This window comes from Tasmannia lanceolata, unplaced genomic scaffold, assembly GCF_043159265.1.
Source record: "Tasmannia lanceolata isolate RefF3 unplaced genomic scaffold, GAP_Taslan_0.1 ptg000008l, whole genome shotgun sequence".
NCBI lineage: Eukaryota > Viridiplantae > Streptophyta > Magnoliopsida > Canellales > Winteraceae > Tasmannia > Tasmannia lanceolata.
The window spans coordinates 18299117-18369837 of NW_027518685.1; the positions used below are offsets into that span (position 1 = coordinate 18299117).

Sequence of the window (70721 nt, forward strand, 5' to 3'; positions counted from 1 at the left end):
CATGAACCCTGAGAAGAGTTAGGAACTCATGTAATGACATTAGCTAAGTCTCCTTCTATTTGAAGAGGTCCCAAAGGAAGGTCTTTACAAATTCTTAGGTTACTGAGTAACGCCATGGGTTTCACTTTGCGCAGAAAAACTATGAAGATCTCACCATCTAAGTTTCAACTGCCACAACTCCAATCCCAGGTGGTCTCCGATTATCATGCAAGCTTATGAGAAGTCCCGCTTAAGAAGAGGGAAGGGGTTGCAGGCCATTTTAGTTTTCATTGTGATAAACTTACATCAGAAGGCTCGATCAACGCCATAAAAAAAGGCTCAATCAAAGCATTGCTACTTCATCATCCTCAGATTACCTCATCCAAAATATAAATTAGTTACATGTTTTAAGTTATTGTCACTTCAGTTATATTCTCACTTTCCTTTTTATGTCTCATTGAAGTCATAAGGGCATTGATGTTATTTTTTTACTATATGACAAGTGAATAAAACAGGATATGACCCACGAAGGGAAACATACCCCAATTCCATGAATTGTCTCCTCTTTCCTTTCTTTTCTTCTTCATCCTTCATCTTCATTATCTCCTACATGGTATCAGAGTGGAATTAGAACGAAAATAAATTCCAATCTTGTTCTTTTTCTCTATGATCAACATTAAGAAATCAAGACGAAACTACTTGGATTGATGAAGATAACCTTCTCTAGGACATACCCTGACCTCATCAGTCATACGTCATATCATATACCAGAATTGGATTGTGTTGTCTGGTTGATGTGGATCACCAACAAGGTATTTATGAAAAAAAAAAAGAAGTTTTGAAGAGATATTATTGAGATTTAAATATCTTTTTTTTTAATGGTTATTGAGATTTAAGTATCTTAGATTTCTGAACCACGAGAAAACATATCTGAACTATTCTAATGCAATCACCATAAAAAGCGATGAGTCGTGAAGTACGGTTAATTGATGAGCTAAAAAAAGAAGGCTTGGTCATGTCTAAATATATGTCATTGAGTGTTCTGTAGCCAATTCAAGCTCGTATCAAACCTAAGGAAGTACCCAAATAGACAACCATGGAGTCAAGATCACAACCGTCCGATTGAATGGTCAAAATATCTCAAATGGATTCATTAGACTCTCAATAAATGAATAGAGATATCTTTCGTCTGTGATCTTACTAACTTTAATGATCTGTGTTATAAATCTCTATTAATCACCCGATCTAAAGGCAGGAATTTAACGATAACACATTGTGTAGCTTATTTATCTTTAACAACACACCTTGGACTTGGTGTCTTGTGTTTTAATAACATTTATTTGATTACCATTCAAAAAAAAAAAAAAAAATCAGGCCTAATGATCACAGATTTCATTTCTATACAGTCCAGACGAAAAGAAAAAATGTAAAAAAACAGCCCTTTTTCCAGCTCAGTAAATTACAATAACATGACCAAAATCCTAGTAACAATACGGCCAGGCAAAAAAAAATCTATAACCATGAAATCAATCAAAATAGCTGCCTTTTCTCATAAATTGGCATCTTTCATTAGAAATCCAGACTAAGGCAGTTGCCTTTTACACCCTCTAGTAGATTTTCAGTTCCATAACATAGAAACCTGATTCCATACAGTTAAGCTCAAACATGATATCAAAGTTATTACCTTTATAAAAATAATAATAATACCAAAGTTATTTCTCAAAGACTTCAGTTCCACTTAATTCAAAAAAAAGAAAAGAAAAGGAGACAAATAAGATTTCAAATGATATCAATCTCTATAGTCTAACAAAAGATTCAAGAGGAACAATAAAAGTAACAGTGGCAGGAATCACTATAAATATAACATAAAATCCACCAAAATAGCTAATCCTTTCCCCCTACAAACTGGCAATTTTGACACACGATCCATACTAGCACTGCCATTATCAATAGCATCAAAACCTAATTCTTATGGATTTTGGCCCCAAACACAAAAAATTTAGCAATAGATAATCCTTTCCCCCGTAGAAACTGCCATTTCGACACACGATCTATACTAGCACTGCCATTTTCAATAGCATCAAAACCTAATTCTTATAGATTTTGGCCCCAAACACAAAAAATTTAACAATAGATAATCCCTTCCCCCCTAGAAACTGTCATTTCTACACACGATCTATACTAGCACTGCCATTTTTAATAGCTTCAAAACCTAATTCTTATAGATTTTGGCCCCAAACACAAAAAATTTAACAGTAGATAATCCTTTCCCCCCTAGAAACTGCCATTTCGACACACGATCTATACTAGCACTGCCATTTTCAATAGCACCAAAATATAATTCTTATAGATTTTGGTCCCAAGCACAAAATTTTTAACATAAGCCTAATAAATTACAGTTCTATACAACAAAATAAACCAGATCCACATAGATTCCAGTTCCATAGCATTCAAGAGAAACAAAAAATAATACAAAACACAAAGAAGATCATCCTAAAATACATACTGATGCAATTCAGATTTCAAAGTAAATCACTCAATAAAGTTCAACAAAGGCTTCAACACAACAGGAACAAAACCCTAGAAAAAGTAATTCCATGAAGAGATCAACCAAACAACCTTCTCTCTCTTCTTTTTTCTCAGAAACTGCCGTTTTTTACACGAAATCCAGATCAAAAAGTACTAGAATTACATTATAATGATGCAGATCTTCAAAACCAAAATTAGGATCAAGAAAAAAAAAAGTAGAGAGCAAAATACAAAAGGAGAATGGATTAATAAAAAGAAAGTAAAAAAAAAAAAATGCATTGGGAAGGAAAAATACCGAAGATCTGAGAAAGGAGATTTCTGGAAAAATAAAAATCCGAAACCCATGCGATGGTGAGATTATGTCAGTTTTATAGTGGAAGGGAAAGAGGCGCGCTCGTGAGATTTCCAGAATAGCCATTGGTTCCCTGAAATTTACAAAAGTAGCCCTAAGCAGCTTTTTAAAAGATTTGATTACCTAAAATTGGAAATCATTCGACGCCCTTTTCTTTATGAGGACAGCCCCTTTCTCTTTCTCTTCATTTTAAGGTCCGGCATCAAAAGCATACAAAGGTGGGAGATAAAATATGGGGAATGATATTTCCCCCCCTCTGACGGATAAAATCCCCCCCTTTAACGTTATTCGTTAAGTTTTGATTAGAAGGCAAAGAAAAACGTTCCAGGGGGTGAATTTATCCTCAAGCAGTGAATCATTCTCAGATGGGGGGGATTTTATCCTTTTAAGGGGGCGAAAATATCATGTCCCTAAAATATTAGAATCTAGTGGCTCACCTAACAATTTTGTGTATCTCTATCCAGTGGGGCCCACCACTATCAATTCACTTCTTTTCCACCGCTAAAGGAGGGAAATGGGGGCCTATTTTATGGGAAATGATATATCGTCCCGTCTTTTACTTGGGACAGCCCCCTTGGGAGGGGTCTGTCCCAAGTAGAAAAGGGGAATGTTTAGACCATTTCTGAAATTTAAGTAGCTTTAACAATTAGTGGGCCCACCGTTCAAGCATCTCTCCCATGGCACCATCATCCTATGTCGGCAATATATGCATTAGATCTTCACTTAAGATTGGTAATGTTTTTGTGAAGACTATTATTTGGATTCCAGGATTTTTCTTTGATGACCCAACCTTGGTCTATTTGGTAGAAATGTTAACCAAATGGTCTAAGAATCAAAAGTTGGGTGGTGCACACAAGATCAAAGGAATTTTTTTTGGAATAGTTTGGAAAAGAAAAAAAATGTATTTTTTTCCCTTTTCCATTGTTTGATTACACATGAAAAAATGAAACTACTTCCTGAGGTGGGTGGTCTGACATGCGAGGTGGGGGTCTTGGTGGGGGTCTCACATGCAACAGACCAACCGAAATGCCTTTTGCAATGGACCCTAGCAAATCCCTTGAACATAAGATACAAAAAGGGGATTTGCCAGGGACCATCGCAGAAGGCATTTCACAGGCCGGCTGTTGCACAAGAGAGTAGCCACATAGGCGCATGGTCCCTAGCAAAACCCTACAAAAATGGGGGAATAATAAATTCACCCCCTTTTCTTCTCTGGGCCACCCCCCCCCCCGGTGGTGCAAACATCATAGTCAAAAATATCCCTTTTCTTCCCTGGGCCACCCACCTTATACTGCAAAAGGAGTAATCATAAATATCCCATTTCTTCCCTAGGCCGCCCCTCTAAGTGTAAAAAGAGTAGTCATAAACAAGGTTTCAAATTTTGGTCTCGGAATGCGTTTCGTTTCTCACCGAAACCGAAATTTCAGCCGATATTTCTAAAAAATCAAATAAAATAATATTTTATCTCGTACAAAATTTCGAACGAATTTTGGTTGAAATTTCCTCAAGATATTAAATCAAGAATAAAATCCACATTTTTGGAGATTTTCCTTAAATTTCTGACTGTAATTTCAGAGAAAAAAGAAATTTCGATCAAAATTTTGTAACGTTTCGAGTTTACCCAATTTTGGTTTCGGGTTGACCGAAACGTGAAATTTCGAATCTCTGTCGAAATTTAAAACCTTGGTCATAAATACACTAGAGAGGGTTGTCCCAAGGAAGAAAAGAGGGCAAATTATACTTCCAAAAAAGGGCAAAAAAAAAAAAACATCTCAAGAAGTTTCTAAATTGTTAAACATCGGTTGAATATCTATCTCCCCTGTTGGAAATTAATCTTGACCACTAGATTCTGATCATCTATCAACTTGCCTTTCTTGGGACTCAAGTTACTTATTTTCTTGGGACTCAAGTAACTTGACTTCCTTGGGACTAAAATTACCTATTTTCTTGGGACTTAAGTTAATAGGAAATTCTTGGGACTCAATGGTCCCTAGCAAATTCTTTAACAAAGTCATCTTCTTTATTAATAGGAAATCAAATTTAGGGAAATGATATAAGACAAAATCTGTTGAAAAGTGAGATTATGTGGACAAAATACGTTGAAAAGTGAGCCTATGTGGCTGCTCTCTCATGCAACAGCCTGGCCCTGGCTGCGAAATGCATTTTGTCAATGGTCCCTAGCAAATTCTTTAACAAAGTCATCTTCTTTATTAATAGGAAATCAAATTTAGTGAAATGATATCCCCCCCCCCCCCCCCTAAACGGATAAAATCCCCCCTTGAATGGTTTCTGTGAGAATGGTTCACTGCTTGAGGATAAATTCACCCCCTTTAACGTTTTCCTTTGCCTTTAAAACTTAACGAATAACGTTAAAGGAGGATTTTATCCGTCAGAAGGGGGGAAAATCATTCCCCCAAATTTGAGGTTGTTGATGTCTTGATTTTATTCAAACCTTTTAAATTCAAATAAGGGATTTGTTAGGGACAAAGGCATTTCGCGGCTGGCTGTTGTGTGAGAGCAGCCACCTCAAATGACTTAAATGAATAAGACAAAAATATGTATTTTTCTTTTCTATGAAGCCCTCCCTTCTTATACTTTTCAACATAGGTATTTGAGCTAAGCCGTTTATTTTTGCAGCCCTTCATCTTAGGCATGTGACCGTGGGTGACCTCTTGATGTTCTACAAGATCAACTGTCTTGATTTCACACGCAAGACCCTCGTACGACCCAAATTGTCTTAATTCAATTCATTGGTGTGGCTTTTAAGAAGAGAAAACAATATTAATCTGAAGATAAAATCTGTAGATAAAACCTAACAAGGTTATTTAAGGCATACGAGTGGTGATTTCAGCAACTAATAACAGAAAATAATGGAGATTTTCATAGATAACTTTCCCTCAAATGTTCTTCTCTTTGGAAGAAGCTTTGATATGATGAAGAAAGTATGAGAAAAAGTAAACTGTAATAATCTGTAGATCAGTGTTATTGTGGCTCGTCAAAAACATACTTTTCTAACTCTACTTTCGTATGTCCAGCAAGATCTGTCATCAGCTGTTCTATATAATACGTAGGGAATTGCTAAGGTCCATCGCAAAAGGCATTTCGCGGCTGGCCTGTCGCATGCCTTTTGCGATGGACGCTAGCAATTCCCTAATACGTATACATATTAAATAAAACTGGTGGTGAAATATGTTTCCAACTCTCGTATGATAACTTTGCGGTCCTCTTTTTTACGAGGGAAAGAGCCATCGCTGAATTTGTCCTATTCATTTTATTCAAATGGGTGGCACCTCTATCTTGAAAAAGAGGGGCCGCCAAATTACTTTTGACAAATGAGAGAGAGAGAGAGAGAGAGAGAGAGAGAGAGAGAGAGAGAGAGAGAGAGTGTTAATGCATGTTTTTTCGGCAGAAATTCCATTGAAGGGTGACAAAACCACATAACACTACCCAAAAAAAAAGAGAGCCAAATCTTAGGGAACTGCTAAAATTGGAGAGAAGAAAGAATAGATATAAATGAAGAGGACACTCCCGCTAAACTAAAGGCCAAGCTTACCACCAACCAATAACAATAACAACCACAGAAACATTCAAGTAAGCTTAGCCCACGCTGATCGACTAAAAGAACCTAAAACTCAACAATCCACCCAATAAATTATCACCTCTTCTCAGCAGATTTTAATGGGGGAAGCGTTCCAAACACCTTGTCCCAGAGAGAAGAAGTGATCCCAAAACCTCTGTCGTGAATTCTGAAGTGATGGTTCAAATGGTACCGCTGGTAAAACATAAACACAAACCATTATTTTTCCATTGCAGACAATTCTAACAAGAACATTAACCATTATTTTTCAAAATGCAGCTTTTAATTTATTTTTCCTCTCACCTTTAGATCTCGAGACAAGGCACTTGTCTCGATGGTTGTCCGTGGTGCAAGTAATAGTGAGTAACGTCATACATAACATAACCCAAGAGGCCGCCTCCGACCAATGCAGGCGTCGTAGAAGGGGTCGACATAACTTTAATCAGGTTCCAAAACTAGTAGACATAACAGAAAGAATCACTTACATCACAGAAAGTAATGTATCAAGAATAATACAACCTTTCAGAGAACAAATTGTAACTATAAGGCCGTGTTTGATTGGATTTTGAGAACCAATGGTAGAGTCCAAAACTTACATTTAATTTTGAGTCTAATAATCAATTTTGGACTCGCAATCGGTTCTCAAAATCCAAAACAAACAGGATCGAGTATCATGTTGGGGGTCAAATTGTATTTGTAAGTATAATTAACATGGCTGTAAAACAGACAAATTTAATATTGTTCTGAAATATAAGCTCCCTCCAGAGTTAGGAAGCATGGTGTTGCTGTGCTGGAGACTGAAAATGAAAGACAATGTCAAGCGAAAATGAGAAAGAAAAAAAGAAATAAGGGGAAACATACCGGATGTAGTAGAACAGCTGTAGCGGCAGGAGGGAAAACAAGGCGTAATCCATCCATAGGGTGTTTATGGTGGCAGCCGTGAAGAAGATAATGTGCAGTGTTTGCCCTGCAATGAGTTTTTTAGCAAACTTTTTTTTTTTGAAAATGATTTTTTTAGCAAACTTTAGCATCTAAATATGTGAGTGTCTGAATGGAAAGAAAGAAATTTAGTGGAAGAAGACCAGCTGAGCTAAATAAGTCGATGAAGAAAGAAATCCCAGATACCAAGTATAAAATTTACCAGTAGGTTTTTGTTTTGATGTGAAAAAGGAAGCGGTGCAAAGTGTACTCCAGCAATGTCCATACAAATATACCAATAGACACCATAAGAGCTACCTTTGGAATCGTAAGGCCCATTCGGATGGATGTGGTCACAAAACAACACACAACTGGGAGCCAGATGAGTGGGATCACCCACCATACTGTTCGTGTTAAGAACTGTTACAAGTTGCAAATAAGTATTTTATTGGATTGGGAACTTCAATTGAAATTATAATAAAGAATAAATGAAATTTCAAAGTGAAATGAATCTATTCATATTTATAAATAAGTAAAAGAAAATCCACTGCACTGTTCATGTTAAGAACTGTTACAGCTGCAAATGAGTTGCAAATGAAATGTTAAACCAGACTTGCATACTGATTTAACGATGTACAAGGCAACATGGCAATACCTCCCAGAAATCACTACCAAAATAACGTGGGCTCTCCTTGCTAACAATAGGCTGGTGAATCCATTCCTGGTAATCTTCACCAAGATGACCGACCTGTAAAGATTTCCAAAGGTCAAATCACAGAAAACTGTTACACATTGGGGTGCAGTTTAAAAGAATCAATAACTGGTAGGCAATTGTAGAACAGGAATTTGGAAGAGGACTGAGGAAGTGGCGAGAAAACAGGTAACATTAAGCCAAGGGAACTGATATTTGCACGACCATGTTTTGATAATGGGACAAACTCACCTTGTTTTACATTATTTAACCAACTGTCAAGGGCTATTACAATTACCAAAAAGTTCCCGGCAGCTAATCAGAGAAGAGTAAAACAAAGTGAGTTGTCCCAGTATCAAAACATGTTCCCGCTGTTGAAGCATTTGCAGGGAATAAAAAATGTTCAAGCATTTTTCAAATGCTAAATGGAATTGAGATTATGGTACCCAACCACCAAAGTCAATGGAAGCAGATTGGAACTTTAAGTAGTCCTCATTAATGGCCTTTTTTAGCAGTCCCTATATGGTGTCATCAAACCATTAGTATTCTCCATTTACAATTTATAGGGTCAATAGTCAGATCACAGGAAAAATGCAAAACGTAATTCTTCTAGATGTGATTTTCAAGCAGCTGTACTACCAGAATGATTTCTAAATGATACGAAAATTATATTCGTACTCCCTTGTCTTGATGATGGGATTCCTCACTACACTTTTCTGATTGGCTGTGGATAGATTTTTGGGACTTGGCTTAGCTAAGCAGAAAAAAATGTAAAATAAGGAGGCAAAAACTGTTATTAAAACAATGGAGTGTGGATATCATATCTCTATAATCAACAAAGTGAAAAATAAGGAAATATGTCCTGTTGTTAAAACAATGAAGTGTATATATCATTTTCCAACATATACAAATATGCATATGGGAAGTGATATTTCTACCCCTGATTCACTTTTTGATTGGATACAGGTTGTTGAGTTGTTCTCTCTCTCCCACAACCAAATCGGTTGAGGAGTGTGACAAGGGCCACAAGGCCATTTCGTCCAACCTTGCTCGCATGGCCGGGCTTGTGTCATATGTAAGGGTGTAAATATCAATTTGGGAACCGAGTGTGCAGTTCTCAAAACAAAAAGTAATATGATCCCACAACACTTTTAGTGGGAATTCCTCTCAAAGCTAGATAAGTGCCTCAGAGAGAGAGAGAGAGAGAGAGAGAGAGAGAGAGAGAGAGAGAGAGAGGGAGAGGGGGAGAGAGAGAGAGAGAGAGAGAGAGAGAGAGGGAGAGGGGGAGAGAGAGAGAGAGAGAGAGAGAGAGAGAGAGAGAGAGAGAGGGAGAGGGGGCTATGGTTCAACCAAACTTGAGAGCAAAAATCTTCTTTCTATTTTTTTTTCTCAAAAAGTGACCAAAGGCTTATATTTATAGACAGAATAACACCCCTACGTTTTTTCTTGAAATGGAAAAATAACACCCCTATTCTAAGAAGATTTAAACTTCTAAACTAAATTTAACTCCTACTTCTAACATGATTCGACTAGGTGTAGTCCACTTGTTCTAATAAGAGTATAAGACCCAAATAACTAATCCAATTTCCAACACAAAGTAGAACTCCTAACATAACTAAAACATCTCTGAACTCCTAAACAAAAACTAATAGATAGTGGGCTTATGGATACCAATGAACTGATTTTGAAAAGGACTTAATATATTTAGTAAGGGTGAACTTACTATTTCTAGTATACCTGAACCTTTTTTAGTAAAGTGTGAACTTACTATTTTCGTAGGCACCCAAACTTACTATTTTTAGTAATCATGAATGTACTATATTTAGTAATTTTGACAAGGACACCCCAAAGGTACTTTAATGCTCTCCCTTAATTTGATATTGGCACCTAAAAACTAAAATTTGGACCTTAGGTAGATGAGTAGATCTATGACATTATATCCAATGATTCGGTTTAATAATTAATTGCTATTGAATCATCAATTGAGAAAAAAATGGGAGAATGGAAGGTCCACATGAGCTAACCTGGAAAACAAGAGGCTTATTCAAGTCCACGGTAAATGGCTGTACAACCATCTTGGCGCCTTGTAAAGCTGGAACCATGATTAAATGAAAATGGGTGGGTTAATCATTAAAATAAAATGTATAACAAACCTTAGAACAACAAAATAAACTGCACGGAAAATAAAATAAACTCAACTCAACCAAAAAGAAATAGTTAACCAGCTCAGATTTGCAAATCGTGCAAGTCAGTGAATGCTATTAGGCTATTCATTCTTAGAAAGACAGGAAAGTAAATATATTATACTTTAGCTCCGCAAAGAATGTTTTGTAATTCCATTAAAAAAAAAGCTTTTTAATTTTACCCTACTAGGGCATGATACATTGAACAAAAAACATGACGAAACACATCAGTCTCAACAATCCAGAGACTTCACATACACATTATACTGAAATATATACTTTAGATGCCGGAATCATAAAAAATAGCATGGAAAAGGAATGCAAATTTGCCTTGGTTAAAGATCAAACCTACTCGCATAATCATCAACATTCCACCTAAGAAAGTAATTGGATCATAACAAAGGGTCCATTCCGACCATTCCCCAGGGATTAATCCTTCACCGCAGTACCAGATGAATGGGAAATGAGATAACCATGAATTGAAGCAGAAATATTGTTGGTGAACTACCCTAAGATTAGTGTGTGATATGTTTGCTTCCTATTTGTCATCTTTAAAAAAAAATGTTTGCTTCATTGCATACACTACGACTGCTACAAACAGAGTTTGGATGTCATAATTTAATGAATTAAAATACAATTTGATTATTCCAAAAAATTACAATACGATTTCAAATAATTCTAAAATGAAATGCCAACTAAAACAAGAATAGTTAAGTGCAAACCTACACTTGGAATCAAGTCAGAAATTGTTTTCTCTCATAAGCCAGTCCAACTTGGATTTAATTCGCTCCACAGAAGTGCAGAATATTCGATAGCACAGTCATTCTTCAACTGAAAACATCATGCTTGATGTGAAAAAACCTCTCTAACCCCAACTAAGCATATAAGTTCACCCCAAGACAGACAATTTGTAATGTTTGAAGCAGATGGCATTCCTGATACGGACTGCAACAAAACCTAGGGAATTTTAGGAGGTTTGACCGCAGAGGAATTTATCAATTGATGTTCTATCATGGAATCAGTACTTGAGTTTAAGTGCCGGAGGATTAAAAGGTTCCTCTAGTTGCCACTAGGCTGCATGGTCGGCCTGCTGCATAGTAGTTGAAGGTTTTCCATTGCAACAGGGCAAAGGGAAGCTTATTGATTGAGAAAAGATGAAGAAGCATATTTGCACAAAATTCTTGGTCTTGAACTCTGCCAGGACCTTGCATCAGAGGTTGCAAAATCTGAGGTAGGGTAATAGGAATGTGGGCACATATACAGAGGAGTTTTACCAACTGATGGCTCAAAATGATTAGGTGGAGAGTAACGAGCAATCAATGGCATGTTACATCGAGGTATTACAACAACATATACAAGAGGTGTTAGTGCTAAATGACTTGTCTAAGTTTCAGCGACTCATCAGAGGACTCTACTCATTCAGAAGGCGAGAGGACTCTACTCATTGAGAAGGCGACAAAACAAGCATGACTGGCCCCAACTCGTGTGGGACTCCCTGTTGGGACTACCAAGCCAACAACCCTATTGCACACTCGTCGACTTTCATTTTACCCTCAATCCCTAGGAGGACAAGTCTGGGCCAATCCAATATGCCTACGGGCAATTCGAGCAGCTCGAAATGATTCAAATGTGGGAAACTTGGCCATAGAGCTACAAAATGATGAAAGAACTACAGCCATGAAGGCAAGCAATTTCTCGTTGAGGAGGATGACAAATTGACGATGGTATTGTAGACTTTGGCGTTGCACCTGTTTTCGATGATGTGCCTGAGGAAGATGTAGTGCATGACAACATGAGTGAGCTTTTACTAATGCGGAGAACTTTCTCACACCGACAGGTGAGTCTGAGCATGATTGGTTGTGAAACAACATATTTCACTCCACTTGTACCATTGGCGGGAAAGTACATTCTTTGGTGATTGATAAAGGCAGTTGCGAGAAAGTGATATATCAAGAGGTCAAGTCATAACTACAACTCACTACACAAAAGGGGAGTGTGGCAAATGTATCGAAATTATGCTTAGTCTCTTTTCCCGCCCTCTACGAGTGTAGCCAAGCCGAAATCTGGGGAGAGTATTAATCTTCCCTCCCTTATGGCATTTTTTCGAATGGTATTGAGGCAGCCCATGTAGTGTGTGTTTTGGTCAGCAAGGAGTCGGCCCATGGTATCATTGATAATAGGGTTCAGCCACTTATATAAGAGTTTATGGATTTTTTCCCTGAAGATTTCCCCCAGGACTAACTCCCATGCATGATATGAAACAACACAAACTTGGAATTGGGTGCGAATGAACCAAATCGGGCACATTATTGTATGAGTCCGAACAAGCATGGGACAGTAAGAACAAGGTATATTTGAAAAAGTATGAGCCCATGTATTGTCCCAGCTCTTTCGACTCCCAAGAAAGATGGTCCTTGGAGGATGCATATAGAATCTGTAGATAGCCCTGCCATCAATAAGATTATAGTTAAACATAGATTTCCTATACCACGCCTAAACGATATGTTGGACCAGTTAGCAGGTGCCCGTGTATTCAAAGCTTGACTTGAAGAGTGGGTACCATCAGATTCGGGTTAGGCAGAGGTACAAATGGAAGACGACAAAGAATCGTGAGGGACTATGCCCATGTATTGTCCCAGCTCTTTCGACTCCCAAGAAAGATGGTCCTTGGAGGATGCATATAGAATCTGTAGATAGCCCTGCCATCAATAAGATTATAGTTAAACATAGATTTCCTATACCACGCCTAAACGATATGTTGGACCAGTTAACAGGTGCACGGTGTATTCAAAGCTTGACTTGAAGAGTGGGTACCATCAGATTCGGGTTAGGCCGAGGTACAAATGGAAGACGACAAAGAATCGTGAGGGACTATGCGAGTGACCGGTTATGCCATTCTGATTGTCTAACACACCAAGCATGTTCACGCAGATTATGAATCAAAAGTTGAAGCCTTTTATTGGAAAGTGGATAGTTGTTTATTTTGATAACATCATGGCATATAGCTCCGATGTTGAGTCATATTTTTCCCGTTTATGAGGTGTCCTATCCACGCTATGCAAGTTGAAAATTTACGAGATGTCTATCCCCATGACTGACCACGTCATCAGTTGATCAGTACAAGGTGAATGTGGAGGTTGATTGGCCTGTACCAACTACAGTTACAGGAGAGAGGAGTTTCCATGATTTCACAGTTTTTAATTGATGGATCGTTCCAAACTTCAACAATATCATCGCATCGTTTACACTTAGAGCGTATGAAACACGGCACCTTTCGATGGATCCCTAATGTAGAACAGAGCTTTGCCCGATGTTATGTTTGCCACATTTCTATCCATCACTGCTTGTACCTGAAGCTCCATGGAGAGAGTTGAAGATTGATTTTGTTGTAGTCTTACCACGTACAAGAGTGTCTTGATTCTGTCTTCGCGGTGTTAGACAAAATTTCGATGATGTCTCACTTTATAGCTTGCCCGTGGATGATGGATGCCTCTCGCATTGCCCGTTTAGTACTTTCCATGGTTGTACACTTGCATGGGTTTCCTATTTCCATAGCATCTGATCAATACCGGAAAATTCGTGAGACACTTTTGGAGGACTCTGTGGCGATTTATAGGTACCAACCTAAATTTTAACAGGTCATATCACCCCCAAACAGGGTGGGATACAGATTGTATCTATGGTAATTTGATTCATAGTTTGGCCGGGGATACTCCGTCACTATGGGACCAGACCCTACCTTTAGTCAAGTTTGCTTTCAATCGTTCAAGGAATTGGACTATTATGTTGAGCCCATTTGAGATAATTATGGGACGCAACCCTCTATGTGCTCTCGAGTTGGCTCCTTTACTATTGAAAGGCCGAGTCAATGTCAAGGCAGCTGATATGGTGTCTCATCTGCCATCTCATAAGGCTTCATGCAGAAGTTCGAGAGAAGACACAGATCAAATGCGAAATATAAGGGGAACATTGATAAACTTCGCCGAGCAATTCTGTTAAAAGTAGGTGATTTTGTATGAGAAATACCGACGAAGGATCACCTTCCCATGGGTGAGCAAAACAACATGAAAAGAGAAAAAGATTGGCCAATGTGAAATCATCAAGAAGATAAACCGTAATGCTTATCGCTTCCTAACAATCTCTACATACACGACGTGTTCAACGTGAAACATTTGATTCTGTATTATGGCGATAGCTAGGAAGAAGATAATGCTGCGAACTCGAGGGCGTGTTCTTTTCAACTTAGGCTGATGCATAAGATCAAAAGGGGAGATAGGAAATCACGATTTATGTGAAGGGGCCGCATATTAATCTTTTAAGTTTTGCTTATGAGAGTTTTCCTAAGGGCTCTGTTTCTTAGAAACAAAGAAAGAAAAAAAAAATCTAAAACCCCTCAAAAAAGTATTTTCATCATCAATCCACGAAAGGAAAAACTCCAAAGCTCAGATCATCAAATCAAGACCTCAAAAATCGGAGAAAATCCAATGAAAAGCATAAAATCGCCAAAAAAAAACTGCTGAAAAACACTGACCTGTAAAAGTTCTGCCAAGTTGAAGAAGCAAATCTTGGATTCTGAAAACCCTAGAAATCGCTTCTTCTAGGAACAAATACCGAAGATTTTTTTCTTCAGATTCTTATTTATTTCTATTTCTATGTATTTATAGGCTGTTGAATGAGAGAGCAGCCATATTCGATGGATTAAATGAATAAGACAAAATATTATGAAAAGTGAACCTATATGGCTTCTCTCAAATGAAACATCAGTTCCGCAAAATTTCTTCTGCGATGGTCTCTAGTAAATTCTATATAGGGAAGAAAAGTTGGATGCTCCAGGCTCCAGCTAAGAAAAAGTGAGCGCTTTTGTCTCCGAAAGTGACGGAACCTACAGCCGTCACCGTCACGTTCTGGATCTTTTACATCCGATAGTCAAAGCCGTTAATTTAATCAAAGACCTCTTTACAAAGACGCGTACCGTGCCAGAACGCTCTCACCACATTCTCTATCAATTGTTGTTGACCCTTCTCTGTAATGAGCAGTGGTGCCACGAGGATGGGCTCATGTACATCTTACACAACTAAAGTTTTCCAATAAAATAAGGCCACGTTTGGATATCCACAAGATTTGGATTTGGATTTCTCACATTTGCAGTTGAGATTTGGAACTGCATCGGATTCTTCAATTTCCGAATTAGCTACAATCAGATTTTTTTTTTGCAAGACATTATTTGGAAATCCATATTTATGGCAATTACCTCCACCCTCGCTGCTCCTCGACCTTGCTATAGCCATGGTTTGAAATTTCGGTGTCGGCACATATTTCGGACCTAGCCGAAACCGAAATTTCGGTAATGAGGTGCGAAATGTCGGTTTTTTGGGCTGAAACGGCCGAAATTTCGGTAACTTCGGCTGAAATTTTGTAAAGCAATAAAAAATTAATATTTTTTTGAAATTTTGCCGAAATTACTGAAATTTCCCTCGAAATTTCTAAAATTTCTACCGAAATTTAGTACATTTCGGATTTCAGCCATTTCGGTGTCCGTCTCCACCGAAATCCGAAATGCGTTTAAAACCATGGCTGTAGCAGCAACAAGACGTCCCTCTCTCCCTTCCTCTCTCGTACAACATAGCATGAGAATGATTGATGTAATTTGTAACCAAAACTCAAATCAAAATACAAATATAAAAAATGAGGTATCCAAACGTGGCCTAAGGGTATTTTCATCATTTCATTTAAACAGCTGATTTTACTATACCTACAACCGAGTCTTGCATATTGTGAATGCAGCCTTTTTTTTTTTGTTTTTTTTTTATTTCTTCCCCTTTTTGGTATGTAACCTGGGATTGAACCTACGGTCTCAAGGTTTGAGTCATAAAGCCTTGACCAAATGAACTACTGCCCAATTGAAAAATAACCGCTGTACTAGGGGTATTTTTGTCATTTCAATAAGAAGGTTCTTGCCGAGAGGTTTTACAGCTTCGGTGAAGACTTTCTAAGAGACAGCAAAACCAAATCTCCCCTCAATCTAATGAATGGACCCTCAAATATACTGCTATTGCTCAAATCTTCCTCTCAGAACCTCAAAAGACTGGCTCAAATCTTCGCCCAAGCCATCACAGCTGGCCTAACTCACACTACCCTCACATGGAATTGCATCATTAGAGCCTATGCCAAAAGCCCCGCACCCATCAAATCCATTCTCATTTACAACCATTTCATGCAATTCACTTCTCTCTTACCTGATAATCACACTTACCCTGCTGTAATAAAGGCTTGCAGTTGTTTACTTCATCTCCCAAAAGCCAAAGAAATTCATACCCATCTTGTAAAAACAGGTCTAGTTTCTGATGTTTACATACAAAACTCTTTGATTCACATCTATGGGGTCATGAGCCAATTCAATGATTCAAAGCAACTGTTTGACGAAATGCCTCTGAGAGACTTGGTTACTTGGAACTCTATTTTAGCAGCCTACGCCGCGACTCCTACTTTGCAACGTGAAGTGTTGGTGGTGTTTAAGGAAATGGTGTTTGATGGAGTTGGAGCTGATGAGATCACTTTGGTGATTATGCTGTCCGCTTGTTCGCAATTGGGAGGGCTATGTTATGGAAGAGTTATCCATGGTTATGGATTGAAGATGGGGATTGGATATATGAATTTGGATAATGCACTTTTGGGTTTGTATGCTAAAGGGGGTGACATGGGTACTGCATTTCAACTGTTCAACCAGATGGGTGTAAGAGACATAGTTTCATATACTATTCTGATCAATGGTTATGTTGAATTGGGCTCCGTAGATCTGGCTCATGAGATCTTTGATCAGATACTTGTGAAAGATCTCGTCTTGTGGAATTCTATGATAAGTGGGTATGTAAAGGTCAAGCGTCCGAAGGAGGCTTTGGAACTATTTGAGAAAATGGTGATTGAGATGGTAAAACCAGATGAGAACACTGTGGTTAGCGTGCTTTCAGCTTGTGCCAGCTTATCAAATTTAAAATTTGGTAGATTAGTTCATCGTTTTATCCACCGAAAGAGTATAAAAATAGATGCTTTTGTGGGAACAGCTCTGATTGATATGTATGCGAAATGTGGGAGCCTAGAGGATGCAATTGGCGCATTCTACAAAATGAAAGATAAAGATGTTTTCGCTTGGACCACGATAATTATGGGGCTTGCAAATTATGGGCATGGGAAGGAGGCTTTGGGACTGTTCACTCAGATGCAAAGAGAAGGAACGGAGCCAAACGGAGCCACATTTGTGGCTGTTTTAACAGCATGCGGCCGTTCAAGACTGGTTGATGAAGGCCTCCATTGGTTTGATCAAATGGTAGAAGTTTACAAAATCACACCACAGATTGAGCACTTTGGGTGTATGATTGACATTTTGAGTAGAACTGGTTTGTTACACCAGGCAGCGGAATTGGTTAGAACTATACCATTGGAGGATAGAATCATAGGTTACAAGACTCTACTTAGTGCCTGCATAAGTCATACTGATATTGGTCTTGGAGAACAGGTGGCGAAGGAGCTGACCAAGTTGAATCCTCGGAGCCATGGAGTTCATGTTTTGTTATCAAATTTCTATGCATTGGCTGGCCGATGGGATGATGCTGCGGAGACAAGAAGAATAATGAAGAAATTGGATATGAAAAAGGAAGCAGGGATTAGTTTGTTGAAGTAAACCTTAATCTGTAAATTTGATATTAAGATGTGAGAACTATAAATTTGTACATTTATTACAATGAAGACACCAGAAAGTGTCCATTAGTTACATTGATGTGACATTCTTTTACAGAATTCCTCGCAAAGATGATCAGATTAGTACTTATCACATGATAAAATGGAAGGCTTAAAGGTGATCTACAATATGAACTTATGCATCCGTAAACAATACATCATCATGACATTCTCTTGAAGCATATATCTATACAACCATTACAGATTCTTTTGCAGATTAGCTTGATTCCAATGCACGTAATTTAGATCAAAGCCAGTTCTCGTCTATATTTTAGTGCTGATTAGTCACAACTTTGAGATTATTTCTTCAAGATGACAGATGGCACTGATAGATCCTAAACCGTGAAATTAAGCAACACTGTCTCTGAATAAGCACTGTCCAGATCGCAGTTAGGAGAAGCAAGATGAGAGAACCATATTATGATAAAACAAATACAGATGGACAAGAACGAAGGTATCATCCCGATCATTTGGCTTGCAGTTAATTTTACAGTTTGCAAGTAATATGGCACCAAGAATAATGGTCCAATTTCCCTGCATGTCTAATCACCCTCACCGACCCAACTCAGATCTGCATTGGATCCTCGTGCAGTGTGCACCTTTAACCTTGTAGGAGAGAAATGAACTGAATGAATGCAAACCTTTTACAAATGGATGCCATTTTTTTTTTTGAAACAGAATTACAAGTGGATGTCTTGCTTCACACAGATAGCTTGCCCTTGATCATTTGAGGCTCCTACTAGTCTCCAATGAATTTAAAATTGCCAGCATGATGGAGAGTCGTGAGTTTGACTTAGAAGGGATACTTGCATGCGAGAGAGCTAAGAAGTTGATTATGTCTCAATCAATTCATGATTGGGATTTTGCATTATATGTTTTGAGATCTACTCAGATTAAGAGAATCTTAAAGAAAACGACTTTGTCAGTGGGTCCAAGGAAAATCATAGAGAAAATTTGGTTAAAAAAATGTTTTGCAGTCATCCAGAAGGGGAACTAATCCGAGGAATAAAGCATATAAAAAGAGAAAAAAGGATGAAAATGTGGAGGGATCCATGGGAATGACACAAATGACACAGAAGTCCCAACAGTTAAGCATAGATTCATAGCTTGGAGGGTTGACTCCTTTATTGCAGCATTGGACAGAGGACAGCAACCTCTTTTGGTGCAGTTAATTTTTTCATGTTCTAAGGAAAGGTTAACAGGAAAGCAACCTCATTTGGTGAAGTGCATTTTTTTCTAAGGAAGGTTAATTCCTAGATCCATGCGGAGTTTTCATCAGCAGATTGTAAAAGAAATCATTAAATTAGTTCAGTCACATCACATAGGCTTACTGTACTGGATGAGGCTGAGAATGTGCAATGGTAAAGGCTCTAGCTGGATCCTTCCTCGCTGACAAAGTTAGAAGATGACATGGTCTAATGACTGCATTTCCTTGGTTATTAATGAACCCATTAAAAGATACAGCAGAGATTTGGAAGAGCAAAATTTATTTGAACCAACAAAGAACACTTATTCCATGAAAGCGTTGAGAGGAGGTTTCAAAACAGTAATGGTTCATTTATAAAATTTGAATCTTAGCTCACGACAAGAAATGTACAAAAGATAGGATTCATAATTTTTGTTTTGAAATATAAATGACTCATGATTTATAACATGTTTCTGAGATTGCAGTGTTTATCCATTTAGATTTCTTTCCATGCGTACATCTTCCATACATATCAAAGAGCATATGAGAGATGTAATGTTACTGCCATTAGAAGGAAGCAACAATATGTAATAGTTTAAATCTGTATTTGTATATTTTCCTTTCAATTACATTACTTCAACATACCTTGAATCACCAACATGTTGAACCTTCGGGTATTGCGAATATGGTTTAAGTATAATTAAACCCAGAAGAACCCAAATGGGCAAATTCATGATACACACAAGGCTTCTTCCCTAAAGAGCCTAAACTTACAATTTGATTCTTACACAAGATACTCACTTCTGTACATCTTAAAGTTTTTCCACAAGGTTTGGGCTGATTTCCATAGAAGATACCACGCTATGGTTAGCACGAGCGCAATAACTCGACCTCCGACAAGTCCAAAAAGTACAACCAGAAAGAAAACAAGATGTTTCCAATTGCCCATTTTTACACTACATATATTTTCACTAAGAATATCTGCCTCCTGGAGTTCAATATGCGATACATCATCACAATTACAAATCTTTTCATCATCATCATCATCTTCTCTTCCACCTAGTTTCTCTTCTATTCCGCAATCGGATACTTCTTCTCTGCTCGAATCCAACTTAAACTCCTTACTAATTTTCCCACCCTTTCCACTATGAAACTTCTTCGGAACAAAAGTCTTCAGCAACTTGGCCTTGAAATTGCCATTAAACACCTTCCGAATTTTAACCTCATCAACTTTGACAATATCCCTTCTACTCACTCTTCTCTTCCAACTCAATGCCTCAAATTCCCATCTCATTCCAGACTCAAACGGATCCGAATCAGATTCAATTGCTCGTTTTTCTTCCATTTCTTTCCCCACATCAACATCCCCCCTGTTAGAATCCAATGCACCATTCAAGCTCCTTCTTGAATCTTCACAGGGTTCCAATACAAAAAGCACACACTTTCCTACAAATTCAAGGAAGAAAAGCGCAAATGCCCACAATGTGAGGCCTAATGCAATCTTTTTCGTTCCAAACATTATAACCAAAACGAAAAACACCTTAAAGATTATGGCACAACATCTGGGAGAAATTTTGTCATTTTTGGGAATTGAAGGGCTGAAATCACTGCTGATTTCAGTCGAAAAACTCTCTTCAGAAAACGACGGAAATATCTTGGGATTTTCTTTGGAAACACCAGAATTGGAAGAAGTAAGAGAATGAGAGGGTTTGAGATTCTTTTTGGACTGTTTTGCAATCTCGGTTTTGGACTATTAGATCGGCTAGGGAAATAGGAAAACCGGTCTGGATTGGCAAAGATCGGCCTCGTTTGGATCGGAGATCCGATACGAAACGCGAAATTCGGCCGATCTTTGCCTTCTTCCATAGAAGAGGCATGATCTTGCTTGTAAAGATCCGAATATCATAGAAAATTCGCCGAAAAAATTGCAAAATTTTCCGACAGGAATATGGGTGGAGCTTGAAACCCTAGAAATTGGGGGAAAAACCCTAGAAATGAAAAATGTTTTTTTCCCCTTGTTTACAGGAGGGTTTGGGATTTTTATTTATAGCGGGCATTTTGTAACTGAAACAGTAAATTATGGTTTGGATGATGTAGAAAATGACTATACTGCCCTTGCCTTTTCAGTAAAAAACTGTTTTTGAACCGGCAATGCCTTTTCAGTAAACAGTTTTTCCTAGGGCTGCAACTCGAGCCGGGTTTTACCCGACCCGCATCGACCCGACCCGAAAATAGCCTGGGTCGGGTTCAGGTTTCATGGGTTTCGGGTCGAGCCGGGTTCAGCATTCAAAAACCCGCATGAATCTCGGGTCGAGCCGGGTTTGAGGCCCGACCCGACCCGAGTTACATAAGTTATAGTATGTACATTTTTTTCTATTGTTAGTTAAAAGTTAAAGGGATAATTACATTTACACGCCCTCTAGTTTCTGACACATCCACTTCCACCCCTATAGTTTAAAACGTGACAAATACACCCTTGTAGTTTCAATTTGTTTAAGGTAGGCCCCCTCAGCTGAAGGTTCGTCCATAGATTGAAGGGTTAGGATGATCCGATGGAGCTGATTTTTTGGGCACACCCTATCTATGTCAGGACCCATCAAATGAACGCTTTGGATCATCCAAACAATGTGGGCCCACATTATTTGGATGATTTTTTGGTAGTGTTTGGATTCGGGTAGGGGCCCACATTATTTGGATGATCCAAAGCGTTCATTTGATGGGTCCTGACATAGATATGGTGTGCCCAAAAAATCAGCTCCATCGGATCATCCTAACCCTTCAATCTATGGGCGAACCTTCAGCTAAGGGGGCAAACCTTAAACAAATTGAAACTACAGGGGTGTATTTGTCACGTTTTAAACTATAGGGGTGGAGGTGGATGTGTTAGAAACTAGAGGGGGTGTAAATGTAATTATCCCAAAGTTAAAAGTGAAAACCCACGCACCCACTGTTACTGTATGTGAGTGTAATTTCTGCTTCTATGAGTTGGGTTGATTCAAGTGTTTGATTCAGCATTGTTTGATTGTAATTACAACATTGTTTGATTACAACATTGTTTGATTCAAGTGTGATGTGAGTGTAATTACATCATTGTTTGATTCAAGTGTAATGTGAGTGTAATTTCTGCTTCTATGAGTTGAGTTGCCTTGCCAAACAAGAATTTTCCTTAAAAATTTGCGTCAACGTGAAAAAACCCGACCCGACCCGACCCGAGATATTTCTCGGGTAGGGTTGGGTTCTCCAAAACCCGACCCGCTCGACCCGAGTTGCAGCCCTAGTTTTTCCGGTTCAAAATTTTTCTAAACAGTGACCGAACTGATCCATTCGGTTTATGAATAACGGAAACTGCGACCGAACCAATGGCACTAAAAACCGAACCGAACCGAACCGAAATGCGGTTTATCGGTTTAGACGGTTAAATGTGCAGCCCTACTCCTTTGTTTGCTTTTACCTAAAATTAACAATATTTCCAAGTTCCAACCTCAAAATGGGATGGAAATGCAACGATGAAGGATGGAAATGTCATTTCCCTATCATGGATTTCTCAAATGGGGTAGACTGGAAATGACCTAATAAACACTAAGCCTAGGGTTAGGGTTAGGGTTATTAGATTTGGTGGTGGGTTCGAGTCTCACAAAAATGATGTTTTGGCGTATACTTCAGCCACCCTTTTTGACTAACTTTGAGATAGGACCTTGACGCACATGTTTCATATTTGTCTCATTCATATGGATGAATCGAATGGTCCTCGAGGTTACTTAAAACATTATCACTATGAAGTTTGTTCGGTGATCTAGAGCTAGGTTACTTAAAATCTTATCAACATAATGTTTCCTATAAATATTAAATAAATTATATTTCAAAATTTCTTTTATAGCTATAATATATTTTGTACATGTAAATTTCTCTATAGATATTAAATATCATAGGACGTAAAATTCTTTATATCTATTAAATACCTTAATTAAAATTTTGAGCTCTTGTTACCGGCATCACACACATGTTCTACTTTTCATACATAATCGTAAAACTTGTGTAACTCATTTCCATAATATAAAATCTTCTAAATATATATTTTACATAATCGATAATATAAAATCTTATAAGATTAAGTTTCTATTAATTATTAAATATCTTATCAATATAGATTTCTTTATCGCTATTAAACATCTCGTAATGTAACTGGAAGTGGATGAATCAACCTGGAGAAAGAAATATGTGGAAATGGTCGAGTTTCTGAAATGACCGACTCAGCCATTGTGCTCATTTTCAAAAATCCTTATGAAATTCTTGAAGATATCTGTGATGAAACAGATAGTAGTGAAATTATACCCAATGTTGCTTGTTGTGAGTCGGAACACGAAGTGGATGAAAAAGATCACCCCCAACAAAAGAAAATAGAGCTCTTCCATTGAAGAAAAATTGGATCCCCGGAGTTTCAGAAGTTGAAGAAGAGTCAGAGAGCAAGAAAGTTTAGCCAGAAGATGAAGAGACCTTTCAATAGGGTCTTAATTTGGCGACTGGCTCTAGAGATGCATGTGTATTCTCTCTTCTTTTGCTTGTTTTGAGCTTTTTTTTTTAAGGACAACATGTCCTTGGTTGTTCTGCCCTTTCCTTAGGCCTTGTCTTAAGGATGGGGGAGTGTCCTTGTTTCTTTTATTGTATCATCTTTCTTTAATTAATATTCTGGTAGGGGTCTGCCTAACGCTTATTGATAAAAAAAAATAAAAAAAAATCTTGTAATGTAACTTTCCTTATAACTACTAATTAATATCTCAACACTTTTAAGGTCAGACTCTATTTTTACTTCATAAATAAAATCACATATATTTTACATTAAAAGCATTGGCGCTATGCACATCTCTTTGCCTTAGTGACGCGAAACCACATCTGTCAAACACACACACACACACAAATGATCTAGTTTGAAAAAACTACTTGAGCCACTGTTGCTGTACGTTAGAGGGCATTGTGATTATATTGTAAAAACTACTTGAGCCACATCTGTCAAACACCCCCAATTGCTGTACGTTAGAGGGCATCTGGCCAATAAACAGGGAGCTTCGAACCTTTTTGTGTTTTGATAGGTAAGTGGCCTTGAACTCACCATCTAATAGTTGCAACTCAACGCACTTTGTGGTGAGACCTACAAGCCTTGATTGCGAGCAACCAAAACTTTCACAAATGGAATAGAAGGGTTGCATCCCTTGTGAATTCACATCCATAACTCCAAAATTGGGCCCCTTTGTCATCTAATTGGTGGACCATTTAGGGGTTGGGATTGTATCTCAATGGTCGATTTTTTGTATCTCAACCTTGAGGTCGTATGTTTGATCCTAGCTTATCTACCAAAAAAAAAAAAACACACACACACACACTTTGCGAACCATATCAATTAGAAAGTTGTATTATTCGCATTCATAAGTTGATGGTCTACCAACAAGCAGGGAATTGGATGTTATAGTAATAACGTCCTCTCCAACACGCTTTTGGAGTAATTGGTTGTTTCACATGGGTATCAGAGCGAGCAAAGGATAGCATGAGAAGCTTGTTCAATATTCAATGGGGGTCATGAAGATAAGATCTTGCCGTCTCTTCACAATAAAATTCGCACGTAGCTCTCTCCCACGTGTAGTTTTCCAGAAGCATGAAACAAAGATTTATTTTTGTCCCCTCCGTTTGACAGTTTGACCCTCCAAGAAAAAGGTAAGTGATATATTCGACCCCCTTGATTCTCTCGGCCAGCCCCTCTAGTGCATTATCAAGTCATGCACAGCTCCTCTTTTACCCTAAAAGGGGGTGGCTCTGTAAAGAATGAGGGACTGATATATCATTTCCCCAAAAAAAACAATAGTATCCATTGGGGTGCAAGTTTGGCCCTATGAGCCTTGACCCGCCCCGAGCCCGAACAGGGTCAGGGTTGGAAAATCTGACCCTGAGGGTGGGTTTGGGTACATTTTTTTTGGCCCTGATACTTCAACGCAACCATACAATTAGGGGTGGCAAAATTAGCCAAACCGAACCGGAACCGAGCCGAGACTGGACCGAAAATTCGGTTTGTGTGGTGTTAAACCAAACCGATTCAAATTTCGGTTTGGGATCAAACCGAACCCGAACCGAAACCGAATATTTCCAATGATTATGAGTAAGGGGTGGCAAAATTTGCGGAACCAAACCGAAACGGAACCGAAAATTTGGTTTTGGTTTGGTTTTACCAAACCGATTCAAATTTCGGTTTGGTTCGGTTTGGGGGTCGAACCGAACCGAAACTTGAATAGAAGATAAATAGAAAGTAAAGTAATCGCAACGGATAAAGAGCAAAGAACAGACAAACAAAACGGCAAAGGGACCGAGACTGCACCCCCTACTTTTTATAACAACACCACATTTCATTCACCGGTTTTATTCTTCTTCTTACAGGTGGTTCTCTTTCACTAACTTGCCGGTCATTAATATCAAGGAGGTCGTTCAAACCTCCTTGATATTAAATATTCAGATGTAATAGCCAACCAAAAAGAGGGACCACGTGTGCCTTGTAGACATAAATAGTGTTAAAAGTATAAAAGATCAAACAACGCCTTCTTCAATTAGCGGTAGTTGATTATAGTGTCGACATCTGCAGTTCTGTTGTGAGTTGTGAGTAAGTGAATAAATTTGCCCCGTTTTCTTCCACCAGCCACCCCAATTCCGAGGCAATTCGCCTATTTATGACTTCTCTTTTTACACTAACTTTGTATTTGGCTTAGCTTACCAACTTACTGGTTTATTTACTACCGTTTACTCTCCTACGATGTCGATGGTATAGATAAACCAAGGTGGACCCACAACTCACAAGTACAGTAGGATAGATTTGCAAACTTGCACATAAGAAAGAGTTTTCCTTAAATAAAAAAACAATATCTATTTAGTGTTGCTAAACCAATGGTATTAGCAGCTACATTAACAATAAAAAAATGTTGTTGACACCAATCATCAATATAGGGAGTTTTGCAACGGGGAAGTAGGGTTCTAGGGTGTTTTTCATTTAGAAAATGGTCTGGAGATGATCAACTACTTTCTTGTCCACTTGGAAGGCTTTGGCAAGAACATCATCGGAGATGGGTGGGTTGGATCCAAAGACCGCATTTGGGATGGTGATCACTCCAGCGTTCTGGCTGCTCAGACCGACAAGGGCAACGGCATTGCCATAACCAGCATTGCGTTGGAAGTGAACGAGACCCTTCGGGAATACAAACACGTCGCCCTTTTGAAGGACCTTGGTGATGAGTCGATTTTCGGGGCTGGAAGTTACAAATCCAACATAGAAGGTGCCCTCGAGGACGGTAAAGATCCCAGTAGCTCGTGGGCGAGTGTGGGGTGGATTGAGACCATAGGGTGCAAAATCTACGCGTTCCATGGAGATGCCAAGAGTATTGAGTCCTGGTATCTGCACCACATTGACTGGGGTAACCTTGAACCCAGGCGGGTTTGATATGTTGCCCGGTTTGTTGAGCCCGGTGAAGAAGAAATCGTCTGCTTGAGCGAGCTTTGGGTCTTTGCAGGCAAACCCATTTGCCAACACTGCCAAGAGATTTTGAATAAGAGATTTAGAAAGCTAGGTTCAATTAGCTCTATAAAAACAACACAAGTTTTAGAACATAACATGATAAAGTAAGACATGTTTGCAATTCATACCTTGGCTATTGGGCGCTGCGACACAAAAATCTTGCAATGGGCTTGGGTCAGAGGCGAAGGCAAGAGAGCAAGTGAAAGCCAGCATCCCTAAGAGGAGAATAGAACGAGTGGCCATCTTTGAACAACTTTTGTATAAAGTATCCAAAAGGCAGAAATGATCCCACAGTTCAATCAGTGGCTATGGAGGTTGTGGGCTTAAGGAAGAAGCCTAGCTGCTATATATAGAACATTTTTGGACGTCTTCCCTGTCTGATCTAATCTCATTGAAATGGCCCTCTTACTTGGACCGCTTCTTTTCTATTTTAAAACATACTCTTGGCCGGAAGAGTGTTAAGACATTTTCTTCACCGTGCTGGCAAGCAAGAAATCATTTTTTTATAGCATTTGTTTTACTAGTTCTTGATTTCACAAGCTTACTTATTCTAACAGGATATAATAAATTAATTCCTCAAATCATCGAAATAGTATTTTGTCCAGCAGTTTGACCAATGTTTTTAATCCAGCAGTTTGGCCAAACAAGATTTATTTATCTTTAGCTGAAATTAATATGTAACATGTATCCAAAAACAAAGTGTTAGAAATGTTATAAAGTTTTTGCCCTTTTAAAAAGATTAATTAAAAATTAAATCAAAGAACAAATTTCAACAAACACACGGAAGCTAAAAACACAAGTGCACATAAAGAATAGAAAAAGAAGGGATAAGAGTGCACCGGAGATTTTTTTTATAATAGTTCGGTCCAAATCTTGGATTGACATCGATCCACTCCACGAAAAACCCTTGGTGGCGATCACTAAAACCGATCTTAGCGGGTGAAGATCAAATCACTACAACCTGAGGTGGGTCCGTGCCTCAACACTTGCCAAAGAACCGATCGAGGTAGCTCCACATCTCAACATTTGCCAACCGAGGTGGCTTCAAGCCTCAACACTTGCCGACTGAGGCAGTTCTACGCCTCAACACTCTCCGATTACAATGAGATAAAAGAGAGATGAAAAACAGTGCCTTCTCATAAGACCAATACAATAATCATTCACAGAAATTTCTCAAATGATTTACAATTGAAGAACCTAAATCCAATCCTTCAAAGATCATTCAACGAGAGGCACAAGGGTAAAAACACTCTAAAATATGTTCAAAGAGAGTTTATGAGTGTCTATTAAGTGTTTAGAGGGGTTACACCCCTTTATATAGAGAGGAGACACCAAAACCAGCCATTTTTACGCTCTAACGGCTAATACTAAAGACCCTTTGTCGACTGGGACACTACACATTATGGCTTAGGCTCTGTTTCTTTCGACGTAAAATGGGCGTAAAAACAAATTATACAGTAGTGTAAAAATGGGTGTATAATTTGCTTTTACGCCCATTTTACGTCGAAAGAAACAGAGCCTAAATAAAAAATATAGAAGGTCTCTGGTGGTCGACAAGAAGATTGGCGGTCGATCGCCATCAGCTTATTGGGTTTTTCCAGTTTTGCACACTTATCTTTGAAAATCCATATCTCCCTCAATTCACATCTGATTTCGATGATTTTGCTTCCGTGCATAACGTCCGAGGCCATATAGCCATGCCGTGACATCTCCCACTTGGCCACATTGGCCGACTGATTTCCTTGTGTGCTTCCATCCGAGATATTTCTCCCAAACAAATTTCATTCACTTGATACTTCTAAGTCCAACCAAGCTCACATGCTTGATGAAATTTCCACATAAACTCCCTTTTTCCAAGGACCGATAATTGTTCCGCCTGGGATATTCTTTAAAACAATTTTTCATGACTTAGACACTTCCAAGTCTCATCAATCCTATATGCGTAATGAAATTTCTGCACGGACTCTTTTCATCAAAGGATCGGCAATCATATCACAGCTAGGGACACAACTTCCCTCCCGTTCCTATTTTTTCCACCATATATATCTCTAATATAGTGATATTTCACGCGTTTATGCTTTTACCTACAGCTATTCTCTCCACTGCATATAAGGCCTATTGCTTCCTGATTATCACAATACAATTCAATTAGTCCATCAGCCAGACCAGGGTCTCGACTTTCTATCAACCATATTTCATTTTAAAATAAACTATAACACTTAGATCATTGAGGGTATCCTATGAGTATGAACATACATTTCCATATCCCAGATCTAATTTGTTTCTTATTGTTCTGCCGGTATCTTTGGTCTTATTTTTTCATATCCATAGTTCAAAGGGGGTTGTACTACTATTAATTAGTATTCGAGCTAATATGTACATTGCTGCACTTCATGTCTCTCCCTAAAATACCTTGCGAAGACTCGGAACCAAACCGAAACGGAACCGAAAATTTGGTTTTGGTTTGGTTTTACCAAACCGATTCAAATTTCGGTTTGGTTCGGTTTGGGGGTCGAACCGAACCGAAACTTGAATAGAAGATAAATAGAAAGTAAAGTAATCGCAACGGATAAAGAGCAAAGAACAGACAAACAAAACGGCAAAGGGACCGAGACTGCACCCCCTACTTTTTATAACAACACCACATTTCATTCACCGGTTTTATTCTTCTTCTTACAGGTGGTTCTCTTTCACTAACTTGCCGGTCATTAATATCAAGGAGGTCGTTCAAACCTCCTTGATATTAAATATTCAGATGTAATAGCCAACCAAAAAGAGGGACCACGTGTGCCTTGTAGACATAAATAGTGTTAAAAGTATAAAAGATCAAACAACGCCTTCTTCAATTAGCGGTAGTTGATTATAGTGTCGACATCTGCAGTTCTGTTGTGAGTTGTGAGTAAGTGAATAAATTTGCCCCGTTTTCTTCCACCAGCCACCCCAATTCCGAGGCAATTCGCCTATTTATGACTTCTCTTTTTACACTAACTTTGTATTTGGCTTAGCTTACCAACTTACTGGTTTATTTACTACCGTTTACTCTCCTACGATGTCGATGGTATAGATAAACCAAGGTGGACCCACAACTCACAAGTACAGTAGGATAGATTTGCAAACTTGCACATAAGAAAGAGTTTTCCTTAAATAAAAAAACAATATCTATTTAGTGTTGCTAAACCAATGGTATTAGCAGCTACATTAACAATAAAAAAATGTTGTTGACACCAATCATCAATATAGGGAGTTTTGCAACGGGGAAGTAGGGTTCTAGGGTGTTTTTCATTTAGAAAATGGTCTGGAGATGATCAACTACTTTCTTGTCCACTTGGAAGGCTTTGGCAAGAACATCATCGGAGATGGGTGGGTTGGATCCAAAGACCGCATTTGGGATGGTGATCACTCCAGCGTTCTGGCTGCTCAGACCGACAAGGGCAACGGCATTGCCATAACCAGCATTGCGTTGGAAGTGAACGAGACCCTTCGGGAATACAAACACGTCGCCCTTTTGAAGGACCTTGGTGATGAGTCGATTTTCGGGGCTGGAAGTTACAAATCCAACATAGAAGGTGCCCTCGAGGACGGTAAAGATCCCAGTAGCTCGTGGGCGAGTGTGGGGTGGATTGAGACCATAGGGTGCAAAATCTACGCGTTCCATGGAGATGCCAAGAGTATTGAGTCCTGGTATCTGCACCACATTGACTGGGGTAACCTTGAACCCAGGCGGGTTTGATATGTTGCCCGGTTTGTTGAGCCCGGTGAAGAAGAAATCGTCTGCTTGAGCGAGCTTTGGGTCTTTGCAGGCAAACCCATTTGCCAACACTGCCAAGAGATTTTGAATAAGAGATTTAGAAAGCTAGGTTCAATTAGCTCTATAAAAACAACACAAGTTTTAGAACATAACATGATAAAGTAAGACATGTTTGCAATTCATACCTTGGCTATTGGGCGCTGCGACACAAAAATCTTGCAATGGGCTTGGGTCAGAGGCGAAGGCAAGAGAGCAAGTGAAAGCCAGCATCCCTAAGAGGAGAATAGAACGAGTGGCCATCTTTGAACAACTTTTGTATAAAGTATCCAAAAGGCAGAAATGATCCCACAGTTCAATCAGTGGCTATGGAGGTTGTGGGCTTAAGGAAGAAGCCTAGCTGCTATATATAGAACATTTTTGGACGTCTTCCCTGTCTGATCTAATCTCATTGAAATGGCCCTCTTACTTGGACCGCTTCTTTTCTATTTTAAAACATACTCTTGGCCGGAAGAGTGTTAAGACATTTTCTTCACCGTGCTGGCAAGCAAGAAATCATTTTTTTATAGCATTTGTTTTACTAGTTCTTGATTTCACAAGCTTACTTATTCTAACAGGATATAATAAATTAATTCCTCAAATCATCGAAATAGTATTTTGTCCAGCAGTTTGACCAATGTTTTTAATCCAGCAGTTTGGCCAAACAAGATTTATTTATCTTTAGCTGAAATTAATATGTAACATGTATCCAAAAACAAAGTGTTAGAAATGTTATAAAGTTTTTGCCCTTTTAAAAAGATTAATTAAAAATTAAATCAAAGAACAAATTTCAACAAACACACGGAAGCTAAAAACACAAGTGCACATAAAGAATAGAAAAAGAAGGGATAAGAGTGCACCGGAGATTTTTTTTATAATAGTTCGGTCCAAATCTTGGATTGACATCGATCCACTCCACGAAAAACCCTTGGTGGCGATCACTAAAACCGATCTTAGCGGGTGAAGATCAAATCACTACAACCTGAGGTGGGTCCGTGCCTCAACACTTGCCAAAGAACCGATCGAGGTAGCTCCACATCTCAACATTTGCCAACCGAGGTGGCTTCAAGCCTCAACACTTGCCGACTGAGGCAGTTCTACGCCTCAACACTCTCCGATTACAATGAGATAAAAGAGAGATGAAAAACAGTGCCTTCTCATAAGACCAATACAATAATCATTCACAGAAATTTCTCAAATGATTTACAATTGAAGAACCTAAATCCAATCCTTCAAAGATCATTCAACGAGAGGCACAAGGGTAAAAACACTCTAAAATATGTTCAAAGAGAGTTTATGAGTGTCTATTAAGTGTTTAGAGGGGTTACACCCCTTTATATAGAGAGGAGACACCAAAACCAGCCATTTTTACGCTCTAACGGCTAATACTAAAGACCCTTTGTCGACTGGGACACTACACATTATGGCTTAGGCTCTGTTTCTTTCGACGTAAAATGGGCGTAAAAACAAATTATACAGTAGTGTAAAAATGGGTGTATAATTTGCTTTTACGCCCATTTTACGTCGAAAGAAACAGAGCCTAAATAAAAAATATAGAAGGTCTCTGGTGGTCGACAAGAAGATTGGCGGTCGATCGCCATCAGCTTATTGGGTTTTTCCAGTTTTGCACACTTATCTTTGAAAATCCATATCTCCCTCAATTCACATCTGATTTCGATGATTTTGCTTCCGTGCATAACGTCCGAGGCCATATAGCCATGCCGTGACATCTCCCACTTGGCCACATTGGCCGACTGATTTCCTTGTGTGCTTCCATCCGAGATATTTCTCCCAAACAAATTTCATTCACTTGATACTTCTAAGTCCAACCAAGCTCACATGCTTGATGAAATTTCCACATAAACTCCCTTTTTCCAAGGACCGATAATTGTTCCGCCTGGGATATTCTTTAAAACAATTTTTCATGACTTAGACACTTCCAAGTCTCATCAATCCTATATGCGTAATGAAATTTCTGCACGGACTCTTTTCATCAAAGGATCGGCAATCATATCACAGCTAGGGACACAACTTCCCTCCCGTTCCTATTTTTTCCACCATATATATCTCTAATATAGTGATATTTCACGCGTTTATGCTTTTACCTACAGCTATTCTCTCCACTGCATATAAGGCCTATTGCTTCCTGATTATCACAATACAATTCAATTAGTCCATCAGCCAGACCAGGGTCTCGACTTTCTATCAACCATATTTCATTTTAAAATAAACTATAACACTTAGATCATTGAGGGTATCCTATGAGTATGAACATACATTTCCATATCCCAGATCTAATTTGTTTCTTATTGTTCTGCCGGTATCTTTGGTCTTATTTTTTCATATCCATAGTTCAAAGGGGGTTGTACTACTATTAATTAGTATTCGAGCTAATATGTACATTGCTGCACTTCATGTCTCTCCCTAAAATACCTTGCGAAGACTCGAGTGCGATAATGTGTAGCTTATCATGTTCTAGGACAAAAATGTCGTCCATAAAAAATAGATCTTATCCATTATGAAAAATGAACTTTCAAGCGTTCCTGCAGCAATGCTAGAACTGAAAGAAGATTTTGCATCATCTTTGATGCAAATAATGCCAATAACACGTCACTAAGCACAAGATCACTCTGCCCCGCTCATTATCGGAGGTATTATTTCTAGTGTAGATCTTCTGCTCTATTAGTGGGAACTAGTCCATCTTGACAAGCCTTTTTCTGGTAATGGCTATATATTTGGTGGCTTTATTCCTCCAATATTCCTTTGAACTCACTTGGCTATATATTTTTTAAAGTGATCATCAATTGATTTACTATTACGATCTTGTCATTCTGAAATTTTAATCATTTTTAAAACTTTGGCAAAACTATGACTAGGGCTGGCAACGAGGCGGGTCGGGGCCGGATGTTGGGGTCCCCTACTCCTTTCCCTCTGCGGGGAATTTTCCCCCTCCCCACTACGGGGATGGTAGGGAATCCCCCTCCCCTCCCCACGGGGAATATCTAATCCCCATCCCTCCCCTTCCCCGCCCCGCATCCTTCGGGGACAATCACTTTACTCTCACTTTACTTTGTTAAATGTTAGGTTTAAAACTAAAGATTTGCTAGGGACAATCACTTCAGGCATGTTGCGGCTTCGCTGTTGCATGTGAGAGTCGCCACACAACCCACATAGGCTAAGATTTTGTCTTATTCATTTTATTAACATGGGGACAAAGGTGGTTGCTCTCAGATTCATTTAATTGATCAATAGTCCCTAGCAGATCCCTAATTCCCAATCCCACTTGCCAAAAAGTACTGTACGTGCCACATCATAGGAAGATCCAAACCGTCCATTTGATGGGCACACCATACTACCATAGGCATAGGATGATCCAAACCTTCCACTTGATGGGCACATTGTAGGATAATCCAAACTGTCCATTTGATGGGCCACAACGTAAATAGGTTGTGGCCCAAAAATCATTTCCATAGGATAATCCCAACCCTCTGATCTATAGAGGAATTGCATATTATGGTACCTTCTATAGATCGGAGGGTTGCAATCATCCTATGGAAATGATTTTTGGGCCGCAATCTATTTACGTTGTGGCCCATCAAATGGACGGTTTGGATGATCTATGGTGTGGCCTGTAAAGTACTTTTAAATTGTAGCCTATCAAATGGACGGTTTGGATCATCCTATGGTGTAGCCCATACACTACTTTTTGAAAAATAATGGACTATACGAGCGCACACCATATAAAATCTCATCACTCATCGGAGAGATGTTACCTTTATTTGGGGGAGGGAGATTTTCAAAGAATTTAATGTTGCCTTACAGTGATGGTTCGATGGAGAGATTTTAGGGATTTCTAAGGGTAATATACTAATATAATGAGGGACAATGCCCAATGGATTATGGGTAAAAGAAAATATAAAAAGCTATTTCAGGGACAAAACTGTACTAATGAAAATTATGAAAATTTTGGGGGAATCTTGTAGATATGTTTTGATCCAAGGGGTTTCTAGTAGTTTTCCTTAAAAAAAAAACACTTAAAAAAATACAAGAAAAAAATGGCATTAATGCGGGGCGGGGCGGGGCCAACTCCATCCCCTTCTCCGCACCGGGGAATTTTTTAAATCCCCTTCCCCTTCCCCACTCAAATCGGGGAATCCGGGGCGGGGCGGGGTGGATCCCCGCTTTTCCGGGTGAAATTGCCAGCCCTAACTATGACACATTCAACTTAATTACATAACTGTATTTCATTAGTATTCAAAATCCGCGACATTAACAAACATACTAACTTGTATTTGGCTTTTACTGGTTTATTTACTACTGCTTTCTCTCCTAAGATGTCGATGCTCTAGATAAACCAAGGTGGACCCACAAGTATGGTAGGATAGGTTTGCAGATTTGCACATATGAAAGAGCTATCATTAAATAAAAAACAATATCTGTTTAGTTGCTAAACCAATGGTATTAGAAACTATATGCATAATGCATTTATTTCAAGTACTTTTAACAATGAAAAATAGTTGTAGACAATAATCAACAGTAAAGGGAATTTTGCAATGAGAAAGTAGTGTTCTAGCTGCTGCTCATTCAGAACACGGATTGCAGATAATCGACTACTTTCTTGTCAACTTGGAAGGCTTTGGCAAGAACATCATCGGAGATGGGTGGGTTGGACCCGAAGACTGCGTTTTCGATGGTGATCACTCCAGGGTTTTGGCTGCTGAGAGCGGCAATGGCAATAGCATTGCCATAACCAGCATTGCGTTGGAAGTGAATGAGACCCTCCGGGAATACAAACACGTCGCCCTTTTGAAGGACCTTGATGATGAGACGATTGTCAGGGTTGGAAGTTACAAATCCAACATAGAGGGTGCCCTCAAGGACGGTCAAAATCTCGGTCGCTCGCGGATGAGTGTGGGGAGGATTGAGACCATAGGGTGCAAAGTCTATACGAGCCATAGAGATGCCGAGAGTATTGAGTCCTGGTATCTGCACCACATTGACTGGGGTAACCTTGGACCCAAGTTGGTTTGATGTGTTCCCAGGTTTGTCCAGCCCGGTGAAGAAGAAATCGTCTGCTTGAGCGAACTTTGGGTCTTTGCAGACAAACCCATTTACCAACACTGCCAAGATATGGAATAAGAGATTTAGAAACACATGTTCAAACTCTATAGAAACAACATAATTAGAAGAACATATTAAATTAAGACATGTTTCTCAATCATACCGAATTGGCTATTAGGCACTGCCACACAAAAATCTTGCAATGGACTTGGGTCAGAGGCGAAGGCAAGAGAGCAAGTGAGAGCCAGCATCCCTAAAAGGAAATAAGAGCGAGTGGCCATCTTTGAACAACTCTTGTACAAAGTATGTATGCAAAAGGAAGAAATGATACAATAAATGGCGGAGGAAGAGGACTCACAGTTTTGTGTGGGTTTCAAGAACCAGCTTTGCTACTATATATATAGAGAGATTTTTGAAACTCTTAAACATGTCTAAAGTCATCTCATTGAAATGGCTTTCTTACTTCGGACGGCTTCTTTTCATTTTTAGGACTTGTTCTTGGCCTGCAGGAGTGTAGACGTTTTCTTCACCATGTTAGCAAGAAATTATTTGTTTACTTATTCTAAGCACAATAGAATGATATTTAAAAATTTATATAGGCAGTAAGTTCCGGGAACCTCCCCAGAATGTTGGCTCTTCCCTATCTCCACAGTGCACATGGTTTATGTAAGTCATAATATTTATGGCTTATTTTAATGTAATTTTTTTACTTTTATATTTCTTTTGAGGGGAATGTAAACTGAAGGGCACCCCTGCAAAAGCTTAGCCACAAGGGTGCCCTATTGGATCCACGTCACCAAACCTTATTTATAATTACACTGAAAATACAAAATTAAAGGAAATGATAAAAAGGTTGGGTGGAATAGAACCAATGGGGATCCCTTACTGCTTGGTTTTTGTAAGCACCCTTTGGTTTAGCATTCCACTTCTTTAGATTACCAAAATAAAACCCTGTATTTGATTTTCCCTCTTTTCCAGTGGATATTTTCACCTTTACTGACAGTCTGACCGATGAATTGAATTGTCAGTATCTTTTAAATGATGAGACTCTTGCCTATGACCCATTTAGGGTGGACCCAATCTTGACCGATTATGTTTACTCGAACCCTATATATATATATATATATATATATATATATATATATATATATATATATATATATATATATATATATATATATATACTTTTTAGATTTGGGTAAGCCATAAATCTACTACTATATAGCGAGAGAAAAAAAGAATTTTTCTTTTTTTTTCCTGTGAGATTTACACATCAGCATTACTGTTTTGCCATTAACCCCTTTGCTGATATCTAACATTTATCTCTATTTGAGGGTAAAATCGTAATCTACATATGAAAAGTACCGACCCGGGTGCCTGTCTATGACAATTATAAAAAAAAACTACCAAGAAGAGGTAAAGACATATGACAATGACGAAAGAACTACTTTATATTACTCATGCAGGACACTTGCAAAATATTGACGGATTTATTGACGGATTCTGAGCACCTGAAGAGGAACAACAATTATGAAAACCTCTATCGATTGGAGGGCTAGGATCAACCTATGGAGATGATTTTACCGGCACAACTGACTGATGTTGTGTTCCATCACATTGACGATTTGGATCAACCTATAACCCGTTATAGATCGGAGGGTTCGGATCAACCTATGAAAATTATTTTTGGGGCACAACTTATGTAGGTAGTGGCCCTTCTAATGGACGGTTTGGATCATCCTATGGTACGGGCTATACCGTACATTTTAAGAAAGTGAGGAGTGCGATCACCAAAATACGGTGAGTAGTGCCATTATAAAATATGGTAGTGAGGACATTAGCAGTATATATAATTTGAAACCATCGCTGTTACTTGGATGATCCCACGCGGGTTGGGTTCAGCCCGAATTTGGGTTGGGTCGGGTTAGGCTTTTTCGCAAATCGGGTTGGGTTGGGTTGGGAAAAATCAACCCGAATTGAAAATCGGGTCGGGTCGGGTTGGCTGTCGGGCAACCCGACCCAACCCGAAACTTGAATTTGGGTTCCATCTGAAGAAGTTCTATATGTGTTTTTCTTTTACAATATTGAAATAGTCTCCATAGTCCACAATGGAAGGTTTGGATAATCCTATGGTACGGGCCATACCGTACTTTAATAAAGTGAGGAGTGTGATCATCAAAATATAGTAGTGCGGATAACATTTCCCTTTGTTAATTGTTAGTCCCTGTTTGGTTTGGATTTTGAGAACCGATTGTGAGTTAAAAACTGATTATTGGTGACTCACTATTGGTTCTCAAAATCCAAAACAACCCGGCTTGAGTTGAGGTGGTCAACAATGGGTACCATATCAAATCGGGTCTACCCGACCCAACCCAACCCAACCCGAATTGGAAATCAGGTTGGGTTGGGTTGAGGGAATTGCAAATCGGGTAGGGTCGTGTTGAACCCAGTCGGGTTGGAAATCGGGAACTACTTTTCCTTATTCACTATGTGTGGGTCAAATTACAGAAAGTTTGATATTACGAAAGCGGGACATGTGTAAAAATATTGATGAATTCTGGGCCCCTTAAGAGGAACAACAATTATGGAAACCTCTATAGATTGGAGGGCTAGGATCAGCCTATGGAAATTATTTTACGGGCACAACCTATTTATGTTGTGTTCCATCACATGGACGGTTTAGATCAACCTATGATGTGGTATGTACAATTCTTTATCGGCCCGTGCATCGCACGGGTTTTTTTTACTAGTATATAATATGAGGAGATTCGGGCGGGGCAATTAATTTAATCTATCCTTGCTAGATTAATAAGCAACCTTGCGGGAACAAGTAAACAAATGATTTCTTGCCAGCTTTGTAAAGAAAATGTCTAACCCCTCTGCAGGCCTAGGATAAGTATTAAAATAGAAAAGAAGCGGTCAGAGAGAGCCACATTTCAATGACATGAAATCAGGCATAGGGATGTTGGCTCTCACTTGCTCCTTGCCTTGGCCTCTGACCCTAGTCCATTGCAAGATTTTTGTGTCACAGCGCCCAATAGCCAAGGTATGAATTGGAAACATGTCTTTCCTTTTATGTTATGTTCTATAACTTATGTTGATTTTATAGAGCTAATTGAACCTGGGTTTCTAAATCTATTATTCAAAATATCTTGGCAGTGTTGGTAAATGGGTTAGCCTGCAAAGACCCGAAGCTCGCTCAAGCAGACGATTTCTTCTTCCCTAGACTCGACAAACCAGGCAACACATCAAACCCACTAGGCTCCAAGGTTACCCCAGTCAATGTTGTTCAGATACCAGGACTCAATACTCTCGGCATCTCCATGGCTCGCATAGACTTTGCACCCTATGGTCTCAATCCTCCCCACACTCACCCGAGAGCCACCGAGATTTTGACCGTCCTTGAGGGCACCCTTTACGTTGGATTTGTAACTTCCAATCCCGACAATCGTCTCATCACCAAGGTACTTCAAAAGGGCGACATGTTTGTCTTCCCAGTCGGGCTCATTCACTTCCAACGTAATGCTGGTTATGGCAATGCCGTTGCCATTGCCGCTCTGAGCAGCCAGAACCCTGGTGTGATCACCATTGCAAACGCGGTCTTCGGATCCAACCCACCCATCTCCGATGATGTTCTTGCCAAAGCCTTCCAAGTGGACAAGAAAGTAGTTGATTATCTGCAATCCGTGTTTTGAATGAGCAGCTGCTAGAACCCTACTCCCTCACTGCAAACGCCCTTTACTGACGATTGATGTCTACATCCATTTTTCATTGTTAAATGTATTTGAAAGTATTTGAAATAAATGCACTATGCATTTAGTTGCTCATACCATTGGTTTAGACACTAAATAGATATTGTTTGTGTGGTTGCTTTCTCTTTAATGATGGTTGTTTCGGTTTGACCCACTGCTTTCCAAATCGGCAACATAGTGGTCGGAACCTCTCAGTTATGCAATTTCCACGGTGTTGGGAAAGTTGCCTTATTTTCCATGCCTAGAGCCAAAAATAGCAAGTGTCTTTTTGTTGTGGTTTTCTAAAAACCTATATAAAGGCCACTTCTCTTAGACGAGAAAGTGGTGGAGGCGACAGAGGCTTGGGGTGTGTCGGCTACCCCAAGGGGAGAGAAAAAAGAGAGAGAAAGAAAAGGGAAGAGAGAGAGAGAGAAAGAAAAAGAGCGAAAGGGTTTCTTCTTGGGACACCTTCTTGGGTTTTCTCTTGGGAATTTTCTCGGGTTATCTCTTGTGAACAGTCTCATGTTGAGAAGCAAGGAAAAGGTTGCGGGTTTTGTCTTTAATCCATTGTAATTCCTGTATATTGTTTTTCTCATAGTGAAAGATCGTGTTTCTTTCTCATAGACGTAGGCTTGGCCGAACCACGTAAAATCTTGGTGTTCATCTTGTGGCTTGTTTGTGTATTTTACTTTTTCATTAATTTGTGTACGATCGGATTAGATTTGCCAGGTGGATTTTCTCCACACACATCATAGTATTAAATACACAAATAATTTTTGTTTAAGTATAAACGATTAAATAACACAGCTCTAATAGCTTAAGCGTTTGAAGTAATTGGTTGTTTCACGTGGTATTAGAACAATTGCCTCATCGTTGGTCCTGGGTTCAAAACTCCATAATCCCCTGATATTAAAAATCCACATGTTAGTCCAACCCAAAAGAGATGTCACATGTGCCACGTGTTCCTAGTTGAAATACTCCAAACTCTCCCAAATGAAAATTCGTCTTGGGGAGGGGTATTTCTGTCCCAAAAATTAAAGGAAACCCAAATTAGAGAAATTTAAATTAAAGAAGGTTTCCTAGTTGAACTCAATTAGGGTTTCATATTCTAAACTGATTAGGACTTTTTATAAAAGGCTATTAAAACTCTCATTAAGCCATAATCCCGCAGAAAATTCACCCTAGAGAGAAAACGTGTGGAGGCTCCAAGAGATTGTGAAGAGGAAAATCGTTTCCTTAGGTATGTATTGAGTTTCAAGTTGAATTTCTTGTTTTAAGCAGGGAGATCCACTATGGATCTATGATTTATGAAATGAAGTTGGGAGAAATCAAGATCTACCCTAGAGTTGTGGATTGTTGAGCTGAGAAAACCCATGCAACAAGTTCTTTTTATTCTTCTAAGTATGGATGGGAATTCGGAAGAGGAAAACCACAAACTTGGGATAAATCTTGATAATCTCTCATTGTTAGGATTAAAGAATTTGATTTCAGAAGGGAGAGATCCGTTGGATCAATTTTGGGGTATTTAGATCAACAAAATCGTTCTTTTCCCAAAAGACTCCAAAAACTTCTTCTTGTTCGAAGGACTCAAATCATGAAAAGTTCTAAAGGATAAGTTAATAGAATGTTTCATGTATTTTGGCTGGAAAATTAAAGAATGTTTTTGGGCGAGATTTTGGTTAAAAAACCAAACCAACCCGCACCTTAGTATTATCTGGAAAGGATGCCGGATAGACGACCAAGGACTGTTCAGTCGACTTTGAGAGTTGACCGAGCATGGGTCTGTCGACCGACCCGTATTGTTCGCCTCCATTGTTGAATAAAGGAAGAAGGAAGAGATTGCCACCCGTGGACGTAGGCGTGACCGACCCACATATATGACGGTGTGTTTGTTGTTGTTTCTCTTTTCTCCCTACTTCTTTTCTTCTTGCTTGTCAATTTACTTTATTATTTTTACACTGCTAACCTCTCAACTGCCCCTATTTTCTTAACCGGGATGTCACATGATATATAGCAAGGGATTACTCACAAGGGCCAAGCAAGAGAATAAAGGCGAAGGAAGGTGAAGAAAGGGAGTAGCGGGCAGAAAGACAGCCTCCGAGAGACGGCCGGCACCTACACCCACAGGCAACCTCCGTCACGAGAGGCAGTTCCATAGACCACTTATACTCTTTTCTCCTAATGACCGATGCTATAAGTTTGCAAGCATTCCCGATCCTGTGTAATTCCCCGCTTTGAGTAGAGACTAACGTGACTTGGGCGGGATTGGTGCCTAACACCTTCCAATTCTGTATCCATAAGGAAAGCAAGACAATGTTGATAAAGAGACATTAAGGGTCCTAGGCCCTATCCTAAATGGCGACTCTAACTGATTTTCGTAAGGGATCCGGCTCGTCCGATTCCCTGGGAAAATCCACCTCGCAGCCTTGCTAGCCATAGTTCAGAGGGTTCAAGCTGTTAAGGACTCGTAGGGAGGTAAAATGGATATTATATCCCAACAGGCGTGGCTATAACTTTTAGTATTTGTCATGTGTATTTTATTAAATATCTATTTTATGTTACGCATTCAAAATAAAATCCACCAAAATTATCTAATTTATCAGTTGATGTAAGTCAATGCCAACCGATAATCTTAATATCGAATAAAAGATAATTCTCGTTGTTGAATATGGATAATCAAAAGCCACATCCACATCAATGACAAAAAGGTAAATAATATATAGGGAAATGATATCACCACTAACATATTTTATTGATCACACTCCTCACTTTATCAAAAAGTACGGCATGGCCAGCACCATTGGATGATCCAAATCGTCCATTCGATGGACCACAGCCTAAATTGGTTGTGCCCAAAAATCATTTCCATAGGTTGATCCTAACCCTCCGATCTATAGAGGGTTAGATCAACCCTCTAATATTCAGTCCCCTCTATAGATCGGAGGGTTAGGATCAACCTATGGAAATGATTTTTGGGGCAGTGGCCCATATGATGGACGATTTGGATCATCCAATATATGGTGCTGGCCATACCCTACTTTTTAATAAAGTGAGAAGTGACATCATCAAAATATGGAGCCGTGGATATCATTTCCCAATATATAATAGGGAAGTGACATATTCACCCCCTTTTTTACTTGGAACAGCCCCTTCTAGTGTATTTTGATGGAGCCGTGGATATCATTTCCCAATATATAATAGGGAAGTGACATATTCACCCCCTTTTTTACTTGGGACAGCCCCTTCTAGTGTATTTATTCTACTCTTAGTATGTTAGAGGTGACTGTCCCAAGTAAAAAATGGGCGAATATATCATTTTCCTATATAATATCAGTAGATAAATGACATATTCTTCCCTTCTCTTCCCCAGGCCACCCCTTCAGTCTATCATTTCCCCATTACCATTGCATTTGGGTCATTTATATTGGGGTTCTAAGTTAGGGCGATTATATGGATTGGTTCAATCAATCAAAGGCAGGGCCTCTATGTAATAGTATGCATGCTTCATTGTAATACAATGAGGTCTTTCCCTATCAAAGCATTGGTATATGATCAACGGAAGCGAACTTCCCTTTTGGGTCGTTGTCTCCTGGGAATTATAGGGGAGAGAGAGAGAGAGAGAGAGAGAGAGAGAGAGAGAGAGAGAGACCCCTTTGTTTAGATTTGTATCGGCTTTTGATCTCTGGGAGGGTTTGCGGATAGTGCATGTGCAATGATAGGGAGAGAAGATCCATGATGGTACAAAAGTGGGAAGCCCCTCCTAATGATTTTATTAAACTAAATTTTGATGGTTCTTGTTTGGGCAATCCGGGTCCTTCAGGTGTTGGAGGTCCATGCAGAGATTCTTCTGGTTTGGTCATGTGGGCTTATTCTGGTCCTATTGACATATGTGATTCTAGTGAAGCGGAGGTTATGGCAGCTTTCCATGACATCAAGCATCTGAATAAAGATTCCTATAATAAGGTGGTTGTAGAAGGTGATTCCTTAAATGTGATCAGTTGGCTCTCGGGAAAGGTTGACCCTCCTTGGAGGTTCTCTCCTTCTTTGATGAGATCTCAGACTTAACATTCGGATATTCTATAGCTTTCAATCATGTAAGGAGATTTGCTAATGGTGAAGCAGATGCTCTAGCTAGATCGGATGTGCTTAGGTTGGGTCCGGAATGGTTCGACTATCTTCCGCCTCAATATATAAATTACCATAGAGAGAGAGAGAGAGAGAGAGAGAGAGAGAGAGAGAGAGAGAGAGAGAGAGAGAGAGAGAGAGAGAGCATATAACGGTCAAAGTGTATAGCAAATCATTTTCTCCTTTATTGTAAATGTATAGGGAATACAAACATGTAGTTTGTTTATTTAAATAGAAACAACAAATATAGTAAATAAATGAAGTATGTCTGACTTTCGTCAGTTATCTACTTGTTCATCTTGAACAGAGCCTGGAGATGATCAACTAAACTCTTGTCCACTTGAAAGGCCTTTGCTAGAAGATCGTCTGAGATGGATGGATTTGAACCGAAGACCGCATTAGCTATGGTTATCACACCTGGGTTCTGGCTGCTCAGAGCGGCAATGGCAACGGCATTTGTCTTGCCCACGTTGAATTGGAAGTGAATGAGGCCTATGGGAAACACAAACACATCACCCTTATTGAGGACCTTTGATATAAGGCGATTTTCACCATTTGCAAGGTTGGAGGTGACGAAACCAACGTAGAGGGTGCCCTCCTGAACTACAATCATCTCAGTCGCCCTTGGGTGCGTGTGGGGAGGGTTGAGTCCATAGGGAGCAAAGTCTATGCGAGCCATGGAGATGCCTAGAGTGTTGAGACCTGGAATCTGGGCCACGTTCACTTGGGTCACATTGGACCCAACTCGGTTATCAGTGTTGCCAGCCTTGTTGAGCCCTTTCTTGAAGAAATCGTTGGCTTTAACGAGCTTTGGGTCTTTGCAAACCTTGCCATTAACCAACACTGCCATAGATAAATTTACATACAAATTCAGCAAAGCAAGCACAAACATATGTGGTTATTAACTATAAACTTATAGAAGGAAAATTCGGAAGTAAGAGAGAGTATGCGTACCAGGTGATGCATTGTCGGCAACACAAAAGTCCTGTAGAGGACTGGGATCAGAGGCAAAGGTAAGAGAAGTTGCCAGGGAAAGGAGTACAAATACAAGGATGGGAGAGGCCATTTCCGTTCTCTCAATCTATAGGTGGAGAAGATGTAATTCAAATGTTTTGATGTTAGAAGCATAGAGAGGGTGCATATATATAGCAGAGAAAGAGAGAGAGATAGAGAGAGGTTAATTCAATTCATTGAAATGGTCATGTTAATACCAAGTCATTTTAATGGTTTAAACAACTCTCAGTCTTTAACAACTACATCCACCAACTATTTTTTATCTCTAGACTTTGCGTGCAGAGATTAGACGGAGTCCTTACAGAAATGCACGGTATTTGAGTTGAAACAATGCCATTTATTGCCTTAAATATCATGTAATTATGTACTTGGATTGCAAACCCTCATATTCTCTCTAGCTTAGCATAAAGGCATAACAAATAGATGTTGAAAATCTCTTACAGATAAGGGCTAACTACCCGAAAGTCTACGTGTGCAACATCATGAGGCTACGTGTACCGAAATGACCTCATCCATGAGATTAATTCCCCAAGAATTTAAGTTCGCTATTAATCCTAAGGGAATTGCTAGCGTCCATCGCAGAAGGCATTTGGCAAATCCCTAAAGGATACGTATTATTGTCATGCACGTGGAACGAAATTGGGGCACATTCATCTTTCTACAACTTCTTATATATTGTCATGCACGTGGAACGAAATAGAGGTACATTCATCTTTCTATTAGTTATTACTGAAGTTATCCTAAACAAGCCCTCATGGAAAAAAACTTGGCTACGCACCTCCTGAAAATATCAATTCAATTCCATGGTCTGATATTTTCACACTCCATGTTTGATATTTCCACACCCCCTGTTTCCTCTTTATTTCAGGGCGTTGCGTAGCCAAGTTTGGTTCATGAGGCTACAGTGCCATTATTACGGAAATTGCATTGTAAGTCCTTTTGATTAACAGTAATGCTAGGGAAACCGAGAGTAGGACCTAAAAGTGGACTGAACAAATTGTTTCATGCCACAGCATCGCTATTGACGTGAGCAATCCCTTAAGTTAAGGGAAATCACCAAAAAATAAATTTTTCTTTAACACATGCCATATTCTCATTGCAGGTCCCGTTTTAGGTGGTACTCTAGGTCTCCATATCATTTTCCTTCGATTAATGCAGCCCTATTCATCAACTTTTGTTTTTATCAAAGAAAATGAAAACGTGAGGATCCCTCTTAGCATTAAGGCAAAACATAGAAATGCAACTAAATAGATGTTGAAAATCTCTCATAGCTTTCGTTGTCTGAGGACTAGCAACGGGTCGGCTTTATCAGATGACTTCAATGTGTCACTCTATTAAATATTTTTTACTTTATCTTATAGAATTAGAATACACGCCATTGATATTAGATATTACTTAGTCATCCTTAATAGATCACTGAGTCTTTCATCCTTTCGTATGAAAAGAATAGCAGACCTGGTCATTTCATTCGGATGGCATCCAGGCGATACACGTTTGTCATTTTCTAAACATATAAAATACACGAAACCAAAGGCATGCACCACGACGCGGAGACCTGATCCTGCAGACATATGCCATATGACTAATTCAGAGAGAGAGAGAGAGAGAGAGAGAGAGAGAGTAGAAGTCCAATTGTTTCTAGATGGGTTTTTATTTTACATTATTATCAAGTAGTAAGAGTTTGCTAGAAGATCTCTTTAGTATATTTTCTGAATTAAAGTTTGTTATGTAAAAGATATTAACACAAATAACCATTCAAAAAAGAGAAAAGCATTCCTGCCCTGTAGCGGTATGCTTTAGTTGTTTATAAAGTCTCCCATTGGTTCCTTTCCTGTGGACCCGCTATAGGTTTCAAAGGGGGACCTGTTATACGAACCAATGGGAGGCTTTATAAACAACTAAAGCGCAGTTAAGCTCCCTGCGCTGTAGCGTAGGACCACTTTTCTCTTCAAAAAAAAATATATTAACACCAATGTGTGTGTACTATGGAAATAGAAAGACGAACCAGATCTGTGCACACTAATATGTTTTTAATAATCGGTGCGAACTCATCATTTATGTTTTACAGCTGTCACCCCTAAAATCGATGGGTATAAGCCTTCACAAATCTGTCCATTTTTTGCCTCTACAAATCGAAGGGTTAGGGTGATCCTATGGAGCTTATTTTTTGGGCACACCCTACCTATGTGAGGGCCCATCAAATGAATGCTTTGGATCACCCAAACAATGTGGCCCCCACTGTATTTTAAGCCCACTGAATAGATAACTTATCTACTCTGGGGAGTAAGAACTCTTTATATATATATATATATATATATAGAGAGAGAGAGAGAGAGAGAGAGAGAGAGAGAGAGAGAGAGAGAGAGAGAGAGACCTATGATATTAAGTTCGTTGAAAAAAAAATCATTTTTAAAATCTTTAAGAGACACCTATGATATTAAGTCGTTGAAAAAAAAAATCATTTTTAAAATCTTTAAGATGCCTTTTGATAAAAGTGGTATCAATGGCTTGGAATAATCCGATCATTGTTAGGACACAGATGATGGATAGCCTTTTAGTGTGTGGGGGTCCATCAGATCAACAAATTCAACTGTAAAATAATCAACACCATAATTTTCTCAAATTGCATATCTGAAGAACAACCAAATGCTCAAAAAGGAGTTTAAGATAAATTTATTTACAATTTAACGAAGTTTTCACAAACAATCTAATTAATAACAAAGTTACTAAAATCACAAATTCTATAGACGCTGAAAGTTAAATGATATTTTCTACCTCATTCCTCATCATATCCATCCTATTGTTTGTGCATTCTTTGAAATGACTTTATTTTCAGAGAAAGACAAACAGAAGGCTGAAATGTAGCATTAGGTAGTGAAAATGTTGAATAGGGGTCAGGAAAAATCAATTTCCTAATTTGAATGGTATTTACAAACCTTAAAAAAGGACTTCAAATTAGCAATCAAATGGGTAGGTATTTTGGGAATGCATGGTATAAATAGGGTAGGCATTGCTCGAGACCATGTGAGATCACCCAGTTCGATTTCAGCATCTCCGTCACTCGGCTAATTGTGAGGTAGACCGTTTAGCTAGTAAGGGGGTGAATTGGGTGTCTTCTGGAGATCTTTGATTTTCTTCCTCCATGATATCTCCTTTCTTATTTTTCTTTGTTTGTATATCTTCTTTGTCTGTACTCTTGACCAGTTCGGTCATGAGACATGCACCTCTTATCAATTTCGATCTTATCATTAAAAAAGAAAAGAAAAAGAAACATAGGGTAGGCATTGTTTCAACTCAAATAAGTTATTATAATTTAGGTAAGAAAAGGATTGTCTCAACTTTCAACTCAAACGGCATTTACAGAGAAAAATGTATCCGACGACTGTGTCTATTCTTTGCTGGCAATGACTTGGATAAAAACTTAGATTAGTTAGCGTAATTGTTAAACCATATATTGATTTGGTAGTAACAAGACCATTTCCATTAAATCCCATGACACTTAAGCCATGCATATCTCTCTCTCTCTCTCTCTGCCTATAAATATGCACCCTTTCTATGCTTCTTCCACACCATCAAAACACTTGAACCCAATACTCTTCTTTAGATTGATAGAATGGAGATGGCTGCTCCCCTCCTTGTATTTGTACTCCTTTCCTTGGCAACTTCTCTTACCTTTGCCTCTGATCCCAGTCCTCTACAAGACTTTTGTGTTGCTGACAACACATCTACAGGTACCAATGCTTTGTCTTTCTCAATTTACCTTCCATTAGTAAATTGACAATCAATGGTTTGTAAAAACTCAATTTCTATGCTTGGCTGATCATTTTTTTGATGTTTTTCCTTCACAGTGTTCGTCAATGGTAATGTTTGCAAGGACCCAATGCTCGCTCAAGCCGGGGATTTCTTCTTCTCAGGGCTCGACGTGCCAGGCAACACATCAAACAAACAAGGGTCTAGGGTTACCCCAGTCAATGTGCTCCAGATACCAGGTCTCAACACTCTTGGCATCTCCATGGCTCGCATAGACTTTGCACCATATGGACTAAACCCACCCCACACACACCCGAGGGGCACTGAGATTATTGTAGTTCAGGAGGGCACCCTCCTCGTTGGTTTCGTCACTTCCAACCTTGCAAATGGCGAAAATCGGTTCATATCCAAGGTCCTATATAAGGGTGATGTGTTTGTGTTTCCCATAGGACTTATTCACTTCCAATTCAATGTTGGCCAGACTGATGCCGTCGCCATTGCTGCACTGAGCAGTCAGAACCCAGGTGTGATCACCATAGCTAATGCTGTCTTCGGATCAAACCCGCCAATCTCCGACGATGTTCTCACCAAGGCCTTCCAACTTGAAAAGAATGTCGTTGATTATCTACAGGCACAGTTCGGGCCCAAAAACTAGATAACTTCCTACAGGGATCCTATACATTATCTACCATAGTGTCTATTTCAATAAGCAAACTATATGTTTGTATTGTTTAATTTAATACAATAGTAATAATATTACAGCTTGAGTTTAACACTGGAAATTAAGAGATTGGTTACGTATGCACTCCTGTTATATATAGCAAGTCGTTATTCCTGCGTACCCCTCTCTCTCTCTCTCTCTCTCTCTCTCTCTCTCTCTCTCTCTCTCAGTTTATGAAAGCATATTACAGGGATGTAAAATTTGGAAAGGGCGATGATAAATTAGCACCCCTCTTAAACGTCAAAAGGTGTGAAAATCTGCCACAATTCACGTTAAGAGGGGTGCGAGTTATCCTACAGGGTGGAAATTTATCATCACCGGTTCAGAAAATATAGCATTAATTTGTTTTTGTTTTTTTTCGTTATATCTATCTATCTACTACAACTTTTCTTTTTATCTGGGATTTACAATATTTACATTTTCTGCCATCCTAACCTTCAACTTTAATGATTTTTCTCCAAAAATGCCATGAATGCCCTTATGGTCTCTCAAAATGATTCCCCTATCCCTGCTAAACGACGGCCACGTCTCTCTTTGTCCGTAATTATCATACTTTGTGTCATATGCGTTGTAGTTTTTACCGTAATTGTCATATTCTGGCACAAGCTATTGGTATTTTTTTTCGTCATTTTCCTACTTTGGTACCATGTGACCGTAATTTGTCTATAACACTTACGACCCACTATAATTTATTGCTACCCACCTTTGCACAAATACTTCTACCAATCTTTGCAGTTTCCACACTTCAATAATAAGACAAATCTCTCAACAAGTCAATAGCAATGGACTTACATCACATAATCACATGCAATTGCAAAAGATGGGCGAGAAGTAGCCTTGGAGAAGGTGGCTAGCATATCCTGAGATAAACAAAAATGTTATATGAAACTCCATAGGATGATCTAAACCGTCCATTTGATGGCCTTCAACCAAGTGGTTTTAAAAAACAATTGTTTTGAGAAAGCACCATAGGATTCATCCAAACCGTTCATATGATAGACCTTCAGAGCAGTTTTTCATAAATCACCATGGGATGATCCAAACCGTCCATTTGATGGAGCTTCAAACCAGCTTTGACTACGGCAGTGTTTTTTTGGGAGGTGAATTCACCCCCTTCTAGGATGAATTCACCCCGTATTTTAGAAAAATGGACTGTACAACCTACACCACAGGATGATCCAATTGACATATAATTTGAGTTCAATATTCAGTTTTGGACTCACAACACATTTTCAAATTCCACAACAAACACGGCCTTAGATTTTCAGTCCAAAACTGATTATTGGGCTCAATATTGCGTTTAATTTTTAGTCCAATATAACCATTTAAAAAATAATAATAATGTAGTCCAATATTCAGTAAACAATAAATAAAAATGAATATGAATGAACACATGAAGCAATTGGTATGGACTGCATCTCACAGAAGCACATTTTATCCCATGCTTAAATTAAGATTTTCCAATTCAACCACATTTCTTTGTACATTTTGATGCATCTTTTGTTTTTTGCTTAGTGAACAGATTTTCTGGGTGTTTTGTTTACCATAGCTTAGCGAAAGAAGTTAGCTTCTATTGGATTTAATTTGTTGTGGTTTAATTTCAGAAATATTTCCTTCTTTTGAACTTCATTTTTTGCTTCATTTTTTGGTTATTGACCTCTTCAATTTTCTTTTTTGAATACTTCAGTAATTTTTTATATAAAATCGTACCTTTTTTTCCTGTCCCGTGCATCGCACGGGGTGTTTTACTATCTACTGTAATAAGCTGGGAGGAAAAGCCCAGGCTTTTTTGAATTTTCTGAAAATCGAATTAACACCTTATCTGAAATAGAGAAATGCCTCATATGCCCTCACATTCCCACGCCTTTAAGTTTCAAATACCTCCTGTGCCCTGAAATCCATATCACCTTTACACATCAGCATTACTCTTTTACCATTAACCACTTTGCTGCTATCTAACAACATCTATGTCTATGAGAAATTATTTGAGGGTAAATTCGTCAATTGATTTGTCATTTAATATGAAAAGTACTGACACAGGATACCTGTATATGACAATTACGGAACAAACTACCAAGAAGAGGTATAGACATATGACAATGACGAAAAAACTACATGACATGCAGGACAACTTGCAAGATATTGACGGATTCTTGGCACCTGAAGAGGAACGACAATTATGGAAACCTCGATCGATTGGAGGGCTAGGATTAGCCTATGGAAATGATTTTACGGGCACAACTGATTGATGTTGTATGCCATCACATGGATGGTTTGGATCAATCTATAATGTGGTCCGTACAGTTCTTTGTCGGCCTGTGCATCGATTGGAGGGCTAGGATCAGCCTATGTAAATGATTTCACAGGCACAACCGATTGATGTTGTGTTCCATCACATCGACGGTTTGGATCAACCTATACTTCCGTACAGTTCTTTGTCGGCCTAGAAAACTTTTTCTTTTGCATTTTTTTCATTACTTGGTAAGTGGTTATGCATACTTTTTTGCTTATTGTTTCTATATATTTTTAACTATTTTTTTGTATCATATTCCTTTTTTTTTGCCGTGTCGTGCATCGCACGTCGGGTCTTACTAGTTATACTATATAGCAGAAGAGAAAATGAGAGACTTATTTGAATTTCTCCCAAAATTCTATGAGAATTACACATCACTTTTTTTGACTTTTTTTTAACAATGGCACCCATTCAACCCACATATTTTTAGTCCTACCCCTCTTTTATGCTTTTTAACAAAGGCACCCATTAAAGCCACATAATTTCAATCCTACGCCCCTATTTTATGCTTTTTTAATTATGGAAACCTCTATAGATTGGAGGGCTAGGATCAGCCTATGGAAATGATTTTATGGGCACAACATATTGATGTTGTGTTCCATCATATGGACGGTTTGAATCAACCTATGATGTGGTCCGTACTGTTCTTTGTCGGTCCATGCATCGCACGGGGTTTTTTTACTAGTATACTATATAGCAGAAGAGAAAATGAGAGAATTATTTGAATTTCTCCCAAAATTCTAATATAATTACACATCACTTTTTTGACTTTTTTTAAACAAAGGCACTCATTCAACCCACATATTTTCAATCCTACCCCCTCATTTATGCTTTTTAACAATGGCACCCATTAAAGCCACATAATTTCAATCATGCCCCCCTCATTTATGCTTTTGTAATAAAAAAAAGTGGACAAAGTCAACATAGTGATGTTTTTTCTTTGCAAGATTACGGATTGAGTACATATGTTACATAATACTACGGGTTTTTGTAAACATATTACATAATACTACGGATTCAGGACGCCTTTCAAAATATTGACGAACCCGATTATTTTTTATATAGAACGTGTTCATTTAGTACATAATACTATAGATTTCGGTCACCTGTTAAAATATTTCGGGTCCCACTCGAATGCATGGGTTTGGCTATAGATGGTGCGTGAGACCCACCTGTCAAAGCATGAGTGTGAAATACTCCACCGCATCAAATGGAAAAGTGATTAACCATTTATATTTTCTCGCCCCGTGCATTGCACGAGTGTTTTTACTAGTCTCTATACTATATAGCAGAAGAGAAAAGGAAACATTTATTTGAATTTCTTCCAAAATTCTAATAGAATTACACAACACTTTTTTTTGCTTTTGTTAACAAAGACCCCAATTAAAGCTCCATATTTTCATTCCTACCCCCTTCACAATATCTATTTTACCCTGCTTTATAAATTTTTTATTATACATTTTGTCCACAAAATCAACATGGCGGCGTTTTTTCTTTATAAAATTACGGGTTGGGTGCATATGTTACATAATACTATGGATTTTTGTGAACATATTACATAATACTATGGATTCATGACACCTTTCAAAATATTGACGAACCCAATTATTTTTTAACACAGAATGCCTGCATTTGGTACATAATACTACGAATTTTGGCCACCTTTCAAAACATTCCGGGTCCCACTCGAATGCATGGGTTTGGTTATAGATGGTGCATGACACCCACCTGTCAAAGCATGAGTGTGAAATACTCCACCGCATAAAATGGGAAAGTGATTGTTCATTTATATTTTTCTATAGGGAAAACGGTTCGTGAGCTTGAGAGCTCACGAAGCTTATATGAGCTAGAGTTCCACAAACACATGGGTCCTACATTTTTTGGGGTGATCCAAAGCATTCATTTGAAAAGCCTTTATATAGATAGGGTGTGTACCAAAAATCAAGTCCATAGGATCATCCTAACCCATCCAAAAGTGGAGGGAAAAATGGACAGACACTGTTTTTCGACAAATCTGCCCATTTTTGCCCTCCACTTTTGGAGGGGTTAGGATGATCCAATGGACCTGATTTTTGGTACACACCCTATCTATGATACGGTCTTGCAAATGAATGGTTCGGATCACCCCAAAAAATGTGGGACACATGTGTTTGAGCACTCTAGCTCCTATAAGCATATATGAGTTCTAGCTCACGAACCGTTTCCCCATATATATATATATATATATATATATATATATATATATAGAGAGAGAGAGAGAGAGAGAGAGAGAGAGAGAGAGAGAGAGAGGGTTCCTGCTAACGTTAGCGTAAAACAAGGTGGGCCCACATTGTTGAGGGGATCCAAAGCATTCATTTGGAAGGCCCTTTCATGGATAGGGTGTCCACAAAAAATCAGCTCCATTGGATTATCTTAGGGTGTCTATTTGTGGTTTGAAAAAATGGGCAAATTATTGGACAAACAGTATCTGTCCATTTCCACCCCCACAAATGGACATCCTATGATGATCTAATGAAGCTGATTTTTGGTACACACCCCATCCATGATGGGGCCTTTGAAATGAATGCTTAGGATCAGCCCAACAATGTGGTCCACCCTTGTTTTACGCTAACATTAGCAGCTAAGCTAGCTGCTACTGTTAGCAGGAACCCTTTCCTCATATATCTATTATATAAAGCAGATAGGGAAAGTCGGGAATTTTTTTTGTAAAATCTATTAAGCTGCCAAGTGGACTTTGGCTGCTTTTCTGGCGAAATAGACTTGTTTCTTTCCCAAAATTCCATCAGGCTCATCTGTACATGTTTCAATTTGAATTGTTTTCATCCCGTGGGTCCCACTAACAACAGGTTTAAATTGGTAAATGTCTTATTGATCCTTTCCACCCGTCTCTCCAGTAAACTCCCACGCATGCAATAGTAAGTTTCTCCATTTGAAACAAACCCAGAAACCAACATCTATTAATTATTTTCGCCAGCTGTAGGTAGCTTATTACTAAAATATATTATTTACTTTTAGCTGTTTGGAGTGCAAGAAAAACCTTCTGATGGAAAAATTTTCATGGGACAAAATTTTCTTCCCAAGATTTAGAGGGATATTTCCAATCCCACTCATTTTCTTAGTTTTGTATTACCATTTTAGAGGCTTTGTTATGCTGTGATAATGTGCCTATGCAGTACTCTGTTTTTTTAGTTCAATAACTATTAAGGCGTTCTGTTATAACCATTAATTTTTTTCCTTTCTAGATTGCAAGAAAAACATTTCGACTGAAATATTTTTCTTGGAAAATTTTCTTATTTCCACAGTTCAAAGGAAAATGATAAGATTATGATTAATTTGGAGTATATTATGATATTTTCCCCAATTGAACGTCCCTCTAACTAATATGTAAATAGGGGTGGTTCAAGTTATAATTTTTTGCGGGTAAAAATGTAAATATTTTAAGAATTTTTCCCCCAAACTTTCAAAGGAAAATGATAAGATTATGATTAATTTGGAACCGTGGAGGCAAAAAAATGGATAGATTTGTGAAGGTTTATACACGTCCATTTTACCTCCACAAATCGTAGGGTTGGGATGATCCTATGGAGCTGATTTTTTGTGGACACCCTATCTATGTTAGGGCCAATCAAATGAATGGTTTGGATCACCCAAACAATATGCCGTCCACTGTATTTTAAGCTAGTGTGTAGATAACTTATCTACACTTGTGTGTAGAAACCGTTTTCTCATATATATATATATATATATATATATATATATATATATATATAGAGGAAAAGGATTGTACGCTCGACCGTACCTAAAGTTAGGTACGGTAGAGTGCCAAATCACATGGGTCCCCCATTTTTGGTGGGCATCTAAACCATTCATTTGCAAGGCCCCATCATAGATAGGGTGCATACCAAAAATCAGCTCCATAGGATCATCCTAACCCATTCATTTGTGGAGGCCAAAATGGACAGACAGTGTTTGTCCACAAATCTGCCCATTTTGGCCTCCAGTTTTGGAGGGGTTAGGATGATTCAATGGTGCTGATTTTTGGTATGCACCCTATCTATGATGGGGCCTTGCAAATGAATGGTTTAAATGCCCACCAAAAATGGGGGACCCATGTGATTTGGCACTCTACCGTACCTAACTTTAGGTACGGTCGAGCGTACAATCCTTTTCCTCATATATATATATATATATATATATATATATATATATATATATATATATATATATATATATATATATATATAAAAGTGTGTGTGTGTGTGCGTGTGTGTGCGCATTAATATAATAGGACGACCCTGAGACCAAGAGGATCTTTGGGATTGCTACAAAGCAAGAAAGACTACAACAAAGACAACCAAAAACTAATCACAGGGGAAGAAAATCAAATATCTCCAAAGCCACCCGATTCACCCGATCCCTGGCTAAACAATCTACCTTACTGTTATCCGAATGACAAATGTGATGAAAACGGACATCAAGACCATCCACGCAGTCATGATTCTCGTCAATTAAATCCGTGAATCTCCCGGATATTGCATGCTGCCATCCATCTGTATGTTGGTGTTAAGAGTCTCTCTCAACTATCAATCTGTCCAACTGGCTAGCCACTATCCTAATCCCCTGGGAAACTTCTGTAACCTCTGCCACAGTGGAATCCTTAACCCCTATGGGACCAAGAATGCCTAATTGGTCTCATCCTCCTTGTTTCTAAGTAATACCACCGCCCCATCCGGACCTAGATTTCCCACACTAGAACCATCAAAATATAGCTTGAGCAATCGGTTTAGATAACATCCAACGAGGGGTGATCAGAGAGTCGATCTCTTTTGGAATCGAAGCATTTATCCTTCCAGCATCTATTGAGATCAGAGCTGGAGTAAAACTTGGAAGAAGAGCACCCCTACACAATAAATGACGATGGAGATGAATTTATGAAAGTTAATTAAAAAGGGGACCACTGGCTTGGTTCTTGAAGGGTCTGGTATTTATCTCTTTCCATAGGATCCAAATCACACCTAACTTTGCAGCTGTAAACACATATTTTTTGAAACAAACAAACAAAGGACGACAGCCTCCACTTTTTCATATATTTGCACCCCATGCCCTTCCCAACTTAAGTATTTAAATACCCAAAACCTTCTAAAAATTTAGAAATTGTTGCCACCCAACCCTAGAAAACGTCAGTCTCCTTTCCAAACTGATTTTTTCTTCCCAAAGTGAAAATTTTCAAAATCCCAAGACCAGATTCGCTCGAATCTCGACCAAAATCCACCTTAACTTTCTAAAATTGCATTCTTACCTTGCTTTGCCAATGATTCCCTCTCTCAACTAATCCTCGTCCATTGAAGATACACACAATAGATCTCTTACAACGGTTAGTTTTCACTCACTTTTCCTCTATAAAAATCCCCTCAAGCATCCTCTCAAAACACAACAATCTCACGTGAGAAATCGGACACCTACAAGCTTTCTCATCTTCTTCCATCAATCTCTTCATCTTCTACTGTTTTCTGCATTTTTTTTATCATTTTAACACTGGGGCAGCGGCTCAAACGACGTCTACATCGTCTTCAAACATCCCAACACTCCCGGTCCCTTCTCTTCTTTACCACGGGTGCCAAGCACACGGTTCAACGGTTCACCTATACGAACAGGGAAGGCCTAAACTTATTCATTTGCCTTCATTCCGTTTGTTTTACTGAATAACAACCCATATTCTCTTGTATTTTAGCAGATTTATTAGTCTGCATTTTTCTTTTAATCACTCTGATGCTTGACTAAAATCCTGGTTTATGCCTTTAACATACAATCATTTTCATCGGCATAAGAGGCATCCTTTTATTGGCCTCACTGTATAACATATATTTGTGGTTTACCCCTCTATGATAACACATCATACTGCCAGACTAATACTGTTATATTATAACTTGGCTTTTTTTGAATTTTCTTTACACATTGGCATCACTATCATCCACAACTTGCCTGAATTTTCTTCACACATTCATATTGTATTATTAAGTCTAAATTGGTTTAAATTTTAAAATTTTGTTGTTTTCAGCAGCTTTCCATAAGATTCTACCTTTGGGTGGCCAAGGCACTAAGAACAATGGTTCACAAGGAGGGAAAACCCAGGACATCTTGAACTTAACTAGAATGTGTCACCAAACCTAGGGAAAGAGCAATGAAGTAGCAAATGATTGACTGATTCGCCACTCCTCACACATGAAGGACATGGTCAATAATCCACATCTGAAGATTACGAAGGTGATCTCCTTTACCAAAAAGCTGTCCACACAAACACACGGGCTCTAGGGTGGACTAGAATGCTCCATACCTTGAATGATTATTAAGTCTCTGATGTGGGCTTAGTTGTCACAAAATATTTTTCTCAAGAAGTTTAAATTTCTCATGAGATTAACAGAATGTGTAAGTTACCACATTGGAAAGGAGGAGAACATTCCTAGGCTATATAATTGAACTCTCCTTCTCCCTGTGTAGATGCATTTTCTGCATCTCCAAGGGGTGGGCCCCATGGAGTGGGTTGGGCACGGTTAGCGCTGCTGGCAAAACTAGGAAGGGTAGACGACCTAGAACCGGACAATATTTACATAGTGGGGTCGTGGAGTGACAGAATGGTATCAAAGCCGTACCTCTCGTAGTATGGTGTGCCAGTGAGGACGATGAGACTAAGGAGGGGGTGGATTATATAAGATCCCACATTAGAAATGGAGAGAAAATTCTTTGCTATATCTGAACCCTTCTTCTCCCTGAGTAGACACATTTGCAGCATCTTCAAGGGCGGGCTTCGCGGAATGGGTTAGGCGCGGTTAGTACTGTTGGAAAATAAAACCGAGGAGAGTAGAGGACCTAGAAACGGACAATATTTACATAGTGGGGTCGGACCATGACATAATGATATTAAAGTTACCTCCCGCAGTTCGTTGTGGCAGCGAGGATGTTGGGCCCTAAGGGGGTGGATTGTAAGATCACACATCGAAAAGGGAGAGAAAGTTCCTTGCAGTGATGGAGCCATGTGTGTGGCCTCCCCCCCCCCCCCCCCCCCCCCCTTTTAAATTCAGCAAATTTTGCGACATAGGACGTTTTTTTTCAGGAATTTTTCCATCTAGCGATTATTTCATAAATTTATGCCCCCTCTCTCCCAAAATCTCTCTCTCTCTCTAGGCACTGTTTGTGGCTTTTTTTTAAACGCCAAAGAAAGACTATTGTTGGAACCAACCGTATTCAATTCTTATTTGCATGGACCTTAAACTTAGGATGATATCACTCTAAATTGACCATAGACACATCTTTTCCGTCTAAATCATTAAAAGGGGCCAATCTGCTAAGGGAGACAATAGTTGAGTCTCTCTCTCTCTTTGACCGGCTAAAGTTTCTGGGTAACGGGCTAACCGGCTAATCATTCAATAAAAGGGCTAATTGGCTAATCATTCAAAAAATAAAGGGCTAACCAACAAGGGAGATAATATTTTTGGATAAAATCAGCAATAATTGTGAGATTTTATATGTTGTGTGCATGTGAAGTCTTAGTATTTTTCTAAAAGTATAGAGGTCCACTTCATAGGATGATCCAAACTTCTCATTTGTTGGGGAAAAATGTAAATATGCCGCATCTCGTATTTCGTTTCCATAGGATCATCCTAACCCTCTGATCCACAATGGGCTTGCCCGTTATATAAACCTCTATAGATCAAAGGAGATGATTTATGTGGTGCTGCCTAATTACTTTGTGACCCAACAAATGAACAGTTTGGATCGTCCTATCATGTGGGCCCCATAGTACTTTTTGAAAAATATTAGACTTCATGTGGGCCCCACCCATCAGAAAATGAGGTGTAAATAGTAGGCCTTTGATGCAGTCCAAAAAATCTGGACGATCTTTGTGGCGCAGTAGCAGATGCAAGATTGATAAAATAAATGAAAAGGGGCCCTTCGAATACCGTCGTTGGGAATAAATGAAAAGGGGCCCTTTGACAACCGTCGAAGGGGATGCGATTTACTTCGATCCCGTCGAAGTCGAGTTTCTCAGAGCGAAACTAGAAAATACTTGTGCAGGTGCTAATCCAAGCAATTAAAAGTTCTCAAAAGCCTAAAGGCAAATTTTATTCAATAATGAAAGTCCATTACATTACTTTCATAACATCTATTTATAATAAAAGAAACCTTAAAATCTAACTAAGGCTTAAGCAACTAATTGTAACCGCCCATCTAAAATAACATAAAGAAAACCTAAAACTTGACTGAAGCTTATCTAAAATAATAATCCCGTAATAAACACTTACCATAACCTAAAACTGCCTATAACTTAGCCAAATCAAGTCCAAATCGTGTAATCTTGGGCTCTTTAGATACGTAATCGAAGAATCTTTCTAAAACACCAAAATCATGCCAAAAGAACAAGATTTGATGCTCTAAAAAATTACTACAAATAAAATGACGAAAATAAAAATTAAAAGATAAGAAAATTGTTCCACGCCAACTAACCGAGTTACTCTTGGTGATTTTCGTCCACATCAGCCTCATGGCATCAAAATATGAGGTATAAATTGTGGAATCCACCTTATGCATGGGTTAGGAGGAGATGATAGGCCCCGCTTACCCAAAGATGAAGAGTAAAAGTGGGGCCTAACATGATATAAGAACCATTTTTTGCCCCCTCGGAACCAAATTCCTAGCTCCGCCCCTGGTTCCTAGTTTATATATGTGAACTCTCATTCTCCTAGTGTAGATGCATTTTCAACATCTCCAAGGGGTGGGCCCCACATAGTGGGTCAGGCACAGTTAGTGTTGTTTGAAAACAAAACCAGGGAAGGTAGAGGAACAAGAGCAAAACAATATTTACACAGTGGGGTCAAGAAGGAACAAAATGTATATAAGAAATTGATCAATCAAAAGCCAATTTCACATTTAATTTTGAAAAATTGGAGAATTTACCAAGTCAACCTAACCCACGGTAAGCTCAAAAGAAGCCTCTCCATTTTTTCTCATTTTAGCAGTATTCGAGTCTATGAAGGGAAAAGAAAAGAGCTTGATGTTCTTAGTGTTTTTAGGTCGTGCTCTAAGTTTGAAAAATCCTTCTAAGGATACTTTAGTCATCTATAGTAAATTTTAGGGTGGAATTATCATTTCCGAAGAAAAAAAATGTAATACCCGGCCCCATATATGGTGTGAATTTTGAGGCATCTTTGACAAAACTGAGCATGAGTTTCGTGAGGATTGGAAAAATATTTGTATGCAAATCTGGTCTTCAAAACCATAAGCTTTAAAAAACAATTTTAATTATCCTCGTGGAAAGTAGGAGGGGAGAGAGGGGGCATCGATTTTTATGTAAAATATAGATTGGTAAGAAAATTCCGTGACATACTTATCCGAAAAATTGAAATTGGTAAGTATGTGATGGAATTTTCTTACCAATCTATATTTTGGTTTAACACCATATTCGCTGTAAATACAACTTTTCTTTCACAAGCAACCTAATTTGATATTCTGATAATCAGTGGTCAAATTTCAATGGATCTGATATATTCTAACCCAATCAGATGATAATTTCACAAGAGAAGAGAAGATGAGGACAAAGAATAATTTAACTAAGTTTTGGAATTCAGATCCTCCTGTTTTTCTTTTCATGTGAAACCCCAAGGCAGTGAATGAATAAACTGGTTTTTTTAGTTCCATACAGCTATTGAGATAACAGTGCCAAGCACCAGACAAAGGAATTTATCTTCTTTCCTCTTCGTTAAGAAAATCATTACACTTCCTATTTTCAAAAACTTAGTGTGTTCTCATCATTTTAACCACTAAAGTGAAAAAACAAAACCATAATTTTTCCTTAGAACTAGAATTCACTCTTTCCACCAGATGGATAGATTAGAGAAAATATTTTGAAAACTTATTACACCCATTTGGGTAAGAAAAAAGCTTATGTTTTTCAGGGAGGAAAAAAATTATTGGAAAAATTTCTCAATGTAAAATGAACTTTCCAGCATTTGCTTAACTCAGTTTCCTTGGAAGATGTTTTCTCAGATTAAAAGTTTTACCTGTTTAAAGAAAAATTGCAAAAAACCATCTAGAAGGGCGCTCCTCGTCAAAGTGCATTTATTTTCCTTTAATCTTATATTTGTCTGCACCATTTTTATATTTTTAGTGCCCTTTTAAATGATTTTTGTTGAGAAGGACCAATGGGGGGCGGCCCTTTAGTGGGTTTTTTGCAAGGCAGCCCTTCACATTATCATTTCTCTAATTTTATATATCGAATAAACCACTCGGATTAGCTACACCTACAGTATGCCGTTCACGTGCACTCAATGGCAAGGATAAAATAAATCCCGTCTTGCCATATCTAATGCAGCCATGCAGGTTAACTTGGAAAAAAAATTGTATTAGGTAGTAGTTAATGTACTATTGGAGCCCTCTAGGTACAAATATATAGAGAAGGGCATCTTAGTTGGCCCCAAAATTTATGATATTAAGTTGTTGAAATCATCAGAGGGTGAGGACCATCCTATCATAGTTTTAACGTAGATGATGGATGGCCTTTTAGTTTGAGACCGTGTGGGAGATCACCCCTTTCGATTTCACCGTTCAGCCAGGCATGGAGTGAATTGGGCGTCCTTGGATATCTTTTATTTTCTTCCTCTAGATCTTAATTACCATTTAAAAAAAGCTAGTAGGACCATTTATTAACTCAGATCTTAATTACCATTTCAAAGAAAAGGGGTAGGTATTGTTTCAACTCAGGTAAGTCGTACTATAATTTAGGTAGCAAAAGGTTTGTTTCAACTCATAGTTGTTACACCATATATTGATTATATGGTGTACATTATCAGATCCGTTGATCTAAAGTCTGGCCAAATGTTGTTGATAACACCACAATTGGATGATCCTAGACCCTTGATCTATCAATCTACTCTACAAGATCAATAGCCTTGACCATCAGATAACCTCTCTCCAAATAGCTGGAGTGAGTTTTAAGTTATGTACCTACAAGTAGGAGGCCTCCTGTTGAAGGGTCTAGATCATGTTCACATCATATAAATGGGCCCAGGTCCAGCAGTTTCACATAGTTTATTATGTCATCCACTTGAAAGGTGGCTGTTACCTAAGTCTCATCTCAATAGGGGAACAAAAGTATAGGGGTAAGGTCCACATATTTGATGATCCGAACCGTTCGTCTTCTGGAGGTTTCTTCCGTCACAACATTCTAAACCTCAGAATTTTTTTGATACTTTCTCAACGGATGTTAGCTATTTGTCTTTGCATGTGTCTCCCCCTCTCACTCTGCCTATAAATATGCACCCTTTCTAAGCTTTTTCCACACCATCAAAACACTTGCACCCCAATACTCTTCTTTAGCTTGATAGAATGGAGATGGCTGCTCCCCTCCTTGTATTTGTACTCCTTTCCTTGGCATCTTCTCTTACCTTTGCCTTTGATCCCAGTCCTCTACAAGACTTTTGTGTTGCTGACAATAAGTCTCCGGGTACAATTTTTTTTTTTTTTTTATTTCTTAATTTATATTCCATCAGTATAATGATAATCATATGTTTGTGCAAACTCTATTCCTTTGCTTGGCTGATCTTTTTTTGATGTTTTTCCTTCGCAGTGTTCGTCAATGGCGAGGTTTGCAAGGACGCAAATCTCGCTCAAGCCAGCGATTTCTTCTTCCCAGGGCTTGACATTCCGGGCAACACTAATAATCGAATTGGGTCCAATGTGACCTTAGTCAATGTGCTCCGGATACCAGGTCTCAACACTCTTGGCGTCTCCATCGCTCGCATAGACTTTGCACCCTATGGACTAAACTCTCCCCACGCACACCCGAGGGCCTCTGAGATATTTGTAGTTCAAGAGGGCTCCCTCTACGCTGGTTTCGTCACATCCAACCTTGCAAATGGACAAAATCGCCTCATATCAAAAATCCTTAATAAGGGTGACGTGTTTGTGTTTCCCATAGGCCTCATTCACTTCCAATTCAACGTTGGCAAGACTGATGCGGTCGCCATTGCCCATTTTAACAGTCAGAACCCAGGTATAATCACCATAGCTAACGCCGTCTTCGGATCAAACCCGCCCATCTCCGACGATGTTCTCACCAAGGCCTTCGACCTTGACAAGAAAGTAGTTGATTTTCTTCAGGCACAGTTCGGGCCCAATCAATAGGCAACTACCTACAGGGATCCCGTGCATTATCTTCCATAATGTCTATTTAAATAAGCACACTAGTTTGCATTTCCTAATATAATAGTAATAATCTGGAAATCAAGGGATTGATTACCTATGCAACCTTGTTTTTCATGGAGTCCTTAAGAGCACACACTCACTCTCACTCTCTCACTCTCTCTCTCTCTCTCTCTCTCTAAATAGGTAAAGATACATTTGATTAAAGCAAAATTACTAAGTGTGGATCTTGCAATCATTTGAAAAAGATGACAAGTGTTTTTGTATGGGAAATATTATCCGCACTAACGTATTTTGATGAGGACACTCCTCACTTTATTAAAAGTACGGTATGGCCAGCACCATAGGATGATCCAAACCGTCCATTAGATGGGCCACAGCCTAAATAGGTTGTGCCCCAAAAAGCATTTCCATAGGTTAATCCTAACCCTCCGATCAGAATGTTAGAGGGTTGACCGTAACCCTCTATAGATCGGAGGGTTAGGATCAACCTATGGAAATGATTTTTGGGACACAACCTATTTAGGCTGTGACCCATCTAATGGACGGTTTGGATCATCCTATGGTGTGGGCCATAATGTATTTTTAATTAAGTGAGGAGTGCCCTCATCAAAATACAGTAGTGTGGATAACATTTCCCTTTTTTATTTATTACACTCAGGAAAAGATAACAAGTGTTTTGTATTTATCAAATTCCATCGCCGTGGTCTCTCAACGGATACGCAGGGGCAAAATACGATCTTAATGCCCAAAATAGCCTTACAAAAATCAATTGTGACGACATAATCGATGGGATGACGAGACCCGGCTGAAGCGGAGATAATTTTGATGAGAACGTGGCGGGATACGGAGGGAATTTAGGTAGAAGAGGGGAAGAAAATGTTAACGATTTTCGCTTTGCATTTAGTAGTTATGATCATGGTTTCAGATTTCGGTTTCGAAATGAGTTTCGGTCCTCACCGAAACTGAAATTTTAGCCAAAATTTCGTCGGCCGAAATCCGTCGAAATCAAAATAACGCCTAATTTATATCGTACAGAATTTCGACCGAAATTTCGGTAATTTTGGCCTAAATTTCTGGAAAATATTAAGTAATTATATAAATCGAGATTTTTGGGGGAATCCCTTAAATTTCGGAGGAAATTTAGAAATTTCAGCCGAAATAAATGACCATTTCGGCTATTATTGATTTCGGTGTCGGTCTGTACCAAAACCCGAAATTTTGGTCGAAATTTAAAACCTTGTTTAAAATTACACTTATATCTATTGTCACGCCCCAAACTGCCCCCAACATCTTCCTCTCTCTCACATTATCCCAGCAAATAGGGGGTCCACACTTCCTTCCATACAAGCTTCATATGGGGCCTTCTAAATGCTTTCTTGAAAGCTGTAATCATAAGCAAGGTTTTAAATTTCGACCGAAATCCGAAATTTTGGACCGAAAGTTCTGATATTTTCGGATTTCGGTGAAGACCGAAACGAAATGGTATAGAAATCGTCAAAATTTATAATTAAATACTAATTTTTTATTCTGTTAATTAATTTCGATCGAAATTTCTTCCCAAAAATCCGGATTTCGTGGGCCAATACCATGATCATAAGTGAACTCCACTAGGGGTAATTGCTTATCCCACTAGCACTAGAAGTCAATGATATAGGCTCTTAACATATCTTCAAGAATCTGAGTCGTCCTATCAAATTGGCCATCTGTCTGTGGGTGATATGCCGTACTAAAGCCCAGCTCTATCCCCAATGCTTTGTGTAGTCTCTTCCAAAACCAAGATATGAACTAGGGTCTTTATCAAATACAATGGAAATGGGAACTCCGTGGTAAGCCTAAACGACATCATTCTTTTTAGGTGTCCGTGGTAAGCCTGCCACAAAATCCATAAAATCCATAGTAGTATGCTCCCACTTCCACTATAATGGGAAGGGGTTTTGTCTTTCCAGCTGTCTTGGTTCTCGATCTTTACTTACTACCACACCAGGCATTGTGTCACATACTTCAGAGTCTCCCGCTTCGTATTTGTTAGCCCAAGGGTTCAACAATGAAACCTTAACGCAAGTTTTGATGATCACAAACCCAAATTGATCATTGTGGTCAAGTACAAATGGCATTTGTGTTGTCAAGCAAGCTATAGTGAACATACAGATTATAAGGTCAACGTTCAATGGAAGTTCAATACACATGAAATCAGACACTTGAACCCAATACTCTTCTTTAGATTGATAGAATGGAGATGGCTGCTCCCCTCCTTGTATTTGTACTCCTTTCCTTGGCAACTTCTCTTACCTTTGCCTCTGATCCCAGTTCTCTACAGGACTTTTGTGTTGCTGACAACACATCTACAGGTACCAATGCTTTGTCTTTCTCAATTTACCTTCCATTAGTAAATTGGCAATCAATGGTTTGTAAAAACTCAATTTCTATGCTTGGCTGATCATTTTTTTGACGTTTTTCCTTCACAGTGTTCGTCAATGGCAATGTTTGCAAGGACCCAATGCTCGCTCAAGCCGGGGATTTCTTCTTCTCAGGGCTCGACGTGCCAGGCAACACATCAAACAAACAAGGGTCTAGGGTTACCCCAGTCAATGTGCTCCAGATACCAGGTCTCAACACTCTTGGCATCTCCATGGCTCGCATAGACTTTGCACCATATGGACTAAACCCACCCCACACACACCCGAGGGGCACTGAGATTATTGTAGTTCAGGAGGGCACCCTCCTCGTTGGTTTCGTCACTTCCAACCTTGCAAATGGCGAAAATCGGTTCATATCCAAGGTCCTATATAAGGGTGATGTGTTTGTGTTTCCCATAGGACTTATTCACTTCCAATTCAATGTTGGCCAGACTGATGCCGTCGCCTTTGCTGCACTGAGCAGTCAGAACCCAGGTGTGATCACCATAGCTAATGCTGTCTTCGGATCAAACCTGCCAATCTCCGACGATGTTCTCACCAAGGCCTTCCAACTTGAAAAGAATGTCGTTGATTATCTACAGGCACAGTTCGGGCCCAAAAACTAGATAACTTCCTACAGGGATCCTATACATTATTTACTATAGTGTCTATTTCAATAAGCAAACTTTATGTTTGTATTGTTTAATTTAATACAATAGTAATAATATTACAGCTTGAGTTTAACACTGGAAATTAAGAGATTGGTTACGTATGCACTCCTGTTATATAACAAGTCCTTATTCCTCTCTCTCTCTCTCTCTCTCTCTCTCTCTCTCCAAAAAGCGAAAGTTTATGAAAGCATATTACAAGGTATCTAGGAATGGAAAATTTGGAAAGGGCGATGATAAATTAGCACCCCTCTTAAACGTCAAAAGGTGTGAAAGTCTGCCACAATTCACGTTAAGAGGGGTGCGAGTTATCCTACAGGGGTGGAAATTTATCATTACCAGTTCAGAAAATATAGCATTAATTTGTTTTTGTTTTTTTTTCGTTATATCTATCTATCTATCTATAATCTATCTATCTACTACAACTTTTCTTTTATCGGAGATTTACAATATTTACATTTTCTGCCATCCTAACCTTCAACTTTAATGATTTTTCTCCAAAAATGCCATGAATGCCCTTATGGTCTCTCAAAATGATTCCCCCTATCCCTGCTAAATAACGGCCACGTCTCTCTTTGTCCGTAATTGTCATACTTTGTGTCATATGCGTTGTAGTTTTTACCGTAATTGTCATATTCTGGCACAAGCTATTGGTATTTTTTTTGTCATTTTCCTACTTTGGTACCATGTGACCGTAATTTGTCTATAACACTTACGACCCACTATAATCACTATAATTTATTGCTACCCACCTTTGCACAAATACTTCTACCAATCTTTGCAGTTTCCACACTTCAATAATAAGACAAATCTCTCAACAAGTCAATAGCAATGGACTTACATCACATAATCACATGCAATTGCAAAAGATGGGCGAGAAGTAGCCTTGGAGAAGGTGGCTAGCATATCCTGAGATAAACAAAAATGTTATATGAAACTCCATAGGATGATCTAAACCGTCCATTTGATGGCCTTCAACCAAGTGGTTTTAAAAAACAATTGTTTTGAGAAAGCACCATAGGATTCATCCAAACCGTTCATATGATAGACCTTCAGAGCAGTTTTTCATAAATCACCATAGGATGATCCAAACCGTCCATTTGATGGAGCTTCAAACCAGCTTTGACTACGGCAGTGTTTTTTTGGGAGGTGAATTCACCCCCTTCTAGGATGAATTCACCCCGTATTTTAGAAAAATGGACTGTACAACCTACACCACAGGATGATCCAATTGACATATAATTTGAGTTCAATATTCAGTTTTGGACTCACAACACATTTTCAAATTCCACAACAAACACGGCCTTAGATTTTCAGTCCAAAACTGATTATTGGGCTCAATATTGCGTTTAATTTTTAGTCCAATATAACCATTTAAAAAATAATAATAATGTAGTCCAATATTCAGTAAACAATAAATAAAAATGAATATGAATGAACACATGAAGCAATTGGTATGGACTGCATCTCACAGAAGCACATTTTATCCCATGCTTAAATTAAGATTTTCCAATTCAACCACATTTCTTTGTACATTTTGATGCATCTTTTGTTTTTTGCTCAGTGAACAAATTCTCTGGGTGTTTTGTTTACCATAGCTTAGCGAAAGAAGTTAGCTTCTATTGGATTTAATTTGTTGTGGTTTAATTTCAGAAATATTTCTTTCTTTTGAACTTCATTTTTTGGTTATTGACCTCTTCAATTTTCTTTTTTGAATACTTCAGTATATATATATTTTAAATCATACCTTTTTTTCCTGTCCCGTGCATCGCACGGGGTGTTTTACTATCTACTATAATAAGCTGGGAGGAAAAGCCCACGCTATTTTGAATTTTCTGAAAATCGAATTAACACCTCATCTGAAATAGAGAATGCCTCATATGCCCTCACATTCCCACGCCTTTAAGTTTCAAATACCTCCTGTGCCCTCAAATCCATATCACCTTTACACATTAACATTACTCTTTTACCATTAACTCTTTTGCTGCTATCTAACAACATCTATGTCTATGAGAAATTATTTGAGGGTAAATTCGTCAATTGATTTGTCATTTAATATGAAAAGTACCGACACAGGGTACCTGTATATGACAATTACGGAAAAAACCACCAAGAAGAGGTATAGACATATGACAATGACGAAAAAACTACATGATATTACCCATGCGGGACAACTTGCAAAATATTGACGGATTCCTGGCACCTGAAGAGGAACAACAATTATGGAAACCTCGATCGATTGGAGGGCTAGGATCAGCCTATGGAAATGAATTTACAGGCACAACCGATTGATGTTGTGTGCCATCACATGGATGGTTTGGATCAATCTATAATGTGGTCCGTACAGTTCTTTGTCGGCCTGTGCATCGATTGGAGGGCTAGGATCAGCCTATGTAAATGATTTCACGGGCACAACCGATTGATGTTGTGTTCCATCACATGGACGGTTTGGATCAACCTATACTGTGGTCCGTATAGTTCTTTGTCGGCCTAGAAAAATTTTTCTTTTGCATTTTTTTCATTACTTGGTAAGTGGTTATGCATACTTTTTTGCTTATTGTTTCTATATATTTTTAACTATTTTTTTGTATCATATTCCTTTTTTTTTGTCGTGTCGTGCATCGCACATCGGGTGTTACTAGTTATACTATATAGAAGAAGAGAAAAGGAGAGACTTATTTGAATTTCTCCCAAAATTCTATGAGAATTACACATCACTTTTTTTGACTTTTTTAACAAAGGCACCCATTCAACCTACATATTTTTAGTCCTACCCCTCCTTTATGCTTTTTAACAAAGGCACCCATTAAAGCCACATAATTTCAATCCTACGCCCCTACTTTATGCTTTTTTAATTATGAAAACCTCTATAGATTGGAGGGCTAGGATCAACCTATGGAAATGATTTTACGGGCACAACATATTGATGTTGTGTTCCATCACATGGACGGTTTGTATCAACCTATGATGTGCTCCATACTGTTCTTTGTCGTCCATGCATCGCACGGGGATTTTTTACTAGTATACTATATAGCAGAAGAGAAAAGGAGAGAATTATTTGAATTTCTCCCAAAATTCTAATATAATTACACATCACTTTTTTTGACTTTTTTTTAGCAGAGGCACCCATTCAACCCACATATTTTCAATCCTACCCCCTCCTTTATGCTTTTTAACAATGGCACCCATTAAAGCCAGATAATTTCAATCCTACCCCCCTCATTTATGCTTTTGTAATAAAAAAAAGTGGACAAAGTCAACATAGTGATGTTTTTTCTTTGCAAAATTACGGATTGGGTACATATGTTACATAATACTACGGATTTTTGTGAACATATTACATAATACTACGGATTCAGGACGCCTTTCAAAATATTGACGAACCCGATTATTTTTTAACACAGAACGTGTTCATTTAGTACATAATACTATAGATTTCGGGTCCCACTCGAATGCATGGGTTTGGCTATAGATGGTGCGTGAGACCCACCTGTCAAAGCATGAGTGTGAAATACTCCACCGCATCAAATGGGAAAGTGATTAACCATTTATATTTTGCTCGCCCCGTGCATCGCACGAGTGCTTTTACTAGTATCTATACTATATAGCAGAAGAGAAAATGAAACATTTATTTGAATTTCTTCCAAAATTCTAATAGAATTACACAACACCTTTTTTTGCTTTTGTTAACAAAGACCCCAATTAAAGCTCCATATTTTCATTCCTACCCCCTTCACAATACCTATTTTACCCTGCTTTATGAATTTTTTATTATACATTTTGTAACACCCAGCCCCAATGCTTGAACTTGTTTTAACTTCTTGAAATGGGTGTCATTACCAAAAATCAAGCTCATGATTAATTGCTTAGAAATGAGTGTCGTTACCAAATCGAGTATAAGAATAATTGCCTGGAAACGGGTGTCATTATCATAGTGAGCATATGGGTATTTGCATATAATGGGGTGTCATTATCAGTTACTAGGTGGGTAAATTAGGAAAGAAACCCTATAGAATTTTGCCACATTAGAAATTCAAACCATTTTGAGAATGTAAGAGGCCAAGTAAACGATCCATGCCTCTTGAATTATTAAGCCTAATTAGGAATTATACCAACCTAATGCATTGAATTGAGTTGGCACCTTGCAAACGAAAAAGGGAAGCACCTCTATTTATGTTTGAACGTTCCATATGAGTATATTATTATGGATTTTTTTTTATGTAGTAGAAATCCTTATTTTAGTAAAGACAGAAGATTAGAATTCATCCCTTCTATATATAGGAGT

General features: G+C 38.7%; 8 protein-coding genes and 3 pseudogenes across 10 annotated transcripts in view; 5 read left to right on the top strand and 6 right to left on the bottom strand.

Moving 5' to 3' along the window:
• The window catches only part of LOC143884661 (DCD (Development and Cell Death) domain protein), a 10315-nt gene extending 7396 nt beyond the window's left edge, over nucleotides 1-2919 (bottom strand). Inside the window, exons 1-2 of one of the 2 annotated variants that reach the window (XM_077388341.1) lie at nucleotides 2804-2822; nucleotides 521-585 (exon numbers count right to left, since the gene is read on the bottom strand). In XM_077388341.1, the coding sequence (XP_077244456.1) occupies nucleotides 521-566 (46 nt within the window). In that variant the 5' untranslated portion in view covers nucleotides 567-585; nucleotides 2804-2822. Of the gene's footprint in view, nucleotides 1-520; nucleotides 586-2803 lie in introns of both variants that reach the window. The other variant, XM_077388343.1, reaches the window with a different exon arrangement.
• A 3323-nt stretch (nucleotides 2920-6242) lies between these two features.
• On the bottom strand, nucleotides 6243-14909 carry LOC143883339 (dihydroceramide fatty acyl 2-hydroxylase FAH2-like; annotated as a pseudogene). Its single transcript, XR_013252365.1, has 7 exons — nucleotides 14761-14909; nucleotides 10071-10138; nucleotides 8011-8103; nucleotides 7579-7775; nucleotides 7299-7404; nucleotides 6741-6892; nucleotides 6243-6632 (listed from the first exon to the last, which is right to left on the bottom strand). The product of XR_013252365.1 is annotated as a dihydroceramide fatty acyl 2-hydroxylase FAH2-like (transcript).
• A 1345-nt stretch (nucleotides 14910-16254) lies between these two features.
• On the top strand, nucleotides 16255-17907 carry LOC143882782 (pentatricopeptide repeat-containing protein At2g22410, mitochondrial pseudogene; annotated as a pseudogene).
• Nucleotides 17908-26014: 8107 nt separating this feature from the next.
• LOC143883340 (putative germin-like protein 2-1) lies at nucleotides 26015-27002 on the bottom strand. Its single transcript, XM_077386699.1, has 2 exons — nucleotides 26824-27002; nucleotides 26015-26709 (listed from the first exon to the last, which is right to left on the bottom strand). The coding sequence occupies exons 1-2, from the start codon at nucleotides 26936-26938 to the stop codon at nucleotides 26174-26176; spliced, it is 651 nt and encodes a 216-aa protein (XP_077242814.1). The 5' UTR covers nucleotides 26939-27002; the 3' UTR covers nucleotides 26015-26173.
• Nucleotides 27003-29819: 2817 nt separating this feature from the next.
• LOC143883341 (putative germin-like protein 2-1) lies at nucleotides 29820-30807 on the bottom strand. The gene is made up of 2 exons (XM_077386700.1): nucleotides 30629-30807; nucleotides 29820-30514 (listed from the first exon to the last, which is right to left on the bottom strand). Exons 1-2 carry the CDS (start codon nucleotides 30741-30743, stop codon nucleotides 29979-29981), a joined length of 651 nt encoding a protein of 216 aa, XP_077242815.1. The 5' UTR covers nucleotides 30744-30807; the 3' UTR covers nucleotides 29820-29978.
• Nucleotides 30808-35063: 4256 nt separating this feature from the next.
• On the bottom strand, nucleotides 35064-35821 carry LOC143883343 (putative germin-like protein 2-1). The gene is made up of 2 exons (XM_077386701.1): nucleotides 35704-35821; nucleotides 35064-35599 (listed from the first exon to the last, which is right to left on the bottom strand). The coding sequence occupies exons 1-2, from the start codon at nucleotides 35819-35821 to the stop codon at nucleotides 35064-35066; spliced, it is 654 nt and encodes a 217-aa protein (XP_077242816.1).
• A 2663-nt stretch (nucleotides 35822-38484) lies between these two features.
• On the top strand, nucleotides 38485-39235 carry LOC143882783 (germin-like protein 8-2; annotated as a pseudogene).
• Nucleotides 39236-43559: 4324 nt separating this feature from the next.
• LOC143883344 (putative germin-like protein 2-1) lies at nucleotides 43560-44770 on the bottom strand. The gene is made up of 2 exons (XM_077386702.1): nucleotides 44351-44770; nucleotides 43560-44239 (listed from the first exon to the last, which is right to left on the bottom strand). Exons 1-2 carry the CDS (start codon nucleotides 44460-44462, stop codon nucleotides 43683-43685), a joined length of 669 nt encoding a protein of 222 aa, XP_077242817.1. The 5' UTR covers nucleotides 44463-44770; the 3' UTR covers nucleotides 43560-43682.
• A 3192-nt stretch (nucleotides 44771-47962) lies between these two features.
• On the top strand, nucleotides 47963-48933 carry LOC143883345 (putative germin-like protein 2-1). The gene is made up of 2 exons (XM_077386703.1): nucleotides 47963-48141; nucleotides 48259-48933. Exons 1-2 carry the CDS (start codon nucleotides 48024-48026, stop codon nucleotides 48813-48815), a joined length of 675 nt encoding a protein of 224 aa, XP_077242818.1. The 5' UTR covers nucleotides 47963-48023; the 3' UTR covers nucleotides 48816-48933.
• Nucleotides 48934-62476: 13543 nt separating this feature from the next.
• On the top strand, nucleotides 62477-63505 carry LOC143883346 (germin-like protein 8-2). The gene is made up of 2 exons (XM_077386705.1): nucleotides 62477-62671; nucleotides 62795-63505. Exons 1-2 carry the CDS (start codon nucleotides 62554-62556, stop codon nucleotides 63349-63351), a joined length of 675 nt encoding a protein of 224 aa, XP_077242820.1. The 5' UTR covers nucleotides 62477-62553; the 3' UTR covers nucleotides 63352-63505.
• Nucleotides 63506-63899: 394 nt separating this feature from the next.
• Nucleotides 63900-66418, top strand: LOC143883347 (putative germin-like protein 2-1). The gene is made up of 2 exons (XM_077386706.1): nucleotides 63900-65720; nucleotides 65838-66418. Exons 1-2 carry the CDS (start codon nucleotides 65603-65605, stop codon nucleotides 66392-66394), a joined length of 675 nt encoding a protein of 224 aa, XP_077242821.1. The 5' UTR covers nucleotides 63900-65602; the 3' UTR covers nucleotides 66395-66418.
• The last annotated feature ends 4303 nt before the right edge of the window (nucleotides 66419-70721 follow it).

What these genes read in the sequence shown, in the direction of transcription:
- LOC143883340 (XM_077386699.1), bottom strand. Translation starts at nt 26,938, where the DNA reads ATGGCCACTCGTTCTATTCTCCTCTTAGGGATGCTGGCTTTCACTTGC. An exon ending in CGCAGCGCCCAATAGCCAAG is followed by an intron (nt 26,710 to 26,823) that starts GTATGAATTGCA and finishes ATCTCTTGGCAG; the next exon opens with TGTTGGCAAATGGGTTTGCC.
- LOC143883341 (XM_077386700.1), bottom strand. Translation starts at nt 30,743, where the DNA reads ATGGCCACTCGTTCTATTCTCCTCTTAGGGATGCTGGCTTTCACTTGC. An exon ending in CGCAGCGCCCAATAGCCAAG is followed by an intron (nt 30,515 to 30,628) that starts GTATGAATTGCA and finishes ATCTCTTGGCAG; the next exon opens with TGTTGGCAAATGGGTTTGCC.
- LOC143883343 (XM_077386701.1), bottom strand. Translation starts at nt 35,821, where the DNA reads ATGGCCACTCGCTCTTATTTCCTTTTAGGGATGCTGGCTCTCACTTGC. An exon ending in AGTGCCTAATAGCCAATTCG is followed by an intron (nt 35,600 to 35,703) that starts GTATGATTGAGA and finishes ATATCTTGGCAG; the next exon opens with TGTTGGTAAATGGGTTTGTC.
- LOC143883344 (XM_077386702.1), bottom strand. Translation starts at nt 44,462, where the DNA reads ATGGCCTCTCCCATCCTTGTATTTGTACTCCTTTCCCTGGCAACTTCT. An exon ending in TGCCGACAATGCATCACCTG is followed by an intron (nt 44,240 to 44,350) that starts GTACGCATACTC and finishes TATCTATGGCAG; the next exon opens with TGTTGGTTAATGGCAAGGTT.
- LOC143883345 (XM_077386703.1), top strand. Translation starts at nt 48,024, where the DNA reads ATGGAGATGGCTGCTCCCCTCCTTGTATTTGTACTCCTTTCCTTGGCA. An exon ending in TGCTGACAACACATCTACAG is followed by an intron (nt 48,142 to 48,258) that starts GTACCAATGCTT and finishes TTTCCTTCACAG; the next exon opens with TGTTCGTCAATGGTAATGTT.
- LOC143883346 (XM_077386705.1), top strand. Translation starts at nt 62,554, where the DNA reads ATGGAGATGGCTGCTCCCCTCCTTGTATTTGTACTCCTTTCCTTGGCA. An exon ending in TGCTGACAATAAGTCTCCGG is followed by an intron (nt 62,672 to 62,794) that starts GTACAATTTTTT and finishes TTTCCTTCGCAG; the next exon opens with TGTTCGTCAATGGCGAGGTT.
- LOC143883347 (XM_077386706.1), top strand. Translation starts at nt 65,603, where the DNA reads ATGGAGATGGCTGCTCCCCTCCTTGTATTTGTACTCCTTTCCTTGGCA. An exon ending in TGCTGACAACACATCTACAG is followed by an intron (nt 65,721 to 65,837) that starts GTACCAATGCTT and finishes TTTCCTTCACAG; the next exon opens with TGTTCGTCAATGGCAATGTT.